The following is a 70539-nucleotide window of genomic DNA, read 5'->3' as shown; positions in this document are numbered from 1 at the left end:
AGCTTTGAAGATCCTGCGGAGCAGACCTGCTCTGCACACACGCAGTCACCACGAGCTGGGATTGCCACCGGTTGGGTTTGGTTTACTTTTTAGCTGTGTAACTTTAGAGAAATCACTTAGTACTTCTGAGGCTTATATGGTTAATTTATAAATTCGGACAAATCTTATGCTGCCCACCTGATAGAACTGTTCTGAGAATCAAATACGATAACAGATTGACAATGCTTTGGAGATCAGCAAACCAGGGAGAGGGATGTGTCATGGATTGGATTTTGTCCCCCCAGAAATGTGTGTATCAATTGGGCTAGGCCATGATTCCCTGTATTGTGTGATTTTCCTATATGTTACAGATCTTGCCTCTATGATGTTAATGAGGGAGGATGGGCAGTGGTTGTGTTAGTGAGGCAGGACTCAACCTGCAAGATTGGATTACATTTTGAAGCAATCTCTTGAGATATAAAAGAGAAAAGTGAGCAAAGAGACAGGGGGACCTCATGCCACCAAGAAAGCAGTGCCGGAAGCAGAGTGCATCCTTTGGACCCGGGGTTCCTGCGCAGAGAAGCTCCTAGTCTGGGGGAAGATTGATGAGAAGGCCGATGGAGAGAGAAAGCCTTCGCCTGGAGCAGACACCCTAAAGTTGAACTTTTAGTGTACTTTACTGTGAGAAAATAAACTTCTCTTTATTGAAGCCATCCACTTGTGGTATTTCTGTTATAGTAGCACTAGATGACTAAGACAGGCTGAGACTGGGCTCTGGGTGGGCTGTCTGGGTTCTAATCCACTCGCCTCTCTGAGGTTTTTGGCAAAATCCTCTTTTTCCTGATCCTCAGTTGTTGTCAGCAAGGTGTGATCATTGTGGGGATGAGCTGAGATGATGTGGGGTGTGGTCAGGATTCTTTAGGTTGCCAGACAGAAACCAAATTCAGAGCAGTAAAAGCAAGGGGAGAGGCTACTGGCTGGTATAATGAGAACATCTAAGGCAAGTCTGGATCCAGGGGTCCCACAGCTGGTGGCTTCCTTCATGCAGTTAGGAAAGATAGCTCTGGTAGCCCCAAGTTCACATTATCCCAGCTTGACAGCCCATCCCTGACTCCATCCATAAGGCCAGGGGAAAAACATGGAGAACTCTGACTGGCTGTTTCAGATCACAAGACCACCCAAAGGGGCAAGGCCTAGAGACTAAGGGAAATAGGACATTAAAACACAAAAACAAAAACCTGTTGCTGTCAACTTCGGCTCGTAGTAACCCTATAGGACAGAGCAGAACTGCCCCATAGGGTTTCCAAGGAGCGGCTGGTGGATTCTGAACTGCCAACCTTTTTGGTTAGCAGCCATTGGTCTTAACCATTGGGACACCAGGACACCACATATAGAGTTTCCCAAAGGAAACAGAAGGGGGATGGGAAGGTCTTCCCAGCAGAAAGAAACTAGACACCAGTGCCCCACAGCATGAAAAACCTTAGAATGGTGCCAGGCACATAGTAAGCAATCAAAAAATAGCTATTATTGTTTTATTATTCCCTTCAGGAGCTTCTTTGTAATATCATTTCATAAACAATTTTTAAAAACAAAAATACCAAAAATTACTTATAATTCTATTATTCCAGCAAATCCGCTAGGGGGCAGTGGTAGTTCAGTGGTAGAATTCTCACCTTCCATGCAGGAGGCCCAGGGTGGATTCTGGCCAGTGCAGGTCATGTGCAGCCACTGCCTGCTGTCCGTGGAGGCTTGGGTGTTGCTATGGTAGTGAACAGGTTTCACCAGAGCTTCAGACTAAGACAGACTAGGAAGAAAGGCCTGGTGATCCAGTTCTGAAACCAGCCAGTGAGAACACGATGGATCACAGCCGTCCCATCCACAATCAGTCATGAGGATGGCAGAGGATCCAGAAGCATTTTATTCCACTGGGCGTGGGGTGCCGTGAGTTGGGGACCGGCTTAAGGGCAGCTAACCACCACAACAAAATGAGGATAGATAATGGGATGGCGGCCCTCACTGGGAGGCTCCTGGACCCCACCTGTAAGGTGCCTGGGTGCGTCCTGAGTCCTTACAGATGCTGCTCCAGTCTCTGGACCTTTCCCTGATGCTCACCCACAAAGCCAGTTTGAGAGCCTCCTGTGGCCCAGCCAAGTGACCGTGTTGTCTTCGCCTAAATGCTGAGCTTGCTCACCCAGAGTGCATCCTGGCCCCCACTCATTCTTTTTCTAAATCAAAAGGACTATTTCAGCTGATGAGGAAAGGGACTGGGATAAGGGTGGGACAGAGGAAAGGAGGAAGGGAACAGTGTCCATGGGAAGGGAAGGGCCACACAGTGTGGGAAGTGCTCAGCAGCACATCCCTGGGGAAAGAGAGGCTTCCTGGACAACAGAGGGTTAACCTGGGGCTGGTTGGAGGCAATGGGGGACTCAAGGAGCTAGGGGACTGACTCTCCAGGGGCATCTGTCCAGAAGGAGAGAGGGGACCATAGTCTCAGTGGCCTCTGCCCGGGTCAGGCCCTTTCTGGGCACCAGGGGAGATAGGTGGAGGAGCCTTCTGTGGGGAAGGGTCTAGAAGCCATGTTGGGGGGATGGGCAGGACCAGGGATGTCTGGAGAAGGGGCTGTTTATCCACACCTATCTTCACCTGTCAGCAGGAAGGGCGGCCTTGTGTGTCAGGAAAGATACAGGCTCGGGGGTCTGGGGAGAAGGGCCTGAGGTTAAAGCTGGAGAAAGCTCCAGCTCTGAGGAAACTGTCCATCAGGGCAGGGCTGCCTGCTCAGGTTGAGAGCTTCCTGTCACTGGTGGAATACATGCAGATGGGAGGGGAGGGGACTGACAGAGCAACAGAGGAGAGAGGGAGGAGAAGGGGTGAGGCTCTAGGGCAAGGAGTTCAGGCCTGGGTGGCCCCGGACAAGGAAACCCCAGGAAGCCCCTCCTCCACCAGGTCCTCCCATCCCCCCACCCACTTCTCCATCCTCCCCTTACTCCTCTCCCAGGTGTCACTCTGGCTCTTCTCCCTCCACCCCCTCCCGCCCCAACTCACCTGTCCCCACCGCAGCCAAGGCCTCCTCACTCCTGCCCTTCCTACCTGGCCCACTGCAGCCTCACCACAGCTGTTGCCTTTTGTCCCTGTGGCCCCCTCTTCCGCACCTGGCAGAAAGGGCTGTGAAATGGCGGGTGCCGACACCCAGAGAGGGTAGGCAGAGGTCCTGGGAGGGGTCTTTGTTTCTCACCTGTTCTCAGAGCTCAACACAGGGGGGCCTGGGGCGTCCCTTCAACACAGTGGAACTGACGGGAAAGGGGGAGGTTTTCTGAGGCCGCCTTCTCTATGGCTTTATAATTCACTTGTCAGCCAGCTCTCTCCTGCCCAGGGCCGAATTCTACCTTTTTAGACTCCGACATCCACTTCCTACAAGTCTGTAACCTAAGTCCTATTCCACTGGCAGCGATTTGATCCGAATTTCCTGAGGTGCCTTTCACCTGTGTATTAAGGGACAGGGCCTCCCACACAGATTCCCCTCCTGCTTCCCATTCCTCATTCACCCATTTGAGGCACACAGGTGGAGCCCTGTGCAGCCTGATGCCTGGAAAGATGGAGGTGCCCCACCTGGGATAGGGATGGCTGCTGTAGGTGGAGCAGGTGCGGAACTGCAGGAAGGGGAAGGACTGCAGAAAGCTCACAGTCTACCAGGGCACACAGATGCCCCCAAGGGTTAACCCACCAGGGAGGCTATGTGACCTTAGAAAAGCGAGTTCCCGTCTCTGAACTCAGTTTCCTCATTTGGAAAATGGGAATAAAAAAGAGCCTGCCAGAGCAAAGAAGAATGAAGAACCCCACAGACATGATGAAAATAGGAGCACAAGAGACAGAAAGGGCCACAGAAACCAGAGACTCCATCAGCCTGAGACCAGAAGAGCTAGATGGTGCCCAGCTACCACCAGTGACCGCCCCGACAGAAAACACAACAGAGTCCCTGACAGCAGGAGAAAAGTGGGGTGCAGAGCTCAAATTCTAGTAAAAAGGCCAGACTTAATGGTCTGACTGAGTCTGGAGGGACCCCAGGAGACATGGCCCCGGCCTTTCTGTTAGCCCCAAACTAAAACCATTCCCGAAACCAACTCTTCAAAGATTAGACTGGACTATAAGACATAAAATGATACTTATGAAGAGAGTGCTTCTTAGCTCAAGTAGATGATGTTGTTGTTAGGTGCCGTCCAGTCGGTTCCGACTCATAGCGACCCTATGCACAACAGAACGAAACACTGCCTGGTCCTGTGCCATCCTTACAATCGTTGTTATGCTTCACCCCATTGTTGCAGCCACTGTGTCAATCCACCTTGTTGAGGGTCTTCCTCTTTTCCACTGACCCTGTACTCTGCCAAGCATTATGTCCTTCTCCAGGGACTGATCCCTCCTGACAACATGTCCAAAGTATGGAAGACACAGTCTCGCCATCCTTGCCTCTAAGGAGCACTCTGGCTGTACCCCTTCCAAGACAGATTTGTTCGTTCTTTTGGCAGTCCATGGTATATTCAATATTCTTCGCCAACACCACAATTCAAAAGCGTCAATTCCAGCTGGACAATGAATAAGGCTCAAGTAGATACATGAGACTAAATGGGCAGCTCCTGTCCAGAGGCAGGATAAGAAGGCAGAAAGGGACAGGAGTTGGTTAAATGGACATGGGAAATCCGGGATAGAAAGGAGGAGTGTGCTCTCACATTAAAGGGAGAGCAACTACAGTCACATAACAATGTGTGTATGAATTTTTGTATGAGAAACTAACTTGAACTGTAAACTTTCATTTAAAGCACAATAAAAAATAAAAAAACAGCCTGCCTCGCAAGGTGACCAAGAAGACGGGTGCAAGCGAACCATCTAGCTCAGGCCTCCTTTCCCTCCTTGCGTCCACCTCATCCACCACCCAGAGGGTGGTAGGGCCAGAGGCGGTGGCAGGCTGTGGAGTGAGGAGGACCCTGCCTGGCCCCAGGCCCTGGGCTGAGTGACAAAGGGCCGCCTGCCCACGCCGACGTCAGCTGCATCTCATGAGTCCCATGTGGGCAGCTCAGGGACAACCGCTTCCTACTGTACATGTCTCATCTTCTAGAAGGCGCTGACGCAAAGGCCAGCAACCTGGGGAGGACAGGAAGGAAAAGCTATGGCCAGTGCAGCCCAAGGCGCTGGTGACTCAGGCGTGGGCTCCCAGCCAGGCAGGGAAGCCGCTTCTGGGTACTTTCGCTTAAGTCAGGCGAAAAAGACCTGAAACCCTTTCCTTTGGCCATAGCGGGGGCGGGGTGTCCTGGGGAAGAGACTCCGGGGTCAGTGAAATCTTAAGGCATCCAGGGCTCTGGGGACCCTCCTAGTCCACTGTGACCTGCTGGAAAAATCAAGGAGCAGAATCCAAAGATCTCAACTTGGCTGATTTTTCATTTTAATTTTAAAAAATTGTTGTATCAATATATATAACACAACATTTGCTGATTTAACATTTTTCACGGGTACAACTTAGTGACATTAATTACATTTTCCATCCTTGTTTTCTATCCCCACAAAGGATGGACAGTGGTTATTGTCAGCCTGTCCCGCGGAGATTTCTGGCAGCCTCTCTTCAGTGTTGCTGGCCTTTGGTGCAGAAGGGTTTCTAGGTCCAGTGAGGGCGGAAGTTTCTAACTTCCAAATGAACTGTCCTCCAGCAGAAGCCTTTCCACTCTGAAGACATCTCATGTCTGATGCCGGATTCAGGAACTGCTGAACTCAGATGTGGCTGAAAATCTATACACATAAAATGAAAAGCAGGAGAAATCAGTACTAGTTGCAATACCAGTCATTTTCTTAAAAGAAAAAATAAATGATTTTATTCGTCCAACTGTTGGTGCTGGAGAGAGAAGGCAGTTTTCACAGGAGGAGGACAGGTGGAGGGGAAGGTCTGTCCAGCCAGGCTCCCCTGGGCCCCTGTGCAGCCCCTTGGCTGGCCCTCTCTTGTCTACTTCTGGAAGTTTCTTACTGAGCCTTGGACTCTGTAGCAGGCTCAGCCTCATCTGGGCTGTGCCCCCTTCACGCTGGGGCACTGGGTTTTGATTTGGGTTCATAGGTGCCGGGCACTGCCCTGGAAAGTAAGCACCCAGGACAGGACAGCGATGCCCTGGAGAGGTGTGTTGAATAAACGAATGAATAAATGAGCAAACCAAACTTCCTTGTGGATCATGAGAGGAGACTTCTGGACCCCTGTTAGGATGAGAGGGGCTGGCCCAGGCTCTTTGCTGTTTCTGAACCTAAGGCCTTCAGGATTTGAACCCAGTTCTCCCCAGGCATGGGGGTCGGGGAGGGGACAGATGGGGCAGGCGAGTGGTGGAGGGGGGCCTAGTCACAGAGCAGTGGGAAGAGGAAGGGAGAAGAGAGAAACTGAGAGGAGAGTGGAGAACGAGGGGCGGGGGGGCCCCCCAGCAGTTTTCCTGAGGAAGGAGGCCCCCAGGCCAAAGGAGAGTCCCCATCAGAACCCCCTGCCGTGCCCCGCCCCCCAGCTTCCTCACACCCCACCACTGGAACCCTGACAGGGGCCAGGCATACTCAGCTCCCAGATCAGCTCCCAATCAGCAAGTGGAGGGGAGGAGACCCCTGGAAGCCCCTCTTTCCCACCCCTCCCCCACCCCGTTATCTCCCCTTGTGGCACCTCCTCTGATGCTCCTCCCCAGGCCTCCTCCCTGCAGATTTCCTCCTCCCTAACCTGGCATGCATCCTCTCCCCTTGCTGGACCCTCTTGTTCCTCTCGAACCTCCCAGGCGTCCCCAAGGGACCTGCACAAGGGAGAGAGAGGCTCAGCAAAGGCTACAGTTAGAACTACCGCCTTCCAGTCCGCACCCCACTCTTTGCTTTCACCTCTGTCACTTCTGCTGCTCCCCAATAGAGAGAATTGGACGAGGACATTGCCTCCCCCCAGAGGCCCCTGGACAACTTCTAGTTGCAGGAGACAAGGCTGGGAGGAAAGCCCAGGTCTGCTCTCTGAGTGCCCTGTTCTTCCAGGACTCATAGCTGACCTTCCAGAGAGGAGGGGGTGGGCTGGTGAGAGGGGAAGGGAGGGCTGGGGGAGGGGGAGGGAGTGAGGGCTGGTGGGAGGAGGAGGGGCTGGTGGGGGGGAGGAGAGAGGGAAGGGGAAGGGAGGGTTGGTGGGAGAAGGAGGGAGGGTTGGTAAGATGGGGAGGGGCTGGTGGGGGAGGGAGGGGCTGGTGAGAGGAGGAGGGAAGGAGGGCTGGCGGGAGGGGAAGGGGGGAGGGAGGAAGTGCTGGTTGGAGGGAAAAGGAGATGGGAAGGGGGGAGAGGAGAGGAAGGAGTGGATGGAGGGAGGACGGGTGGGAGAAGGAAGGATGGGAGACAGGGGGAGGTGGGTGGTGGGAGGAGGGGAGGGAGGGTCAGACTTCTTGAAGGGCTCCTCCCTTTGGAGCAGGCCTCCTGGTGAGCCACCCACTATCCTATTCACAGCCCTTGGGGGATCTGCTTTGGGACGGGCTTCAGGAGCAGGTTCTCAGGTGTGAGACCCAAGGTCTGTTGAAATGCAGATTCCCTGGCCCCCTGGTGAATCAGAACCCCTGGGGTGGGACCAGCACAATTAGCGGGTGCCCTGTTCCACCCCACCACAAACCCCCTCTACCCACAGGAGCCTGAGGCCTGTGGTGTCCCACAGACCCCTGTGGGGTGACAGTGCATGAATTGGCCTCCTGGGAGGCTAATTGCTTCCTTAATTGGCTGAGCTCGCTATGGGGAGCCTGCAAAGCCATGGGACTGGTGTGCCTGGTGGCTAATAACCAACTGATAAAGTGTTTCAAGCTGAAGCAGTTTATCAGAACGAGGCTCCAAGGGGGGCTTCTAGGGATGCCCGAGCCCCTGTCCCTGGCTGGAAGGCAGCGGGGAGGCAGCCTTGAGGTGCAGCTTCTACTGGGCACCTTCCTGGCCCCTACAGCCTGGGCTTGTCCCCAGCTCCCTTCCTGCTTCGATGCCTTTTTGCCTTAGGGAGCCTGAGCTCAATGGTATGGGTTCCTGACCTCTCCTTCCTTCCTTCCTTCCTTCATTCATTCATTCCCCACTCACCTGTTTTGAGCCAAGTCCCATGCCAGGTAGTGGGACCCAGACCTGGCTCAGGTATGGTCTGTGCATGGAGGGTAGACAGATGCACACCCAGATTATGGACTGCATGTCTGGGTCCTACAGTGGGCCCTGCCTGTACCCTGCCCCACAGTCTTGGTTCTGCCTGTCTCTGCCCCCATCCCCCACCCTGCCCTGTCACCCTATCATGTTGCCACTCAGTCCCTGGTCTGACCTCGATGGATGTCCACCTCGGGGCTGGCCGCGACCCCCTAGACCCCTAGGAAGAGAGATGGAAGAAGGGAGAGAGATGGAGAGGAAGAGATCTCACTTGGGAACGTTCCCACTTCTGCCAGCAGGTGGCGCCATGGGCACAGGACAACCAGGGACACCCCGCGCAGGGAGTGCCACCATTAGCGCAGGACCTTCCTGCTGGCACCTGCAACCGGGGACCTCCAGTGGTTACCCTCCTGGTCGGCTTGTCTTCCGGGGAGACAGTTGTGCCACATGCCCAAGCCTAACAAGGCCTTGGCACACGGTGAACAGGGAACAAATGTTTGTGTGAAAAATGGAGTCACCTTAATTTTGTTGTCCCCCCACCCCCACCCTCACCCCAGCTGTTCGGACTATTCTTCAGTGTGGCAGGGCTGGAAAGGGGGACGCTTGCTGCCTTCCCCACCCTCCAACGGAGCTTAGCAGGAAAGTCTTGCCTCTTGTTAGGTGTCGTCCAGTGAATTCCGACTCATAGCTACCCTATGTGACAGAGTAGAACTGCCCCATAGGGTTTTTTTGGCTGTATTCTTCACAGGAGCAGGTCGCCAGGTCTTTTCTTCTGCAGAGTCACTGGGTGGGTTCAAACCGCCAAAAGGGCTGAACCATTAGGCCACCAGGGCTCATTAAGTCTTGCCTGGCTCTGGGCATCTATCCAGTAAAAAAGGCCCCAGATTGTGGTCCCAGTGTGCCTCTGATTCCCTCTGTGGCCTGACCAAGTCATTTAGTGTCTTTTCTCCATCACTACAATTGTAAAATGAGGGTTACAACCAGCACCCCAGCCTTGCTAGAGGAATCAAGTGAGTTAGCAGGATAGCACAGTGGTTAAAAGCTCAGTCGCGGGAGTTCCAATCCACTGCTTACTCGCTGTGTGACCTTGGTCAGCTGGCTCATGCACGCTGAAATACAGCTCCCTCATCCGTAAAATAGGGACAACGTTAACAGCTGCCCACACACACGGCTTCTGTGAGATTCAAGCCGTCGGTACGGGAAAAGCCTTTACAACAGTGCCTGGCGTAGAAGAAATGCTTAATAAGCAGCCATAAATACAAGGGAGCTTGAACTGAGAAGAAGCTTGGGACCCTCCCAGCAGCATGCAGGGTGAATGTCCTCTGGATGGGCTTGCTTATCACCAGTGACAGAGACCTCATCTCTTCTCAAGGAAGGAAGCCAGTCCGTTGTGGGTCAGCTCAGCTCACAGTTAGATAGGTGCCAAATCCAACCTATTGGCCTAGTGGTCATGTCCACTCCCAGAGTGGGGCGTTGGGTCAATGCCACCCAACTACCGGGCTATTACATGGTTCAAGGGAGTCCCCAAGAGAAAATCTGGGTGCTTCTAGGACGGGCCTTCCACACCCACCCTTTCTAATGTGAAGGTGCTTGAGAGGGAGGATGGAAGGAACCAGGAGTCTATTGACCAGCCCCTGGTGGCCTAGACAGTGGGGACCACGAAGACAGGCGGAGGAGAAAGGCTGGTGGTCTCAGCCACAGGTTACTATGAGGGCTGCTCCTGAGGCTAGAGCCTTTGGGGAAGGAGGAAGTGACTTTCCACAGCAGGGGAATGGAGGGGAGTGGCCCCTTCCCCCAGCACTTCTGCTTCCCGTGCACCTCCACAGGCAGCTAATTTGAGAGGAAAGGCCCAGAAGGCCCAGCAGCTGGTGACCCTAATGCCTACAACCTACAACGGGGCAGCCTCGCAGGCACTTGGAAATTTTGTCTGCGGGTCTGTTTCCCTTCCTAGGTAGGAAGTGCCTTGAGGGCGAAGCCATGGCTTATGGACCACCATGTACCACGCAGCACACAGTAGGCACTTAAGTGTTTGTGGAACTAAACTGAAAATGAAGGCCAACAATTGTGGCCCAGTTTGGAAGCCTTGGGAGCACAGGGGAAGTCTGCTCTCTCCCATCCCCCCACCCCATTTCCTTGCCAAATTCCTCTTCCTTCTGGGCTGTTACCTCTTCCATGAAGCCTTGCTGGGCACCCCTGCTCCCTCCGCTCCAGGTAATTCACTTCTTCCCCTGCCTTCCTCCTTGTCCTGGACACACTTCAGCATTGAGGTGGGCTAGAGTAGCAGTTAGGTGCACAGGCACTGGGGCCCCTTCAGATCACATTACTTTAACCTCCCTGTGCCTCAGTTTCCTCATCTGTAAAATGAAGTGATTGTAGTACCAACCTCATAGGATGGCAGTGAAACCTTGTTGGTTAGTAGATTAAAAGTGCTTTGAACAGTGTCCGGCATTGAGTAAGTGCTCTGGAAGTGCTAGCTAGGCTAGTACTACATTGTAACGGGATGGTCACTTGCTCACACTGGGCATGCACTCCTCAAGCTGGCATCTTTCATGTCTGCATCCTTCTGCTGAGGCCAGTGCCCAGCCCAGAGCAGGCACTGGGCAAAATCTGAATGAATGGAATGATGAATGGATGGAGAGGTGGTTGGACAGATGGATGGGTGGGTGGGTGAATGGACAAATGGATGGATGATGGGTGGTTGGGTAGGAGGATAGATGTATAGTGGATGGATGGATGGATGGGTGGATGGGTGGGTGGATGGGTGGGAGGATGGGTAGATGGGTGGATGGATGAATGGTTAAATGGGTGGGTAGATGAGTGGGTGGCTGGGTGGATGGACAAATAGATGAATGGATGATGGGTGGATGGATGGATGGATGGGTGGGTGGATGGATGGATGGATGGGTGGTGGGTAGATGGGTGGGTGGATGGATGGATGGACAAATGAATGGAGAGATGGGTGGACAGAAAGACCGACGGGTGGCTGATTGGAAGTGAGCAAGTGGCTAAAATGTGTTGGGAAGCCTAGCAGAGCCATGTTCCCTCTGTTCCTCCTTCAGCCTCCGGGGCCTTTGATTCACTTATCTGCAGTCCCTGGGAGGACACGGGGTGAGAGAAGCAGACAGATCCAAGAGCAGCAAGTTCACTGCTTAGCAGCCGCTTGAGCAAAAACCTTGCTGGAAAGGAGATCAAAATTTTGACAAAAACGAGGTTTCTGAATGTACTGTGGTTTCGTTTCCATCATCCTGGTTTCTGGGGCTAATCAGGGCCAGACCGGGCTCCCTGCCCAGGGCCACCCCTGCCTCTTCCCAGGAGGCTGTGGGGCAAGGTGTCTCAGAAGTTGAGAATAACCCAGGACCCCAGCCTCTTCTTCTCTAGTCACACTCCACCTGGTGCTCTGCAGCCCTCCTCCCACTCCACCCCCAGAGCCCAGCCATCCCACTGGGACCTGGTGAGGGCCTGCTATGTGCCAGGTGCAATGTTAGGCACTCATCTTCCCACCAGCCTGGAAGCCCCACTTTACACCCACCCACCCACCCACCCACCCACCCACCCACCCACCCACCCACCCATCCATCCATCCATCCATCCATCCATCCATCCATCCATCCATCCATCCATCCATCCATCCATCCATCCATCCATCCATCCATCCATCCATCCATCCATCCATCCATCCATCCATCCATCCATCCATCCATCCATCCATCCATCCATCCATCCATCCATCCATCCATCCATCCATCCATCCATCCATCCATCCATCCATCCATCCATCCATCCACCCATCCAATCCACCCATCCACCCACCCATCCACCCACCCATCCATCCATCGTTCCGTCCATCCGACCGTCCATCCGTCCATACACTCATTTCCCAATATGTATGGACACATACCACATGGCAGCTCTGTGCTAGCCATAGGACATGCTAAGATGAGTGAAGCCAACAGGAGACTCGGCAGCCAAAAGTCCGAGTTCCAGGTGTACAGGGGGCTGGGGGCTCCAGGAGTGCAGGGCTGGAGCATGAAGAGCACGACAGGGTGGGGGGACCTGGAGGTCTTTGTCCATGAGGCAGGGCAGCACCAGGGCAGGCAGGCGAGCAGCAAAGAGCTGGCACCTGGGGCTGAAGCGGAGGCAGTGCCAGCATTGCCTGGCACCTCTGCCTCGTCCCGACACCAAGCCATAAAGAGCTGCACGGCAGCACAGGCCGATGCCTTTGCAGGGCTCCCTGGAAGTGTGAGCGCTAATGTGACGTCTATCACCACGGCATCGCGCTTAGACAGCCCGCACCCCAGGATCTCGGGCACAGTGTGAAGCAGATTATCTGTGACATATGTGATCATGCATCATAGTGATGGATCAACAGTCAATACCACGGCCCCCTTGCTCCCACGACACTGGGACTGTCTTCTGCTCATCTGTCTTCCTCACCTGGTGGGTGTCCCGCACCAGCCTGGGTCCTCCTGGAGGTGGTGGGAAATGGCTCTCCTCGTTCATCTGCAAAACAGCCCAGGGAGAGCAGTCGGGATTTGGGCCACACACCCAAACTGGACGGTGCTGTGCCTTCACGGGGGGCTGCAGGCAAGGCACCTGGGCCCAGGTGAGGAGGCAGCAGGGGGTGGGGAGAAAGACTCAGCATCCCACCACCTGGGGGCAGATCCTGACCCACCCACCACCTTGAACGGGCAAATTGCTTAGCCACTCGGGGCTGTTGTTTTCTCTTTTGTAGAACTTGGATAATAACATTTATCCCAAGGGTCGGTGGGCACTAGGTGAGGAAGAACTAGAAAGTGCAGGATGAGCTTCCTAAAGCTGCTGTAACCAGGGACCACACGCCAGGGCTTCAAGCAAGAGAACTGTATGGTCTCACAGTTCTGGGGGGTGGGAGCCTAAATTCAGGGTGTCGGCAGGGCCACGCTCTCTCTGAAGGCTCTAGGGGAAGACCCTTCCTCGTCTCCCAGCTTCTGATGGCCCCAGACGTTCCTTGGCTTGTGGCATCATCCCTGCCTCAGTCTCCCTGTCTCTTCTCTTCTATAACGACTCCACACAGATTGGATCAGGACCCACTCTGCTCCATGGGAACCAATTACATCTGCCAAACTGTTTCCAGGGAAGGCCCCGTTCACAGGTACAGGGGTACACATCTCTTCTGGGGGACTCAATTCAACTCACAGCAAGTGCCTAGCATCTGCTTCCTCCTGCTCCCTCTGCATGTTGGGGTGCCAGACCCTCCCACACAGCCCCTCAGCCCCTCTTCCTTCAAGCACATCGGTCCCCACACCCCCTCCAGCTAAACTCTCTGCTTGGCCTGGTGCTGGGCCGGATGGTACTGAGGGTGAGAGCCCCCGCCTTGTGGGAGACAGGGGCCGGCATTGAACAATTAAACGCCTGCGTGGTGGGGGCTGCCACGCGGAGCCAGATGGGGAAGCATTTGTGTGTCTCACTGGGTGGAGGGGTGAAGGTTTAGGGAAGCCACAGGAAGGAGTGGCATTTGCGGTGGTGGGTGGCGGTGTCCCTGAGACTCTGTGGCAGGGCCCATGGTGGCCCTTGCTGGCTAATGCCAGGCAGCTGCCACCAAGAGGCGTCGGACATTCTCAGGAGTTGAGAAGTGTAGACCCTGCCCCTTCCCCTGACAGCCTGCCTCTTCCCCTATTCCCCTAACCACTTCGACCCCCACCCCCTCCTCTTTGATAAGCGCATTATCAAAGGGTCCTGGAATCTCTTGGAGGGGAAGTTTGGGTGAATGTGGTCTTTGTCTTCAAAGGGTTTCAGAAGCTAGGCACTTAACTGAGCCTTGAGTTACTCCTGGGAGCTCTGTGGCCTTCTCTTCTCTGTCACTTGAAGCACTCTGGGCCGGCTACCTCCACAAATGCTCCCAGGAGGGCGGAGAGGGCTCTGGCTTCTGGAGGCCCTGGGCCCAGCCCAGCTCTCCTCCCGGCTGTGTGGCCTGGACAAGCCTGGGCCCTGATTCCTCATGTGCCCGCCCGCCCAGCCAGGGTGCTGCAGTCAGGCTTAGAGCTGAAAACCCGGGGTGAGTATAGGAGACTGAGGGAGGCCTGAGGAAGCATCAGGGCGCCGGGGAGGAGCCTGGCGCGCCAGAAGGGGAACTGCTGCTGCCAGCGGGCTGTCCTTTCCAGGAACAAAAGAGGAAGGAGGGACAGGGACCCCAGCCTTCCCCACGAAGAGACCTGGCCTCTGTGGCGGTGGGTCCGCCCTGGACCCCCGGTGCCCACGCGGCCCACTCATGACCTCCGGGCTCCTGGGTTTGCTCCTGTTCTCCTGGACCCTGCAGATGGGAGGTATGTCTGTCTCCTTCGCACGTCCTCTCACTTGGCACATCACACAGCTACGTGGCTAATTCCTGGGACCTGTCTCTGGGGACTTGCTGGCTGCTGTTTGAACATCACAGACTTCACAGGGGAAACCTTCAGAGACCCAGAAGATGTTTAGCTAATGCCTTGCCAAGGTGGCTTTGGGAGGGGCGGGAGCAGTCCTCACCCCACAGTGCTATGTTAATAGCCTCCTTCCAGGCACAGCCCGACCTCTCAGGTACTCGAAGGAGGTAGGTGGGTGTTCCTGTGGCCAGAGGGACCAGGGGTTAGTGGGGACAGACAGCCCGCCACCCAAGCAATCAGCCACGAATGCCACTGCAGCGGAACTGGGGGGGTGGGGGGGACAGGTAGTTCTCGGAGTTGAAACTGTGGCAGAGCCATCTTTGGTATTCCTGCTGGGGTTCACCATGGAGAGGCAGGGAGGCCAGCAGCCAGCCACAGAGCACTGTACCCTGGGGATACAAGACTGTCACTGTCATCAGAGAGGGTGGCACCCCTGCTTCCTGAAGTACAACCAGAGGCCAGGTCCTTATCACAGAAGATACGTGTTTTCAGGGGTCCATACTGATCCCCCTTTCTGACCCCAGAAAACCTCAGTTGCCAGGTGGCCTGGATCCTGGTCCTTGGGCGAGTTCACCCAGGTCAGAGAGCCCCCAGGAGTGCTCCCTTCTGCCCAGTCTCACTGGGGGCACTGCTGAGTAGGTTCTTGCTCTCTGTCCCTCCCTGGCCTGGGCATCTGCCAGCCTCTTCCATTCCAGGGTGGAGGCTAGGCTCCAGTCTTTCACATTCACTTCAACTTTCCCCATTTGACTTCACCCCTTGCCTTTCGTTTATACCATAAGTAATGACAATTATTATCATTGTCACAAACTCACCTCTGTGGGGCACTTACACTATGCTAGATGTCTCCGGGTGGTGCAGACAGTGAATATGATTGGCTGCTAACCAAAAGGTTAGTGGTTCAAGTCCACACAGAGGTGCCTTGGGAGAAAGGCCTGGTGGCCTATTTCTGAAAAACCAGCCACTGAAAACCCTATGGAGCACAGTTCTGTTCTGACACACATGGGGTCGCCGTGAGTCATGAGTCGGAGCCAACTGGATGGCAACTGGTTTTAACTGGTTTCACGGTGCTCGGTGCTTCCCACTCACTCAGCCCACCCTTGTAGCCCCCCTCAGGGTATGCAGTATCCTCATTAGCACTACTTTGAGGACAGGAAAATTGAGGCCAAGGATCCCAAGTGACTTTCCCAAGGCCTATGGGGTGAGCAGACGCAGGTTCAGACCCAGGTCGGCCCGAGCCTGGAGCCAGGGCCTCAGCTGATGGGCTTGGGGGCTCCTCCTCAACTCTCTTTGCAAAGATCGTTTTTCACAGAAAAGTGTCACCCCCTGGGGGGCACACGCTAACCTGTCCCCACCACAGGCCCTTTGTGAGTGCGTCCATTTCATCCTGTGTCCCTTTCTCCACCCCGCCAGTGACGGCCCCCAGATGTATGGCTTGTTGGTGACAACGCCCCTGACCTCACCCTTGGCTATCTTTAACCTCATTTCCCCAAGTTCCCGTCATTTCTCTCTGTGTGGTCCTCCTCCCCAAGAGGAAACCAGGTACATCCGGGTAACCTGTGTCAGAGTCTTCCGTAAGTAAGGTAAAAACCCCGTTGCCATCGGGTGAATTCCAATTCATAGCAACCCTATAGGAGAGAGTAGAACTGCCCCATAGGGTTTCCAAGGAGCGCCTGGTGGATTCGAACTGCCAACATTTTGGTTAGCCGGTGAGCTCGTCACCACCACGCCGCCAGGGCTTACCTGTGATCCCTTACTAATCTGTAGTGAACAATTTCACATTTTTTCACCACCTCAAAGATTCTGCTTCTAGGCTGGCATCTGTCTCTCTCCCAATCCCACAGCGTCTTCCTACAAAACCAAAGCCTCCTCAAATGTACAGTCCCTGACAGGGAACGGGGTACAGCAAGCAAGGTAAGCACGGGCTTACTTGTGCTTACTCACCAACCTGTAGTGAACAGTTTCACACGCTTTCCATCAAATCAAAGATGTGAAACCCACTTGAAATTGTTCACTATGGATTAGTAAGTAAGCACAAGTAAGCCGGTGCTTACTTTGCTTATTAGTTAACCTGCCTCTGCCAGAAACTAAGGAGAAGAGGCTTTGTGGGGCGCCGGCAGCCCACAAGCTGTTTTGTAACAGCCTCCACTGCAAAGAGAAACAACCTTTTCCCCTATTGCCAAAAGTGGTTTTACAAAAGAGAAGTTCCTTGGGCTCTTTCATAAGAGGTGAAAACCCACATGGGTCTCGTGGAACCCTGGAGAGCGGCAGACAGGCCCCTTTATTTCCTGGTCCTACTGGGGGGCTGGGGGTCCGGCTTTGTTTCTCTATCGCTGCGTGCCCCTTCCCCATTCTCTTTTCCCTGAGCTTCCAGGGGTTTAATGGCAGGAATCCCACTTCCTCCACAGCCTCCAAACCCCCCCTGACTTCAGCCATCATCAGCCGTGGTGCAGCCACGTCCTCTCCGCCTGCCAGCACCAGACACAACTGTTGCTCTGAGCTGTGTCCTCAGGGAATCTCAGAGGCAGAGTCCTCACTGAGGTCCAGGGTCACCGTGTCTGTGTGGTGTCCCTGAACCATGTATGATCTGGGGTTAAGGGTGCAGGCCAGGAGCGTTCAGCCTGGGCTTGAATCTGAGCTCTGTTGCTCACCTTGGGGCCCTGGGCATGTCACTTAATGTAGCTGTGCCTCAGTTGCCTCATCTATTCAATGGGTACAATGACAATGCCTGCCTCGCAGGACGTCCTGAGGACGTAGTGCTGGCTCTGTGCTTAGTGCTCAATGAATATCAGCCACCTGCCAGCCTAGTAAAGCCAATCAAAATGTGAAATTTGCTCAGATCTGCTCTGAACCTTGACAACACCCACTGGCTCTCCTTTGGAGTCACCCCGTACTTTCTGCTGTTCTCCAGCCCACTCTGGGATTGAGCCCCAGGACCTCGCTTGCTCCCAGCCCTCCTCCTCCTTCTCCTGGTCTCCTGAGCTCTCTACAAACTCCACTTTTTTCAGAGGTCCCAAAGGCACTGATAGTCTCATGGGCAGCTGCTCTCCCATAAAAGGCAAGCCATCCAAGCCCACGGCACCTGTCTCACCCTACTTCCACCAGGCCTCAGTCACTCCCAAGGGCTTTGGGACCAGACAGACCTGAGTTTGAGTCCAGCCTCCTTCTCTTGAATGCTGTGTGACCTTGGGCAAGTTACATAACCTTTCTGAGCCTCAGTTCCCTCATCAAACGTCAGTTCCCTTTCTCTTCTGGGCCTTTCCAGCCTCTTGGCTGTATTTATTTCTCAGATATCCTTGGGGAGGACCAGCTCTAGGCATTGGGGGGACAGGGAGGGAACAGGCCACAGCCCTACTCTCAGTCTCATGGAGACCATGAGACTTGGCCCAGAACATGGCTGGGGGTAAGTTACTGACCAGGTTGGCTTGCCCTCCCCACTTCTCTGGGCTCAGGTGCCACTCACTGCTTCCTTTGTCACCTTAAGGACGGTCAACAGCCACTGCCTTTTCCTGCCTCTCTTCTGCAGCTCCGGCCTCTGTCACCATCGGCCCCTGCTTTTCATCTTTGTCTAGTCCTGGTAAAGAGCCAACTACGTGCGCGGGGGAGGAGGCCAGAGCTGGAGGGTACGGGCAGGTCCAGCATGAATAACGGTGGAAGGCAGGAAAACAGAGCGGGGAGTGGACAGTGAGAGGTTCTGATGGACCAAGCAGTGGGATATGAAACCTTTCTGAGTGGATTATAAATACCTGTCAGGTAGGGAGGGGTTCAGGCGCTGGTCCCATAGGTTATATCATCATTGCTTTCTCTTTTCTAATTGTGAGATATAAAAGGTAGAGAAATAGATAGGGCCGTCAAGTCGGCTCCGGCTCATAGCGATCCTTGTACAACGGAACAAAGTGTTGCCCAGTCTTGAGTCATCTTCATGATCGCCAGCATGTCTGAGACCATCATTACATCTATGGTACCAGTGCATCTCAACAAGGGTCTCCCCCGCCCTCGCTGGCCTTCCTTCACCAAACACCATGTCATCTTCTAGTGACTGATCCCTCCTGATGACGTGACCTGTCCAAAGCAAACAAATTAGACAATGTTCTGTTTTCCTCAGCTCATCTTCAGAAGTAGATGGCCAGGCCTTTCTTCCTACTCTGTCTTAGTCTAGACACTCTGCTGAAACCTGTCTACCATGGGTGACCCTGCTGATATTTGGAATATGGTGACATAGCTTCCAGCGTCACAATAACAGGCAAGCCACCACAGTACAACAAACTCACAGACGGATGGTGGCGTGAGATATAATACAGACACAGAAAAGTACAGTGTTGTGTAATAAATACTATAAAACAAAGTCTGTGGAACCACCACCTGGGTCAGAAAGAGAAACTTGCCAGTGCCACAGAGCCGCCTTCCCTCACGCCAAAGACAGCCCTTCCTCCCCTCAGAGGGACCACCCTTCTGACTTTTAGGACACTAGCTTCCTGGTATGTCTTTTTAGTTTCATCATTTATTACTTATCCCTAAACTATACAGACTAGTTTTGCCGGGTTTTGAACTTTATATAGTCTGAATGACACTGTATGTATTCTCTTGCGACCTGCTTTTTTCACGAAACATTAGCTCTTTTAAGATATATCTAGTCGATGGTGGGAGTCCCTGGGAGGTGCAAACGGTTAATGCCCTCAGCTGACGATTGGAGGTCACCCTGAGGCACCTTGGAAGAAAGGCCTGGCGGTAAATATTTCTGAAAATTCAGCCATGGAAAACTCTGTGGAGCACAGTTTTACTCTGACACACATGCGGTCGCCGTGAGTCAGAAAATCACGACGGCAGCTGGTTGGTTTTAGTCAACGATGCAGCTGTAGTTTGCTTACTTTTTGTTGCTATAGACCAGGGGTCTCAAATCACGGCCCGTGGGCCAAATCCAGGCCACCGCCTGTTTTTGTATGGCCTGTGAGCTAAGCCTGGTTTTTTGACTTTTAATGGTTGAAAAAATCAAAAGAAAATTCCATGACATGTGAAAATTGTACAAAATTACAAATTCCATGTCTATAAATAAAGTTTTATTGCAACCCAGCCACTCTCATTGTTCACATATTGTCTATGGCAGATTGGGGCAATTGTTTCAAAGACCCCTGGCCTGCCAAGCCTAAAATATTTACTCCTCAGCCCTTTACAGAAAACACGTGGTGATCCTTGTTGTGGAGGGTGCCATTCAATGCGTATGCTGCCATTTCTTTATTTGCTGGGCTCCCAGCTTGGGCTGCGAACACTGCGTGTGGTCTGTGGGCACACCGATTAGGGGACGTTTTCCCGTGAGGCTACTTCTGTCTTCCCTGTCTGCCTCCCACCCGGACAGCGAACTTCCAGAGAGGAGGAGACAGAAGGTCTAGGCAGTACTCCTGGTGCAGGAGTGCTCAGTGAACGTGGACCAGAAACAGAATCTGACCGACCACATGCTGTGGGTTTAGGTGGGGGACATGTTCGTGGGAGTGTAGGCGCAGCACTGGGGTAGGGGGGCGAGGGAGTGGACGTGAGGTCAGTAGGCAGTGTTTCTGGGTTTGCGCCTGGGCTGATCCTAGAAGAGCTTGGTTAGCCCAACCGCTCCGCTCTTCCGCTTCCTCACCGTGCCCTGGAGCTTAGCACCCTCCTTCTGCAGCAACAGCAGGGAGGCACATCTAGTACCACCAATGGCCTCAAGGCTAGCCACCCTGAGACCCTCAGAGGTATCGGCCCTCAGGTCGGGGTGAGAAGGACACAGTGACTTACAGGACTCAGGGCCTAACTCCCCAGGGCAGGGTGAGTGTGTACCTGGCCCACCCGGCCCCTCTGGCCCCTGCTGCCATTGTCTTCTCTAGCCACCCCCAGGACTCAAGATCCTCAAAGGTCCAGGATCTCACCACAGCGTCCCCACTGCAGGCAACAGTGACTCCTGCCCCCTGAACACACCCAAGACATAGCCCTGACACTGCCTTTGCCAGAATGTGAGTTCCTGGAAGGCAGGGCCAGGCCAGAGTCACCCCTCCCAGCCGTGTCCAGCAGGAGGGCTGGCATGGAGTAGGGGCTGCAGGACCTGGCTGTTCTTGGCCTCCAGGGTCTAACTGATGAGTCGTGCCTGGGCGTTGGGGAATTGAAAGTTGCGCAGGGAGCCTGGAAAAGTGGAAAGGGGCGTGTGGTGGGCCTGGTGTGGTATCTGTTCCTCTCTTGCCTGAGGACTGCGTGGGGCTGTGGATGAGAAAGAGGAGGGCAGAAGCCAGAGCCCCTGTGAGGCTCTGGGCCAGATCTTGCTTGCTGCTGACGAGCAGTGGTGGGGTGTCACCGAGGGCAGCCCAGGCTCAACAACAGGGTTAGTCTTTCATCAGATGGTCCAGTTCTCCTATGGTCAGGGAGGCACTAGCTTACAGGCTGGTCATAGGGTTTATGGACACACCTCTGAAGACCTCTTGGCAACATGTAAGAAAATTCAAAACATGCTTATTGTTAGTTGCCATGGAATCAGTTCCGACACATGGCAAACTTATGTGTAACAGAATGAAACGTTGCCCAGTCTTGTGACATCTCCACGATCTTTGATATGTTTGAGACCATTGTTGAGGCTACTGTGTCAATACATCTCATTGAAGGTTTCCCTCATTTTCACTGACCCTCTACTTTACCAAACATGATGTCCTTTTCTAGTGATTGGTCTTTCTTGATGATGTGTCCAAAGTAAGCAAGATGAAATCTTGCCATTCTCACTTCTAAGGAACATTTCTTCTAAGACAGATTTGTTCATTCTTCTGGCAGTCCACAGCATATTCAATATTCTTCGCCAACACCACAGTTCAAATGCATCAAAACATGCCACCTTTTGAGTTGGCAACCCCCTTTCTTGGACCTTATCCTAAGGCCTGAGGGAATCCAGAGACAACGTGTATACATGCAGTGCAATGGGTTTCTCTTTATATGTGGCCTTTCTGGCCCTGGATTTGTAGTTCTGCCAAGATGATTTGCTAGACCACAATCTTGCAAAGGGATTGGACGGTTTACTATGCATATAAGGTGCGTGTGGCCTACCAAGGGGATCGGTCAGTTTGTGGTCTTGGTGGGAGGAGTAGGCTTATAAAAGAGCCAATCCCACAGAGGTTCAGGGGGACCTCACTACTATCAAGAGGAAGAGCCTGGAGCAGAGCGTGTCCTTTGGACCCAGGGTTCCTGCACTGAGAACCTCCTAGACCCAGGAGACAGCACATGTGGCAGGAGGCCAGCACTAGACAGCTGCAGTGGGCTGTGCAGTGGGCTTTCCAACCCATGGAGCAAAAAAGCTGAGTGCCTTCGGGCAGGAGACTTGCTGACAGAGTTGAATACCTCTAGGCACTTTGCGAAGCTAAAGAGCTGTAATGCTTGCCCGAGTGGTAGTAGAAGCCAGGCCCTAGCAAGAGCTGGTGACAGAAGCCGGATCACAGCCTGCTGGCTAGCATGGCCAAGAATTTGCTGAAAGCTGTCTTGGTTGGAAGCTGTCCTGACTGACGAAGTGTATCCTATATCCCTTTACTTTCAAGTTGATCCTGATCCTGAATTGCAAACTGTTACTTCCCTAGTAAGCCCCATAATTGTATGCATGGTCTGTGAGTTCTGTGTAGCCATTAGAACGAATTAATCAAACCCAGCAGAGAAATAGAGAGTGCGTGGGAGGGACAGCTGGTGTCAGAATTGGTAAAAAGGTTGGAGGGTGGAGGTATGTCTGACCTCCACCTCATAGGAATCAGCTTTGGGCCAATGATTCTTCTCATTCCTCCTCCTAAAGTTCGGCAAGGTCCAATGCCACCATATTACAATAAGAACAATCACCAAGGAGTCCACAGAACACAATTGCACACAACCTCACTGCTGTCCGCTGGCCCTGCAGGTACATTTAGATAAGACCCTTCCTTCCTACTGGTGCTCAGCTGCCCTTCTCTCCCTGGCCCCTGGCCCCTGGCCCCACCCTGGAACTCCACTTTGGGGCCGTGCTGGGTAACTCCCAATCCCTGAGGAAGCCAGCCTCTGAATCTTCGCTCCTGCTGCACCCTTGGCCTGGAAGACGTCCTCTCCGTCTGGGGACATCCTACATGTCTGTCAAGCTCAAAGTCATAGGCTATCTTCTCTATGAGGCTCTTTCTTGTCCCCTCTCCCAGTCTCTGACAAATCCAGTTGCCTACGTCTCGTGGGTGTATGCCAGTGGTTTGAAGCACAGGGGAGCCACCTTATGTTAGAGGTCTGTGGGGTGTGACTGAACTCACCTGGGGCAGGTGAGGGTGTGGGTAGAGCTAAGGAAGCAATATCCTGTTGTGATACATAGGGTTCAAACTGTGGTGTTCGTGAAGAATACTGAATATGCCATGGACTGCCAAAAGAACCAACAAATCCATCTTAGAAGGAATACAACCAGGATATTTCTTAGACATGAGGATGGTGAGACTTTGTCTTGCTTACTTTGGACAAGTTATCTGGAAAGACCAATTGCTAGAGAAGGATCATGGTTGGTAAAGTAGAGGTAGTCCCCGACTTACGATGTATTCAAGTCATGACGAATCACACTTTTGACCATCAGTGTAGCTGCAACATTGCATCTTCCTGGGAGGAAGTTACAGGAAAAAGCAGGCAGGGGATCTGGAAAACATTACTGAGTTATGTGAACATGCTCCAAGCATTTGATCAGGATAATATGGTGGAAGGGATGGGTGGAAAAACTGTCCATATGGCAAGAACACTGAGTTTAGAACTTGATATCACCAGTGTAGGGCAGCTCACAGATCATAAAGAAGGGGAATTGACAGGTGAGGACTTGGTGGATTTTGAAGAGGAAAGAAATAATGAGTAAGAGGAAGGAAAGAAGTTGTCAAAAAAATTTACGGCGAAAGTATCAACTGGAGCTTTTTCTAAACTAAACCAGGAGCTTCAGTAGCTTGAAAACATGGACCCAAACTCTGATTGCTTTGCTAAAGTCGATAGGCCGGTAAGATGCTACCGTGAAATAGACGAAGAAAAAGAGAGAAGGACCTTATAGACAACTCTCACCAATTTTCTGACCAGAAAAGTCATCTCCATTCCCAGGGATAATCTAGAACCTTCCACAAGTAGAGTTATTACCACAAATGACAATGTGCCAGTGTCTACCAACTCTTCTTCATCACTGGAGTAAATTTTTATGATTTCTGTATTTTTTTAACATATGTATGTACGTATTAAAATATATCTGTAATTTCATATGTAATGTTTCCAACCCCCGAAGACAAATAAAGATCAGATTTATAAAGATACTATAATAAAAGGCAATAGTAATGAAAACTAAAAAAAAAAAATGAGCTATTTGACTTATGTCAGAACCGGCTTACAATGGAGCAGTCAGAATGGAACCCGTTGTAAGTTGGGGGCTATCTGCAGAGGGTCTGTGAACAAAAGGGAAACCCTCGGTGAGACGGACTGCCACAGTAGCCACACAATGGGCTCAAACATACTAATCATCATGAGAATAGCACAGGACCAGGCAATGTTTTGTTCTGATGCAAGCAAAGTCACCATGAGTGGGAGCCATGCGACAAGTTACAAGGAACAAGCACCCACCCTAAAGAAGTGGACTGTGTAAGGAAAGCCAGAGGAAAGTGCAGGCTGCAGAGCTGAGGAATCCAGAGGGAAAGTCAAGGAGGGAGGGATCTGCAGGGTCAAGGCCAGAAACAGCAGAAGCACAGCTCAGCCAACAGGGTCTTTGTGAACTTCCTCTGGCAGGCACAGGGAGAGTGACTGATGGAGCAAAAGCCAATGGAGGGAGGACGTGGGAGAGGAGGGAGGTGCAGACAAAGGGCCATTGAGTGATTATTGCCAGAGGGTACAGGATCTTCTGGGAGGTGGAGATCTAAAAGAAGTCAGGATAAAAGTGACCTGGCAAGTCCTCCTCGGAGGGAGTTGTGTTGACAGCCTGAAGCATTTCTATTTTAAAAGGAAGCTGAAGTGGGGAGGGGCAGGTGCACAAATCCCACAGAATGACTAAGGCTTGTTATGGTTGTTGGGTCCCATTCATTTGATTCCAACTCACAGCAACCCCACATCACAGAGTAGAACTGCCCATAGGGTTTTCTAGACTGTAATCTTTACAGGAGCAAATTGCCACACTGTGTTAGGCTGGGTTCTCTAGAGAAGCAAATCTAGTAAAGCGTATAAATTTATACAGAGAGATTTATATCCAGGGAACGGCTCGTGCCATTGTAGAGGATGGAATGTCCCAAGCCTGTGGATCAGGACAGAGGCTTCTCCTGATTCATGTAGCTGCAGGGGCTGGTGAACCCAAGATCGACAGGTCAGAGAGCAGGGCTCTTGCTCACAGGCTGTGAAGATCGATGAATCCCAAATTTGGCAGATAAGCTGCAAGATCAAGTCCCAAGAGCCAGAGGTCAGATAAACAGGAGCGAGCTACAGGATCCAGAGTGAGCAAAAAGCCAGAATCTCTGCTTATATTCAGATGCAGACCACACACCCAAGGAAACTGCCCTTAAACTGATTGGCTACTCACAGCAGATGCCATCATGGGAGTGATCACTTATAAACACTGAAAATCATGGCCCAGCCAAGTTGACACACCATCTTAACCATCACACACATCTCTTTCCTGCAGAGCTGCTGGTAGGTTTGAACCACCGACCTTTCAGTTAGCAGCCGAGCACTTAAGCACTGTGTCACTAGGACTCCTTCGCTAAGGCATTAAGGAAAGGGTTTGGACATCCAAGGAACATGTAAACATGATCATGTCACTTCTCAATTTAAAAGCCCACAGGGGCTTCCGGAGTTTCCAGGACAATGTGCCACCCTCCATGCCCCAACCCCACCCACCCACCTCTTGGGACTCCCCCTGCCCTGGGCTCTTCCCCTCTACAAACCCTTCCTTTCAGTTCCTCCTCAGCTCCTCAGCCCCCTACCTCCACTTCAGGAGCTTCATCCAAGCTCTTTCTTGTGCTTAGAACCCCTCCCCTCGCCCGCACATCACCTGGTGGCCACCTCCTCTTCTTTCATAGTTCAGCTGGGGAAAGAAAGGGAACGAAAGAGACCAAAATGCTCACAGCCGGGATCTCAGGGCAGCAGAACTGCAGGCAAGTTCAACTTTCTTCTTTCTCCTTCCCTGTGGTTTCTAGAATTTCTACAGTGAACATGTTTCACTTTTATAATTGCAGGAAGGGGGACGCTGAAGAGTGGTAATTTAAAACACAGAGCACCACCCAGTCTGATGGTCATCTCTCCAGGATGGCCCCCCAGCCCCCAGGCTGGGCTAGGACCCTCTCCTGGGTCTGGGCAGCCCTTGGGGCCTCCCTTCATTCCACACTTCTCAGCACCATGCCTCAGCTCCTCCCCAGTGGTGGGCCTGGCACCTGTGGCCGGAGTGCACCTTGGGTAGGCACTCATTCTTTGCTGAAGGGGGCGTCTTGGGGATGGCCTGGTACCCTCACTCCGCTTTGCTCACCAATGCTCAGAGACAGGGGGTAAGAGCCCCCACTCCACTTCATTGTCCCCCTCACTGACCAACCCCATCCTGATGCCCCTCTCTGAGGACATGGACAATATAAGGGAAGAACCAGTCCAAGCCTGAACCAGTTGTCGTTGAGTTGATTCCAACCAGCAGAACCCCATGTACTAGAGCAGACCTGCTCCTAGGGTTTCCAAGGCTGTAATGTCTATGGAAGCAGATCGCCAGGTCTTTCTCCCATGGAGCTGGGTGTGGTCTTCTATGGTGTGGTCAGTGAATAGAGGTTAGAAATCAACCAGTCTTCTCTGCCACCACAAACTTCTGAAACCACAGAGACATGTGTTGGGGTCTAACTAATGGGGTCTTGGAAAAGCCCAGAGGAGAGGGATGAGTCTGGGATGCTGACATACCTGACTTCTTCCTTCCTTTCAGAAATGTTCCCACTGCCAGGAGGCAGGCGCCACCTTGGGCTGCTACAACAAAGGCTGCTCCTTCCGATACCATTACCCGTGTGCCATTGACGCAGGTAAGGGGGGACTGTGGACCCTTGTCCAGACATCCTAAAGGTTCAGACATACACATTGTTTCTCTCCCTTTTTCCCTTTTGTAGTTCTTTTTCTCTCTGCTGACTCAGTTCTATTTGTAAATTTTAAAGAAATGCAGAAAGGATAATAAAAAGCAATGAAATGGGGTGAGTTTTTCTTTAATAGCAGCTTTGAGATATAATTTGCATTCCATACAATTAACCCATTTAGGGTGTACAATTCAGTGGTTTTTGGTATATTCACAGGATTTTGCACCCATCACCACAGTCAATTTTAGAACATTTCCATCACCCCAAACAAGAACCTCTACCCATTAGCCGTCGCTTCCCTTTCCCCCTCACCTCTCTCCTAGCCCTGGGCAACCACTAATCGACATTTTGTTTTCTCCTGTTCCAGATATTTCATGTAGATAGAATCATACAGTACGTGGTCTTTGTGACTGGCTTCTTTCATTTAGTATAATGTTCAGCGTTAATCCATACTGTAGCATGTATCAGTACTTTATTGCTTTTTATTGCTAAATAATATCCCGTTGTATAGATATATACATATATATCATATTTGTTTATCCATTCATTGATTGACGGGCATTTAGGCTTTGGCGGGGGGCAGTGGGGGACTATTATATTGCTACAAACCTTCACATACAAGGGTTTGTGTGGACGTGTTTTCCTTTCTCTTGGGTATATACCCGGGAGCGGAATTGCTGGGTTGTATTTTTTTTATAGTAACTCTGTTTAACCTTTTGAGGAACTGCCTGACTGTTTTCCAAAGTAGCTACAGCATTTTTCATTCCCATCAGCAGTGTATGACGGTTCCAATTTCTGTACATCCTCACCAACATTTTTTATTGTAGTCATCCTAGTGGGTGTGAAGTGGCATCTCATTATGGCTTTGATTTGCATTTCCCTGATTACCAGTGATGTTGAGCATCTTTTTATGTGCTTATTGGCTATTTGTGTATCCTTGGAGAAATGTCGGCTCAGATCCTTTGCCCATTTTCTAACTGGATTATTTTTATTTTTATTATTGAGTTGCAAGAGTTCTTTATGTAAAGCCAGAGCCTCAGCTTACATTCACCTGCAGGCCGCACGCCCAAGGAAACTCCCATTCAACTGATTGGCTGCTCACAACAGATCCCATCATGGGAGTGAGCACATATAAACACGGAGAATCACGGCCCAGCCGAGTTAACACACAATCTTAACCATCACAGATGCTGTTGTAAATGGAATTATTTTCTTAGCTTCATTTTTAAATTGTTTATTGTGAGTGTGTAGAAATACAGTAGATTTTTGTATATTGTTCTTGTATCCTGCAACCTTGCTAAACTCGTTGACTAGTTCTGATAGTTTTTTAGTGATTTCCTTAGGTTTTTTATCTGTAAGATTGTGTTAACTGCACGTAGAGGTAGTTTCAGACCTTCCTTTCCAATCTAGATGTGTTTTATTCCTTTTTCTTGCCTAAGTGCCCTGGTTAGAACCTCCCATACCGTGTGAAGTAGAAGTGGAGAGAGCTGCCTTGTCCCTGGTCATGACGCATACTACTTGTGGGGTTTTTAGATGGTCTTAACTGAGTTGAGGAAGTTCCTTTCTATTCCTAGTTTCCTGAGTGTTTTTCTCATGAAGAGGTGTTAGGTTTTGGCCAGCATTTTTCTGCATCTTTTGAGATGATGAGGGCAGTGTTTCTGCTGTGTGATAACTGTTGACAGAAGGAAGCCCTTTTAACCAAGAAGCACTGTCCACTGAGTGATGCCGAGGCCTTGGGCTCTGCCTCAGCCCCAGCAGCCTGGGAAGATCATCCTTCTTCCTCTAGACTGTAGTCTCCTAAGCAGATGGACTTCTTCAGCAGTTAGTTTTGAGCATTAGATGTGTCTCCTTTGCTGCGCCTGATCTCATAACGCTTGCAGTCAGGTTGGAGAGAGAGAAACGGATAGGGAGTGCAGTGCGTGCCACTGTGGGTGCTGCCTGTGAGTGCATCCCGGGTCTGCCGTGGAGCTGTCTCTGGGAGGTGGGCTTGACTTGGATTTGGCATGGCAGGGAGAGGGGAGAGGACGTGGCTGGCCAGATGACGGAAACCCACAGAGGCATAAAGCACAGGGACGGGGAGCCGACAGGCTTGGAAAGAATCTAGAGTTGGTCTTGCCTAACTTCCTTCCCACGCAGCAATGTTTCGGCAGCCCTGACCTTGGCTTGAGCGCATTCTCCCTTCCCTTAACATCTCCTCTGCACCTTCTTGCTTTCCCTCCTCTTCTCTCCAAGTTTCTGTAGGAGGAACAGCTAAAAAGAACAGGAGAGGTGTGGAAGGGTATTCCTTGTGCCAAAAAAAGTTAGATTCTCGTAAAAACGCGCACGTGTGTGAGAGAGAGGGAGAGAATAAGGCATCCTGAATGGCAGCTTGGCGGCCAGGGGGACTGTTAGACCAGAGGGACCGGCGGGGGATAAGAGGTAGAGAGCCCGAAGTGTCTTGTTCCAGGAGTTTGGGGTTCAGCCTGTCCTGTCAGTTCTCTGCCCTACTCCGCACTGCTTGGTGGGGATCTGCTTTTGTTGCCATGTTGGGTCTGAGCTCTTCTGCACCCTGCGTGGTGGTCTGGCAGATTCTAGCATCCTCTAGCATCCAGCTGTTAAGTCCTTTCTCGAGCCACCTGATCACCTTTTCTTTCTAATGTCCTAGTTACAGCAAGGTGTTTTGTTTTCTTTTTCTAGTTTAAATGGTTTTTAAGTATTAGGTCTTGGCTGTGGTTAGTTTTATATGGGGAGTGCTGCAAGAATTGGCCGTGGTGCTGGTGGCTGGGTGAAAAGAAATCTCCCAAACGGAGGCTCTGCTCAGAATTGGGGTGAGCAGGTAGGTGGAGACCAGGATACTCCTCTGTGCACACTGGGGCATGGCCGTGCTGGGGGCCCGCTCATAGCAAGGGCCCACCTTGGGGGCTGTCCTCTCCTCCCAGCTCACATCCTGCCTCCTGCACAGGAAGTAGACGGTGCTGCCCAGTAGAACTTTCTGCAGTGACAGGAAAGTTCTGTTTCTGTGCTCTCTGAGATGGCAGGCACAGCCTGATGTGACCATTGAGCACTTGAAATGTGGCTAGTGTGGCTGAGAAACTAAAAGTTTAATTTAGTTTTATTTAAATCAATGTAAACTTATATTTCAGCGGCCACGAGTGGCTAGCGGCTGGACAGCACAGGCTTAGAGCTGCCTCGATGAAGCTCGGGCAGTTCTGGTGGGGTTCTCTGGAAAGGGAGTTTTGTCCAGACCGCCATGCCCGACCGACTACAGACAGAGAAAGCAAAGGCTGCCTGGTTAGCAGAATGTTAATATGCAAGTGGTATTTGTCACGTCTGTGCTGGCACCTGTCTGGTCTGCCTGCCCAGGTGAGTGGGTACCATCTCTGTCTAACAAAACTGGAGGCTGAGTACCAGGCAAGGAGGCTACCTGGGGCAGACAGACACAAGGGGCTCTGGGCACCCTGGCCTCGCTATCAGGCCACTGCATACTCTGCTTCTCCGTTGGAAGAGCTGAGGCCGGAGTGGCCTCGTAAGTGACCATGTCCTGAGAATGTATTGGCTGTTTTTGATGACCCAAGTCACAGTGCCTCAGGTCTGCACTGCTCTATGGGGGTGTTTGTTCCCCACAGTCTGCGTCAGGAATCCTCTTCTGTGCACGAGTCTTTGTATCCAGGAAAAAGGTCACTGAATGACTTTCTTTCAAATTATGTAAAAAACAAGTTCCTGGTTGAAGAGCGCCTGTCTCTGGCGCCTGGGTTCTGTGTGAAGTAAGGAACAGTTTAGTTTAGCATTTTCCTCCCTGCCTCGCTGTCAACCGCCCAGGCCTTTAAAGAGTTATTGATGTCTCAGGGAAGACTTTTATGACCTGGGACATCTCCATGGAAACCCAATCTTTGTTTCATAGCATCTTTGGCTCCTGCAGCTTCCCCACCTGACTGGTGCTGAGCCTGCGTTCTGATGTCACGCTAGCTTTTGGACTGCACGTTGCATTGGGTCACAGGCGCAGGACGTGGCCCCAGTGGGGGAGTGCAGCTGTGAGAGCGTGGCACTGGTTCGAACAGGCGCCTTCAAGTACGTAAGGCTCTGAGCTGCAGCAGCTGGCACAGAGGGAAGCAAGAGGTCTGCTGGCTCATTAAGAATTCCACTGTGAATAAAGAACCTCGCTGGGAGGGGGCTTTTCTTTTACCCTCGTGAAGAAACACCGTGGGGAATGGGACCCTCTGCAGCCACCTCGGAGCGGGTTTTCAGGGCACTCTCTGCTGCAGACTTTGATCTTGCAGTGGTCTTCACAGCCCTGCATGCCAGAAGCCAGGACCCTGCAGCGGCCCTGCCCGGTTAATCTCCCCCGAGTCCCTGCCTGAAGCCAGAGCTACCTCTCCCGCCACTGCCCCCTCAGCCAGGGACCCGCATCCCAACGCTGCATTTTGCCAACAGAAGTGGTAGGCTGGCTCAGGGGTAGATTGTGAATCGACTGGTGCCTGGCAGCTCCAGCAGAGATTAGACCCGTCTCTTCCCAATTGGTCTCCGTCCCTCCTCGGCTGGGCTGGGGCGCTAGCGCTCCAGCTCTGTGGAGCTCGTCATAAGGCACTCAGCAAGGCCCGCCTGCCTTTAGGCCCACAGAGCAGCGAGTGAAGTGCTCTTCTGGGTATGAGTATTTGTCTGAAGCCATCTTGTTGACCAGGCCACCTCAGGAGCCCTTCTGGCTTGTGTGAACATCCAGCGAGGCACTCACTTTGGCTTCATGGAGTGAAGGTGCTGGCTGGGCCCCCTGGATGGTGCAGCGGTGGCCAGCGGCTACAGAAAACAGCTTCAAGACTGTGCCGTTGGCTGGCAAGGCAGCGGTCAGTCAGGTGCCCGTGCAGGGTCTCCAGAGGGGGTGTCAGCATACTCCTTACCCCTCTTCCCCTGTGGAGACTGGTCGAGGTGGCCAAGAAGAGCCTCCTTAACCCCTTCCAAGTCTTTCTGTGGTGCTGACCTGCAGGACCAGGAATCGCAGGTCCTGATGGCCTGTGGGTGTGTTGAGAGTGGATAAGGCCCACGCGTGTTCCTGCGTGGCAGTTGTTGTCGAAAGTGGACCTTGTCTCTGGCAGATGTGTAGGAGACCTCTGCTTCCAGAAGTCCCTGCCCTTAGTTCCAGGTGGGCCCTCAGCGTGTACTTAGGTTGTTTGATTCTTTTCTGCTTGTAACTGAGAGGGAGGGAACCCAGTTCCTAACTTAAGACGTGTCTTACTGATGGTCCCTCACGGCTGGTCACCGTTCTCTGGTGATGAGGGGACCTGTGCCTTTGTGATGGGGTGCTGCCTGTGCTCGTTTCTGTAACCCCTGTGGCGTAGGGGGCCGAGCCCCCCAAGCACACTCCTGTTTCCCTTTGGCCCAAACTAGAGGCTCTGTCAGCAGGCGGTGCTGCCAGCCCAGGTACGGAGAACGCGGCTCCTGCTGTTCAGAAACTCTTCTGGCAGATTGGAGCAGCAGGAGTCTTGGTCACGCTCTGTACTTGTGGGTTTTAAATGAACACATTTCATTTGCTGCCATGCTATTGGCCTGCCAGGAGAGGGGCCCCAGGCTCGGAGATGACTTGCTAAGTCCTTGTGCCGGGACTCCCTGGGAGCCAAGAGACTATGCCCACTCCTGGATAATGGGGCCCTGGCAAGGGCTTGGGGCTGAGCCAAATGATCAAAGGTCCTTTTTGATTCATTTAGGCCACTGTTCCCTTGCTTAGGACCATTTCATTTGAAACCTGTCGCTAATCACACTGCTGACCTGGATCTCAGTTTAAACCTGAATATTGTCATAAAACTAAGGGAGAGCGCACGGCTCCGCTGCCGAGGTGCTGGAAGCACACTGGGGATGTGATCGATACTTATTAACCTTCTGCCACCCCGATTTACGCGGCGACCTGGCTGCCGGTCCCAGGAGACAAGGCACACAGTGAACTGTACCCTCCACGTCTCACCCTGCGCTGCAGGCCTCTCACCCCAAGGCAAGGGTCTGTCTGCCTCCTGTGCTGACCACTGTCTTCATCGTTAGAGCAAGTAATTTCTGCTTCAAGGCTGAATCTCAGCCTCATGGGATTTTCATTTCTCTGAACACATAGTGTGGATTATCAGGTTGGTGTTGGCGCTTCTCCTGGGGACCTGGGCTGCAGGGCGAAGGTGGCACTGGCCTCTGCCCTAGCCTCCTCTCTGCCGGCCACTGGGCTCACTCCGCACAGAAGAGATGTCTGTGGCCCTGACAGGTTTTTAGGAGGAGGATTTGGCTTGACCTAGAATTGAAGTCTTTAACAACATTAATGGGGGGTGGTTTCTGGTTATTAAAATATGTCGTCGTGGAAATATAGAATATACAAAGAAAATTGAGATCTCCTGTAATGATACTACCCAAAGAGAACAACGGTTGTACTTTGGTAGACTTTCTTTCAGTCTTTTTTTTAAGCCTAGGAAACCCTTTAATAAAGCTAGGGCTGTACATAGACACCTGTGTATCCTGCTTTTTGAAGCACTGTTGCCCCGCAAATGTTTCCCCACACCGTTAAGTATTAAAATGTTAATTTTTTTACGTGACTGTCGATATTCCATCTTGTCGAGGTACCAGAGTTTATTTGGGGTGTCTCTAATGTCCTGTTAAAAGTCACCACATGGGGCCTGTCACCTCCAAAGGGGACGCTCTGGCGCCCACAGGCTCCCTCTGACTGTCCCCTCTCTCTCGTAGATTGTTCGCTACATGAGGAGAACTTCTCGCTGAGGTGCCCCAAGCACAAGGTGAGTCAGAGGCCCGAGAGCAGGCCTGGGGTCGGGGCGGCTCACTGGTAAGACCTAAAGAGACCAAACACATTGGAGGACCAGCGTCTTGGGCTGCCGACCCGCTCCTGGCCCTGGGCAGGTGGAGCGGTTGGTGCTTATGGAGACCGACGTCATGGGCCAGCACCCCACGCGGTGTGAGTGGGCTGGGAAAAATGTGCGCGTGGCGGGGGTGGGGGGATTAGAAGATCAAACCCCATAAAACTGTTGGTGTCCATGTTGGTTTAAGGAACCCCAGTTCACGGTGGGCATGTAAGATTGGCTCTAGGGCTTGACACATATGCAAAGGCGTTTTCCCAGGCTGGAAGTAGCAGAGCTGACTCCAGGGCTTTGGGGAACTCACAGTCTCATCAAGGTTTTAACTGAGCAGAATCGACCCAGGGGCTCCCAGTTGAGGGCCTCACCCCTACTCCATGTGTTTAAGATGTGGTCTGTCTCCGTGCGGAGGCTGGGAGGGCATGGAGGAGGAGCAGTGTCTCCCAGTGCCCATGCTGCCTCCTCAGGCTTAGGGCACACTGACATCTGGTGGTCGTTGGCTCCTCAGTCTGTACAACCTCCAAGTAGAGCCAGAAAGTACTAGAAACAGGTCCTCCCGAGAGGCCGGCCCTCGAAATGTTCTTGAAAGATGCTTATCTGCGCTTTTCTTTATAAACTTTTTCCAGAGGTAGATCGCAGGATTTTTATTTTTACTTAATTTACATGTTTTTATTTTTGAAACTTCCCTTGTTTAAATGGTCACATTTTGCCTCAGAAAATCCTGTCTGAAAATCTCCTGTTTGTCATTCAATACTGACTCTCTTCTTTCTCTTTCGTTTTCCATGTGCTACTCCCCTCCTTGCCTCCACCCTCCCGGCTCCCTGTCTCTCTCTCTGTCCCTCCTGTCTTGTCTCCTCTCGGCTTGGCCGCCGGCAGCCTCCCCTCCCATGCCCTCTCCCGCCCTTGCAGAACAAGACCGCCAAAGGCAGCCTCAGCACAGAACAGTCGGAGCGGGGGTGAGGGGGGCAGTGTGCTCGTGGGAATGGAGAGTACAGCAAGCACAGGTGAGTCGGGCGGGCAGGCGCCCCGTCACCCCTGCTCGCCCCCAGCTGCACCTCCAGGCTTAACCAAATGTGAGCAAGGCTGGGTTCCAAACAGCAACTGGATAAAATGCTGCTCCGTTTCTTACTTAGCTCCCCAGAATGTCTGTGGGAAGGTGGTGGGAGCTTTACCTGTCTCCTTCCAGATCGTGGAGAAATGCCACTGCCTGTTGGGGTCAGGGTCACGGTCCCAGAAGTCAGCCCTTGGGGGCTGAGCTGCTGAGTGGACCTCCTGGAGGGTGGTCCTGAAGGCAGGACACGCCTGGCTACTGGGACGGACACTCTGTGGGGCTGCATCTCCCTCAGCCGCTCTTCCCCTGGCTCAGAAAGGGCTCTGAGAAGGTCTCAGCCTGTGCTCTGTTTTAGCCTTTTCACTTTACTCCATACCTATAAAGCTTATTTTGTCTTTTCCTTCTCCAAGTTTTGTTCTTTGAGATTTCTTTTCTCCTCAGGTAGTCTGAAGAGTTTCTTTTGTCAAAAGTACAAAGGAAGGAAATCCCCACAGAGATTGAGTAGACTTTAGCATCTGATTTCATCCTATTCTTAAAAGTCTGGCGAGTCTGAGTGCCCCCTGTGAGTATGGGGACCGTGGTCAGGGCTGCCTTGGCCCCTGTCCATGGAAGCAAGGTGTTAGCTAGGTCCCCACTGCGCCACACGTGGCCTCCATCCCTCCCCTTGCTGAGTCACCAAGGGATGTGAAAAATGGCTTGTGGAGAAAAGGAAAACTGAAGCAGGTTGGGGCAGACTGGCAGCCTTAGCGGTATTCTTTTAAAGGTCCTTCGTGTTTGAAAGGAGGACTCCTGGCTTTGCTCCAGCCACCTGGGACCCTCACATGGGTGCAGCCCTGGCTCTCCAGGCAGCTGCGCTTCCCTGATGAGTCTTGGTGCAATGTGGGCCCCCACCCCATTACAGCTGGGGGGTACCCACCTTTCTCTGGATACCTAAAACTATTTTGAGTCACAGTAACTTGAGGGGAAAATCTCATTGATCTCAGAATGAGACAGTTTTCCTCCTCCAGTAAAGTGAACCAGCCCTAGGACTCCTTATTTCTTCGGTAGATCTGTGCCGATTGCCAGCGCGGGGTCTGCCTGCCGCCCCGTCTGTTGACAGGCCCAGGCAGGCTCCCTGAGCACTTCTTAGGTCTGGGTCAGGTCTGCCTTTTGCTAGGTATGGGTGAGCGGCTCACAGAGCACCACTCTCCTTCCCTCTTCCAGGGAACAGGGCTGGGGATGGAGGGAGCTGAGCGGAGTGGGAGAGGTGACCGTGCGCCCTCTCCCTCTGATCAGTCCTCAGGGAAAGGTAGCTGTCCCGGCGGCTTGTGAAGAACAGCCTCTGTCGGCCCTTCTCCGTGTTCCTGGCTTGCGCTGGGTCTCTGCGCTGGGCAGGCTCTGCAGCTCCCTGCTGGGTCCGCTGGGTTTATAAAGGTGCTCCTTATAGGGACCTGGACCGTGCCATGAAGGTCCAGCTAGGGGAAGAGCCATTCCTCATTTGGTACTTTTCGTTGTTGCCCTGGAAATCCAACTTGTGTGTGCGAAAAAGGAAGAGTGTGGGCCTGGGCCTGGTGGGTGAGTCACCTTTGGAGAACTGTGTTCATCCTGTCCCTTCCCCTGGATAGCCCTGGACCCTGGAGTGGGACCATGAGCTTCCACTTCCCAAGGCCAGCATCACTGCTGCTGTGTTTGCAGGAGGAGAAACTGAGGCACGGGCTGAGGAAGGGGCCTGAGTCTGCTGCTCCAAGGGGCGTCAGTAGGGGAGCATCAAGTCCACTGAAGTTAGACTCTTTGCCTCTCAGAGTCTGTGCCCAGTCTTGTCCCTCTAAGGTGTTGTCCTCGTGTGCCGTTCCCACGAGGCAGGACCCTCTCCCAGGCGTGTCTCATTCTGAGTATCAGCAGATTGTGGTGAAGGCAGGCCTCCTCCCTCAGGCCCAGGGTGTGCCGGGTGGGCTGTGCAAAAGCCCCGGTGATGGGGAACGTTGAGAGAGACAGCCCCACGCTGGGGTAGAGCTGCCATCCTTGGGCACCTAGCATGGCAGTGAAGGGACAGTGAGGTATACAGACATCCCAATTTCTGGCACCTGGCTTTCCCTACAAAGGCAGCGCTGGGTGGCCTGAAGCCCTGTGTCTTCCACCCTTCATGTGACTGGTGCCATCTCCTCTTCCTAGCCACCTCTTTAGAGGGGCCTTTTCACATCACTGCAACCCTGAAGTGCTTGTTTACTCCCTTTGTGGTCTTCATCTCCACTAGACTGTAAGCTCCGTGAGGGCAGGGGCCTTGTCCTCTTTCACATTGCGTCCTAGTGCAGAGCCTGGCACTAGCAGCACGGAGTATTCATTTAAGGAATTACTGCATCCCAGAATCGGTGTGCCCTGTGCCCTGAATCAGTGCAGATTCAGAATGAGGTCCCTCCACGCCCTCCCCTGCAGTGAGAATTAGGTTCTGGCTACTCCAGGTCGGCCCAGCCCAGGTGCAGGCCTGCAGAGGCGAAGCCAGAGAGGAGCAGGAAAGGGGGTGAGTTTGTGCGAGGGTTGGGGGGGGAACCTGCTGGAAGGCTCTGGCCTAAGATCAGACCCTGTGCACCAGCGGCTGAGCGTCTAGATGCTTTTTAAAGAGAATTGTGGAAAACTCAGCACAGAACTGGCAGCAAGCTCCCTCAGCCTGTGCCGGCTGCAGCTGGCAGAGCATCTGCTTACAGCTCGCTACCCCAGCGTGGCCACGTCCCTGTAAGTGGACAGGGCCACTGTGCAGCAAGACTCAGCCGTCCCTTTCCGCCATGTCCCTGCAGGTGGGCAGGGCCACACAGCAGTCAAGCTCAGTGATGGCTCCAGGACAGTCCCTGGGGGCCCGTCAGAGGAGCGTGGACTGGATGGGAGCCCCAGTCCCAACTCTGTGAGCAGACATGTGCCTGTGGCTACGTGTCTCCCCTCTCTGAGCTTCAGCGTCTCCAGGATGGGAGTGAGAGAAATCCTGCTCCTAGAGCCTCAGGCACAGTGTCTGGTGCGGAGCAGGTGCTCAGAGAATATATTTTTTTTTCTTGTTTTCCCTACTGAACAGTCTTTAAAGGAACTCCTTGAGAAGTTTGGTCCCATGGACACCCGGTGGGCCTCGGCTCTTCAGGAGCCAGGGGGCCGGTTTCTCCAGCTCTGCACGAGCCTCCATCCTCATCAGAAACGGGCCGGGCCTGTCGTCCAGCTCAGATCGTGGGGAGTGGGTGCTGGCCACCTGACATGGTCGTGAGGTGGGCTGCAGGGGTCTCTTCAGCAGAATGGCAGGGTGCTCGTGGTGCACGGCAGACAGTGCCCTCAGGTGAGGGGGGACCCGCTGGAAGGCTTTGGCCTAAGATCAGACCCAGCGCACCGTGCGGCTATCGGGATGCTGAGCACAGCTGCAGGCCGAGGGTCTAGGGCCCGGAGCCAGGACCACCTGCCTTTGCAGGGGCAGGGATTCACTCCTAGTCTCGGTTCCTTTTACTTGCACCGGAAGGGGCACATGCCGCAGCCGAGCGTCCCCTGGGCCCCAGCTCAGCCAACAGTCATAGTTGCCTCCTGAACCACGGACCAGGCCCAGGCCACCTGGCAGGCAGGTTGGGCATATGCTCAGAGGTGTCAGCCGCTGTGCTGAGCGCCAGGCCTGCGCTCAGCACCTGTCTTCTCTCTTCCAGGTGAGACTGTAGAGATGAGACGTGGTGGACACTCGTGATGGAATGGAAACCGTCGTCCTGCGCAGCCGCCCCCCATCCCCGCCCTGACGTGCCTGCCCTGCCAGCACTTCCTCCTCAGTTCTTACATCACACCCAAACCAGGACACCACAGGAAAGAGACCCAAGAAGTTGGAATGGCTGTTTCCATGGACACAATCTCCATAGTGACAATGTGGGGGAGGGGGGAGGGGGGATGGTGGGAGAAGGGTGGGGGGAACTAAAAGGGAGGGATAAAAAATATATATACATAAATCTATTTTTAGTCTGGAAAGACTTTGTTTAAATGAAAGGTGCGCTATCCCTTTTGATTCTATTTTAAAATTATCTAGTTAAAGAACTCCAAATTTGTTCCAATGACAATGAAATTAAAATGTGAAATTGAACTGAACAAACTCATCTCGCAAGGACGGGTGTGTGGCCTGGCCCGTGGCCGCTCACACCAGTCCAGAGAGCCCCACCCAGGACTGAAGGAGCAGGCCAGCCACATCAGATGCCCCGTGTTGCTCATTGTCTCAAACTGGGGAGGCTTGGGGGGGAGGGAAGTGGGGAAGGTCCGTGTTTTCAAGAGTGGGGGAATGATGTTTAAACACAAAAATAAATTTTTTCATTTCCAGAAACACTATTTATTTATTATTATTTTTTAAATTTTTATCTTTTTGGGGGGTTAAATTGGCGGAGACCCCAAGGTCATGGCCAGGTCCTGGGTCACTGGCTGGCAAACCCCACGGGCCTCACCAAGTATGCATAGCAACTGTGGGACCACCAGGCAGGGTCAAGGGGTGACCGCCTTGGGGTGGCGTCCCTGGCACATTCCGGGCAGCTGTGTCCTGCGCCACGGGGACGAGAGGAGGGCGAGGCCTCCGCTGCTGGACAGGAGACGTCAGTCGCAGGATTACTCTGTGGGGTCGGTGGGTCACGCTGGCCAGGATCACCCAGTTATCCTGTTTCGTTTTTTATTTCATTTTTATAGAGGAAAAGAGGGCCTGTCAGCCCTGTGCTACACGATTCTTTGTGTTGTTTTTTGTTTTGTAAATTGTATAATTTTTAAATATCTGAGTTTTAAAAAAAGAAAAAACAAAAAAAAAATCTTGTTAAGGCCTTAAGAAGGGGTTAGTGCATCTTTCAGGGGTCACTCTGCCATGGGGATAAAATAGCTGTTTCACAAACAGTTTTATTTAAAAAAACAAAAACAAAAAAAATCAAAAAAATAAACTTCATTTTAACCTTGTTTCTTTTTTTGGTTTACTATAAAATGAATGCGTCTCTTCCTCGCCTCCAACCCCTAGAAGGTGGCTGTGGGCTCGGCTTCAGGGGAGGCTGCCCCCTGACCTTGGCTAGCAGCCCCCAGCCTCGCGCAGGGAGGGCAGTCTCGCAGCCGAGCCCAGGACGGAACCCCGAGCCTGGAAGAGAACGCCAGCTGCTCCTCCCTGGGCGGTGCGAGTCCACCCATGTCAGGGACAGTCAGATCTGCTTCAGGTGATAGAAGAACATATTTCTAATCAACATTAATTTTAAAGGTTATAAAAATAAATAAATAATGCAACGTTAACGGGCTGTCTTAGAGAACAGAAACCCGGGAAGGAAGGTCGCGAAGTAGAAATAAGCAATTACAAATGGGTTCTGTGTGCTCATCAGTTTATGCTGCACAGATGGCAGCCTAGTTTCGTTTTAATGGCTGCGTCAGGCCAAGTGGACCGCTGCTCGTTCTGCCCAGCCGGGGTGGGGTGCGGGTGCAGCGGGCCGGGGGAGCACGCCCGGGCAGTCGGACAGGACCTGCAGAGGAAAGCGGTTCGTGAGCAGCTCGGTTCCCCTTCTGGTCACGACTGGGCATTGATGCTGCCGAAATGGAACCTAGACTCCAGGTGTTAAGTGTAAAACCACAACACTTGAAGAATGGGTATTTGGAGGAAAATGTCTCCCTGATGGCAAACGCTCCTCATCTTGCGTTTTATTCTTCTGCTCCCTTTGGCGTGCTGACGCTTGAGCTGGACATCGCGGTCCTTCTGGGTCTTTGCTTGAACTGGCTTTGGAATGAACTTTGACCCGGAGCAGCGCTCCAGCCCAGCAATGAGCCTTAGCTCCTCACGCGCATCTGTGCGCAGCATGAGTGCCCAGGCACAGCACATTTTACACGGATGTGGGGTCTTGGAAACTGGTGGCATAGTGGTTAAGAGCTACGTCTGCTAACCAAAAGGTCGGCAGTTCGCGTGCACCAGGCGCTCTCTGGAAACTCTCTGGGGGGCAGTTCTACTCTGTTCTGTCGGGTCCCTATGAGTCGGAACGGACTTGACAGCGATGGGTCTGGTTTGGTTTTGGTGGGAGTCTTTGTCCTGCCAGAGGGGCCGGGCACTCCTGAAGCCCCTGCAGCTCCGCCAGAGCAGAGGGCAGGCTGGGACAAAGTGATTTCCTCACATAAGTTGCAGTGTTTTGTACACTGCAGTGACAGAACTTTAGACGGGCCAGCAGTGGCCAAGAGAGGGTGGTGGATGGGGAGGTGGAGCCTTGTCTCCCTGAGCTGTCTGCCTCAGGGCCATGGGGTGCCTGGAGTCAATGGTGCCTGGCATACAAGGGCCCCAAGTGGAAGCTGTGGTTGCAGTGACTGGGAAAGGTGATGACAGGCTCTCCCCATGGCCTGGAGGCCCCAGGCATCGGAGGACACTGCCCTTCATGCCCCTTAGGGTGGCTGTACTTTGGGAGAATGTGGCACACCAACAAACGAAGGGTAAATACAGTTTATGGAGGACTACCATGCTTAAGGGGCTGTGACAGACCACACCATCCTACAGTCTCACTCACATCACCTCGATTCCCTGATAGCCCCCTGGGAAAAACTGCTGCCAACTGGGACGTTAACGTTCAGCTGAGGCCAGGCAGGAGGACACAGGCCAGATCAAGAAGTCCCCAGGGTGTCTAGGGTCTTTCTCTACTGGTCTGTTGAGTGGTCTCAAAATTGGCAGCCCAGGGCCCAGTTCCCCACAGGCCGGCTCTGAGCCAGACTTGGAAAGTCCCAGTCCCCAACGGCCCTGCACCCCCACCTGCCGTGGATATTCTGTGGCACCTTGGCCGGTGTCACCAGCCAAAGTCCTCCATGAAGCCTTCCCAGAAAGCCCTGTTGCAGCCTAGGGCACGTCCCATGACCTTCAGAGCAGTCTCCCCCCCCCGCCCCTGCTACTGCCTTTGCACATCGCTCTCGACCTTTCTCCCTCAGTCACGCACACCTAGGAGAAGAACCTCCCACTTGTCTTACCCCCCAGGTCCCCTGGCACCCAGCCTGGCACCCAGCGTGACTGGTAGGTCCAGCACTGGTGAAACAATCCAAGCCCTGGCCAAGGCGAGACACAGGGTAGGCTGGGTAAACTGAGGAAGACCCCAACAACCTCTGCCCACCAGTCTGGCAGAAGAGGGGCGTTGTGGGAACTCACAAAAGCAGGGAGCAGCTTCCACACTGCTGTCACAGACCAAGCAGGAGTCACAGACATCAAAAGCCAATGCCACAAGGGCACACAGCTCCCAGGCTCCCATCTCTGAGTCTGACAGGACTTGGACTGTTCAAAGGGCACCTGGGGAAGAACCTGATCCTCACTGTGAGCAGTGAGAGGGAATGCTGGAGGACACCAGCTGGGGATCCTCAGCCAAGGGAGAGCCTCTTCAAGACCCTGGGACACCTCAGGGTTTCCAGAATGAGAACTTGCCTCATATACCTGAAGCTGAGCGAGGGGGCCTGAAGTGGAGCAGTTCCACCCAGACCAGTCCCTCCCAGACTCTCCCCACCCTCTTGCCTGGGAAATGCTCCTTCCCCACTGCCATCCCATTTTTGTGGGTCTTGGTCTTAGGGTTTCAATCAGCTTAATTGACTTAACTCAGCCCGAATCCCACCCCTTTCACCGTTGAAGAAGGAGCCGGGCTGAGGCCTGTGGGCAGCAGCCCTGCCCTGGCTGATGGGGTCACTCCCTGCTTGGAGGCAGGAAGGAGGGCCTGGCAGCCATGGTTCTAGCCTGGAGGCCACATTCACTGGAATAGTCTGGGACCCAGGTTAGCACCTTTCCTCAGAGGCTGGGGCCTTCAGTAGGGGTTGACAGGCAGGTTTGGGAGGGGAGAAGCTGGAGGCGGGGGGAGGGCAGGTGCAGCAGGATGGGATGAGATCTACAAGTGGGAAGCCCAAGAGTCCATTCATCGCTTTGTGGTCTCAGAGGGCCTATGAGGGCTTTAGAAAGCCACATCGCCCTGCTGGATTTCCATCCCCTTCCAAAAAGAATTTGAGCAGCTGATAGTCCAGGACAAATGATCAGGAGGAGGGGTAAGCAGACTCGCTCCTCTGAGGGCAGAGTCCTTTCTATACTAAGCCTCCTAGAGCCCTGAGCTTCCTGGTGGCTCAGTCAAAAAGGGAAAGTGCCCATCCCACTTGAGGCTGGGTATGCATGTGTGTGACTGGTATGAGTGTGTGTATGTCAGTGTGAACATGAGTGTTGTGTTAATGTGTGTCTGTGTGGGGGTGGTTTCTGGGATGTGTGAATGTATGTGAGTGGTTTGTGTCTGTGATTGTGTGTGAGTCTTTGTGTGTCAGCTCTGCATAGTGTGAGGAGGTAGGGGCAACTGAAGACCTCATCTCCCCTCCCCCCATGTGGCCCCAGCCAAGTGACAGCAACGAATCTAGAGAATGAAGGCCACTCTAGGATGTGGCAGCTAAGGGGTGGGAGGATGAGGGCCTGTCCTGGGGACCAGATTGCACCACATTAGGGTGTGAGGAGACCCGTGGGACAGGAAGGTCAAGTCATGCTGGTAGCTCTTCGCTCCTTCACCAGCCCAGATGCCTGCAGATCCTGCAGAACTAGAAAGTTTAGGGTGTGGGGGTGAGGGGACTTCTCTTCTTAGGTCTCTTCCAACCCCCCACCCTGGAGAGGGCAGGAGAAGCTAGGCCTGCTGGGGCCATCCTGAGGCTGATCCTTCCCAGCCCTGGGCAGAGCAAACATTGATTCACAGCACATTGGCTAAGGGTGGAGGGCGAAGTACAGTCCTTGTCCCTTATATAAATGGGTGTGGTGGGTGCCAGATCTGGTCCTTGGAACCTGGTTTGGTCTGAGAGTGTCAGGTGCACACGGGGTTGCCCCAGGTGGACCTCTGTGAGCTTCCACGCAGCACATCAGAGGAGCCCGGCAGGCAGTGAGGCAACCATGGGGCTACTGATTGGGGAAGGCCTGGTGCTTCTGGCAGTGGCCGTGGCCGCCTTCCTGCTCATGGTGGACTTGATGCACCGGCGTGCACGCTGGGCTGCAAACTACCCTCCAGGCCCTATGCCAATGCCTGGGCTGGGCAACCTGCTGCAGCTGGACTTCGAGGACATGCCATACAGCTTAGGCCAGGTGAGGCAGGTGGGGTAGGGTACTAGAAGTCCTGGACACCCTCTGAGCACAGGAGAGTGGGAGGTGGGTGAAGCCACAGGCTGGACAAGGAGCTGGCCCAGAAGACAAGGCAGGTTAGGGAGGCTTCCTGGGGGAGGGGGCTAGTGCAGGCCAGAAGGACTGTTTGGATTTTTGAAGTACAAAAATCTGGAGGGGTGGAGAGGACTGAAGGTCAGGAGGTGGGGTGGGACTCGGCAGCAGGTTTGCAATCCAGTGGACGACACGGAAATTAGGCAAGACCCAAGTCTCCTGATGACCTCAGGGAAAAGGCCTTGTGAATGGGGGTGGGGACTGAGCAGTGAGCACCATTGCAATCAGGGTCTGGAGGGGAAAGGGGTGCAGTGACTCCCATCAAATCTTTTCCAGGGACTTGGGTCTCACGGATCACCTCTCTGAGCCTTGGTTTCTTCGCTCGTAAAATGACATGCTACCTAGGGCTTAGGGACCACTTGGGTGGCTTGCAAAATCATAGCTGGGCGGTGGGACCCAGTTGACGTTCTCGACCCAGAGGGGGTGTGACCCCCGAGGTCAGGAGGCCACATTTTGTTCTTGACCTGCTGCTAGTGGTCCAGGGGGTCCACCAAGGTTGCCTGTTGAGACTGGGTCCAGCAGCCGCGGAGTCCCGGCCTGACGGCCGCCCTGTCCCTCGACCTACAGCTGCGGCGCCGCTTTGGGGACGTGTTCAGCATCCAGCTGGCCTGGACACCCGTGGTTGTGCTCAACGGGCTGAAAGCCGTGCGTGAGGCCCTGGTGCTCCGCGGCGAGGACACGGCCGACCGCCCACCTGTACCCGTCTATGAGCACCTGGGCTTCGGGCCGCGGGCGCAAGGCAAGTGACCGCGGGGGCCCGGGACCGCGTCAGGGCGGGGTCTGGGCTGGGGGCGACCCGGAGATCCAGCTATTGGGACACAAGCAGCTGGCATGGCGCTGCTGGGCGCCGGGATAAAAGCCAGGCAGCCCCGGGAGGGGCGGCGGGTGGGCGGGGCGTGTCCCGGCAGGGGGTGGGGCGTGGGGCGGGGCCTTCCCGGCGGTGTGGGCGGGACCTGTGCTTGCCGGCCCCGCCCACGAGCCCGTGGCCCGCTCCCCCAGGCTTGATCCTGGCGCGCTATGGGCACGCGTGGCGCGAGCAGCGACGCTTCTCCTTGTCCACGCTGCGCAACTTCGGCCTGGGCAAGAAGTCGCTGGAGCAGTGGGTGACCGAGGAGGCCGCCTGCCTCTGCGCCGCCTTCGCTGCCCAGGCTGGTGAGAGCTGGGACTGAGGGGCACGGGGCAGGGACGGGGTCGAGAGGCGCCCTGTGACCCGCGCCCCCCGACCAGGACGCCCCTTCAGGCCCAACGCGCTGCTGAACAAAGCGGTGAGCAACGTGATCGCCTCCCTCGTCCATGGGCGCCGCTTCGACTATGACGACCCCACCTTGCTCAAACTCCTGGAGCTGGCGGACGCAGGACTGAAGGAGGATTCAACCTTCATGCGCGAGGTACGGTGCGGGGGCGAGGGGAGGACGGGCCGCTGGGGCCGGGGGGCGCAGGCAAGCCGAACTTCCTGGAGGAGGCCCCCTCGCTGAGCAACTGGACCTTCGCGGACGCACATTTGTATTAGGGGCTTTGGAGAAAGGGCATTCCAGGGATGGGGGGCTACAGAAAGAGCCAAGGTAGGCCCGGGGTCCCCCTGGAGGTGCCTGGGACGCACTGAGAACAGGAAAGACCTCGCGCCTTCTTGTGGCGGCACAGATGCTGAACGCGGTCCCGGTGCTCCTGAACGTCCCGGGGCTGGCCAGCAAGGTCTTCTCGGCACAGAAGGCCTTCGTGGTCCTAATGGATAAACTGGTCGGCGAGCACCGGGAGACGCGGGACCCGGCCCAGCCGCCCCGCGACCTGACCGATGCCTTCCTGGATGAGGTGGAGAAGGTGAGAGGCGGCTTTCCTGACCGGCGTGGGTATGTAAACTGAGGCTCCATTCTGGCAGGGACAGGTGGGGACTGGGACCACCCTGTGACCGGGCAGGACTGAAAAGTACAGGACGGGGGCCAGCTGGGGCTTCCCCCTGCCCCCTGGCCTGACCCTCTCTGCTTGGCCCAGGCCAAGGAGAAACCGGAGAGCAGCTTCACTAATGAGAACCTGCGCTTGGTGTTGGCCGACCTGTTCAACGCTGGGATGGTGACCACCTCGACCACACTGGACTGGGCACTTCTGCTTATGCTCCTGCACCCGGACGTGCAGCGTGAGGAGCCTGGGCTGGTGGCCCAGGGGGAAACGGACAGCTCCCCCCAACCCTGAGCTTCACTGGAACACCAGGGTCCCCAAGCAGAAGCTCGGCCCTGGCAGCTGTCACAGTGGCTTCCTCCACGTGGGCAGAGTCCCTACAGCGGGATTTCTCCTTAGGGGCAGAGGAAGGGTGTTTTCCGGGCCCTTGGGTTCTGGCTTAGTGGGGGGACTCTTGTCTGTCCAGGCCGTGTCCAGCAGGAGATCGACGAGGTGATAGGGCAGGTTCGGCAACCTCAGATGGAGGACCAGGCCCGCATGCCCTTCACCACAGCAGTGGTCCATGAGGTGCAACGCTTTGGGGACATAGTGCCACTGGGTGTGCCTCACATGACGTCCCGTGACACTGAAGTGCAGGGATTCCTCATCCCCAAGGTAGGGCTGCAGCCACCCTCATGCCAGCTCAGTGCCACCTACCAGCTTGTAACCTGGTATGGCCTCTGCCAGGTGGAGCCTAGACAGGTGCCAGGCTGTTCATCCATCCATCCCCAGGGACCCAGCCCATCAGTGTGCCCAGCCTGGTGGGTGTAGGGCGTACAGCAGAGGCAGGGCCGGGCGAACTGAACATGCCACAGAGTGCTGGCAGAGTCAGGAGCATCAGGGACAGGTGGCAGTGATGGCGCCCATGGGAGACACATCACCTGGCCGTGCCTTGGGGACAGGGAGGGTCCCAAGTAACTTCTTGGGCTGAGTGTTCCTTGAATGGGTCCAGCATGTGCCAGGCAGATGCCAGGCATCCCCTGGCCAGACCCCGACCCACATTGGGCATCTCCTGGGCAGGGCACGACGCTCATCTGCAACCTGTCATCGGTGCTGAAGGATGAGGCTGTCTGGGAGCAGCCATTCCGTTTTCACCCCGAGCACTTCCTGGATGCCCAGGGCCGCTTCGTGAAGCAGGAGGCTTTCATGCCTTTCTCAGCAGGTGTCTGTGGGGTGCCCAGCCGCCTGCCCTTTCCTGGGGGTGTCTCGAATGGGGAACCCCAGCCCCCCAGGTTTGCTGAGTCCCCATGCCCACCCACAGGCCGTCGCTTATGCCTTGGGGAGCCCCTGGCACGCATGGAACTCTTTCTCTTCTTCACCTGCCTCCTGCAGCGCTTCAGCTTCTTGGTGCCTGCCGGACAGCCCCGGCCCAGTGACCATGGTGTCTATGCCTTCCTGTTCACCCCATTCCCCTACCAGCTCTGTGCTGTGCCCCGCTAAAGGCACCAAGCCCCAACCAGCTCCCTAGCTTCACCTTGACCAACAATAAACGTCTGGGGGCTCCCACCTTGTGTCTGGGTCCCTCCCGTGCCCCGACCAGCCCCGGAATATGATGAGCCTTCAGCGGCCTGCAGGGGCCGGTGCCTGTCCCCTGCCCTGGCCAATCTTCCAGACCATTTGAGAGATGGCATACTGAGGCTCAGAAGGCAGCAGCCTGCCAGCCCTACCCTTCTGTCCATTCAGCACCCAAAACTGTCTTCTTGAGTTGGTGACAAAGTCAGTGCAGAGGCCCTGGCTCTGGGCTGTCAGGTGGGGTGAGGGGTAACAGGGGGTGCTCAGAGGAGTTAGCCCAGGCCCAGGTGGGAATGGAGAGGGGCTCACTCAGCCTAGATGCCCACAGATCAGGCCCGACTCCACCCAGCCTACACCAGGGACTGACGGCTCAGCTAGAACCATCGTGCCTCCTACCTCACTTCAGTGTTACCCCAAACGGTGGGGAAAACGGAGGGCCAGGCAGTGGGCTGCCAGGGTTAGGAGCCATGAATGGGTCATGGGGTGCCATTGCTCTCTGGGGAAGGCCTGATGGCAGCTCAGGAGTGAGCCACCTCCCTGAGCCTGTCAGCCTCCCCAAGGTTGGATGGGCCCCACCCAGCCCTACAACGGCGCTCACATACAGGCCCTGCCTGTTAGCGGAGCTGGGCTGGAGCTGGAGGAGGATGCTCAGCTAGGCTCCAAGCCCAGGGCGCCACCCTCTGAGTGGCCGGCTCAGACAGGCCCCACAGGAGACAGGGCCACAGCAGGACCAGTGCCCCTGCAATGAGGGCCCGCGTGGACCCAGGGGACACAGGGTGAGGCAGGGGAGAATGGTAGGGTGGGCAGCAGATGGGAAGAGAGGCTGGCTCTAGTCCTGCCACTGGCCCTACACAGTGTGGCCCTGCCAGTCCCTCCCTGCCCTGGGCTTCTCCTTCCCCTTCTGCCAATGAGAGGGCTACGCCGATGGCCACTGAGTCCAGTCTCCTGCTCTGACATTTGCTGGCCTGTAGCCCCCGTCATGGGCTGCTGCCCTCCCACCTGTCCCATCCCCACAAGTGGCTGGCTCAGAACGGGCCCCCAGGCAGCACCCAAGCGTTTATAATGACTGTTGTTACCTGAGTCTTGGGCAAACCCTCTGGCGCATTAGGATAACGGCCTGGGTCAGAAACCACAGACATTCAGGGCTGGAAGCCACTGTAGAGACTCCTCGTGCTACAGTCCCCTTCTGTACCCCTGAGGGGTTCTCCCCAGCATCTTAAACACTCCATGACAGGGAGCTTCCCCCTCTCAGCACCCCAGGGAAGTAGGTCTGTCCGTGGGCACTGAGTCAGAAGTCCAGCCAAGGCCCCCTGGACCCCTGCGGAGTAAGTAACCCTCTGTCCTGTTGGGGAGTGGTGGCGGGAGGCAGTGGTGCTCCTGCAGCCTGTGGCAGTGTGGATGCGGGAGACTGTCTTTGTCTGAGAGAAGACGTGGGCCCTGACAGGAGACACCAGGCCTGCAGAAACAGCAGCTTGGGGGTTTATTGGACACTGTGTCACTTGTGATTGTAAGTCTTGGAGGCTGGGAACCAGCCCAGCCAGAGCTTCCTTAGGAGCTGGGGACCCAGCCCCTGGACCTTTCCACCTTGCCCTCCAGCTCAGGCTTCTAAAAAGCACAAAGGGTGCCCTGTGGGTCCCTCGCCATGAGGAACATTTCCTAGGGCCTGGAAACCCCACCCATGTCCAGGTCAACACTGATAAAAGGTATTCAGCCAGCCTCAGAGGAGTGGCCCTGGGGGCCTCCCAACCCAGGGAGGAAGCAGGAGGGCAGGGTTGGAAGGGCCAGCATCTGTCACCTGGCTTCTTCCCCACGCCCCTCCCCTGGGGCAGGAAGGTACCAGAGGGGCTGGGCCCTGTGACCCCAGCAGGGCCACAGTTTAGGGAGGAAGGCAGGGTGGGGTCGGCAATCTTACCAGAAGGGTCTACAGCAGCCTCCTTTTGGACCTTTTTCATTTCCTGGGGAGCAAGATGGGGCACAGCAGTGGACTGAAGCCATGCTTGCTGCCTCTCACCTCCACATACAGCCGCTTGCTCTCAGGGACAGCAGCCTGGCTCCCTCCCTGCCCCATGGCCACCGGCCAGCGGTGACCTAGGGCTTCTCAGTAGGACCTGTGGTGGGCTGTCCTCACCTCCCAGCTGGGGGTCTCTGCCACCTCCTCCTCCTCCTCTTTCACCTCCGTCTTAGCAAGAACAACGGGGCTGGCCGCTCCCTCCCCTGGGGACCTCACCTCCCCTTCTTCCTGAGTCCAGGGTTCACCCTCTTGCTTGTGGGCAGCATGATTCAGGCCTCCTTGTGCCCTGGGGGTCATGGTCTGGTGGGGAGGGGACAAGAAAACAGAGTGACAGCAGAAAGGCCCTCAAAGTCTCATCCTTTCCCCTGTTCTTCACACTTGTTTCCAGGGGAAGTCCTTCCCTTCTCCATCCCAGCTGGGCCAGGGTGGGGAGTTTCCTGGAGAGGGCTGTGAGCTGGGGAGTCCCTGGGTCCGGAGGAGCTCTGGGTGAGACAATCCGAGGCCCTTCCTGGGCAAGAGTCACTTACCTCTGAGACCTCTTTCTTCCCACTCTTGGCTGTGTGTCTCTACAGAGAGAAACAGGACATGTGACACCCAGCTATGGGTGACCTGGGGTCCTTCCCTGACTGGCCCGTCCTCTCCAGGTGCAGTCCCCCCTCACAGGACAGCCACCCCACAATGGGGAAGTGAAGTCCCCAGCCCTCACCCACCTGAGTGGTCACAGGATAGCACTTATCCATCAGCCCCCACACTGGCCTTATTGTCTCCTGTATGAGCTGCACGACAAAGAGAGAGGGGAGGCTGAGGTGAGATCTCCCTGCCCAGTCAACTGTCAGTACCTGCATAAAGACTACTGGATATTTAAGGAAAACCTCTAAAGGAAGCTCCAGAAAAACTATATTTGATATCTTTAGAAAGATAAAACTTTGCATTTAGGAAACAAGAGATCTCTAAAAAAGAAATATTCAAACAATAAGCCACAAACTCTTGATAAGTAAAAACATGATAGAAATGAAAAAGCAAAGTTTAGACGTTGAAAAAAATTTTTCCCAGAAAGTAGAACAGAGAGAGAGAAGAGTTCAGGAACCCAAAAAACTAAATAATAGAAGTTTCAGAAAGTGGGAACAGACAACAAGCTAGGGTGGTAGGAGAGATATCAAATAAATAAATTCCTTTTTGGGTCAATAAAATTTCTCAGAACTGAAGGACATGAATTTCCAGAAGAGAAGGACTCACCAAGTGTCCAGGACAATGTATGAAGGGAGATGCACATCAGATTTTGTCATCATTAAATTTCGGAACATTAAAGACAAAGAGAAGAACCTAAAAACTTGCAGAGATACAAAGAAAAAAGAAGTCTCAAATTTAGAAATTCAGTTTGTCTCAGATTTCTCAACACCAACCTCCAAAGCTAGAAGACAATAAGAAATATCTTCAAAATTCTGTGGGAAAATTATTTCCAACCTAGAAATAGCCAGACTCTTGGTCAAGTATGAATAAAAACCTTTCAGACATGTAAGGCCTCAAGAGTACCCCTCAAAGAAGTAACATAGAGAGAGGATAACATGAGATCCAACACAGGAAGGAATTGGAGTGCTCCCCAGGAGGTTGGAGAAGGGAAACTCTAGGAAGACAGCTGAGCAGCAGGCCTCAAGTAAAACCCACCCAGATGGAAGCAGGAGGATGGGGGGCTCCATGAGTTATGTCTCCATGAAGAAGATCCTATCGGGAAATTACCTGAAGTGTCTAAATGCATTGAAAGTAGATTTATATTTTTGGCAGACAGTTTGGATGAATTAATGTAGATACAGAGAAAACTAAAGGAAAAGAAAAGAAAAAAAAAACAACCCCAACACACCAAACTTATACACAAGGAAGCGTAATCACAGTACACTACATGACTCAGTTGGGAATACTGTTTAGCCTTCATGATGTAAACCTTGAATATTTACTCATAAAGGATATGATATACACCTATTAGAATGGCTTAAAAAACCAAAAGCAAGACTGACAAAACCAAGTGCTGAAGAGAATGTGGAATGACTGGAACCTCTCATTCATCCTTGGTGGAATGCAAAATGGTACAGCCACTTGGGGAAACAGTTTGATAGTTTCTTACAAACCTAAACGTATACTTAGCATATGACCCCAGTCCCACTCCTGAGTATTTACCCCAAGTGAATGAAAAACCTGTGTTCACACAAAAACTTGTACATGAATATGTATAGTAGTTTTATTTGTAATCAACAAAAACTATAAGCGACCAAACGGCCCTTAACTGATAAAGGGATAAACTGCTCCATCCATTCAATGGAATACTACTCAGCAATAAAAAGGAACAAGTGACCGATACGACATGGATAAGTCTCAAATACATTGTGCTCAATGAAAAGAAACCAGACTCAAAAGGCTACACACTGTATATTTTTCCATTTCTATGACATTCTTGCAAAGGCCAAACTACGTGAGCAGAAAGCTGTTCACTGGTTGCCAGGCTGTGGGGAGAACTTCAAGGGAGTATGGGGAACTTTTTGGAGCGATGGAACTGTCTTGTATCTTGGTTGTGGTGGCAGTTATGCAACTGTACATATCTTTGTCAAAATTCACAGAAGTGCACATGAAAAAGGATTTTACTTTATATAAATTATACCAATTTTTAAAATGAATAAAAAGAGCCTACAGAGGGGAAAAGTACTTTAAAAGCCAAAATGATATTTAAAAAAAAAGCCACAAAAAAGTAAAAGTGATATTTAGGAATCTTTAACAACTGAAGATATCATTACTCAGATTTAAAATTTTACATTGCCACAAACTATTTCAAACGATAGTGGAAGGATAAAGAGAGCTGAATGTGTGCTGGAGGTGGCAATAAGAGTACGCTTGGTGTAAGACCTAAATCCTCATCTTCCACTGTAGAAATTCATCAGATAATCTTTAAATCTGAAAAATCAGGAAAAAGCAAGATAAGCTTTCTCTTTAGAAATAAAAAAAAAATAGGGAGGCAAAAAGCAAAGGCTGCCGCTAGGAAGGCTGGAAGCTGGACGTGTTCCCACCCTGAGGCTGAGAAGGGGTGAGGCAAAAGGCAGCTGTTTTAAGTCTTCTAAAACTTTCACTCTTCAAACTATGTACCAGCACATCTTTGACAGCACTAAAACACTTAAAAATGGAAATTCATTAATTTAAAAAGAGAAAAAAGGCAGCAAAGGCTGGACTCAATGATCTCCAAGGCACCTGCCAATGTGGACATCCTTTGGGGTCTCCCCGCCCTGAGTCACTCTCAGAACATCTGGCTCACAGCTCCTCAGTGTTGCTGGGTCACAAATAGCCTTGCCCCATGGAACCCCCTTTCTCAATAGCACTGGATGGGGATTAGGAGGCCTTCAGAGACAAGAGGTATAGTTCTGTTTGGCTCATTTTGGGTGGCCTGAGTCTAGTCAGTGCCCCTCTCAGAGGCGAAGTTTCCTCATCTCTGAAATGGGAGCTTTTGGGAGTGTAAATAAGTAACAGATGGGCTGCCTGCAGCGGGCACCCAACCTCCCTTTGTGCTCTTCCAGCCCAGAGCTGGGAGTAGGAGCTTCTGCCATGGGTTCTGGAACCTGGGACATCAAGGGGATGTGCAAACCCAGGAGGGTGTCTGGCTCACACCACCCCATTCAAAGATGAGTGCGAACCACACTCCAGGGTTACTTTCCAAGACCTGAGGTGACATGGAGCCAGCCCATGGGGAGTGGGGCCTCTGTTTTGACACTTTGCCAGAGACACAGGGGATTTCTCTGCAGCCTTCACATTCACATACATCCAGATATACACAGGTGGTTGACCGTTTGGGGTTATGGAGTATGACCCCTATTCAGGCTACAGGGGGACCCTCCCAGCCTCCAACAGATGGAAGTCTCTACCTGCGATGGCTCCCCAGCAAGCTCATGGTCAGGGTCTGTTTTCCCCACAGATTCCAGGAAATAATAGTACATTGCTCCTGCAGGCCGGTGGCGAAAGACTGGTTAATATATTTAGAAGAGAGATGTAATTACTTTAAAATGTCAATATTTACAATATACCAGAAATCCTATCACTTTGAACTATTTAAACTTGTGATGAAAAATATTAGATACTCACTTAAAATGTGTGAGGGTGTACCCAGTTTTTAAAAAGGTGTGCAAACAAAGATGTGAAGACGAGTGTCGTAGGCTGCTATTAGGTTGTGCGGGGTTTGTTGTTGTTTTAAAGCATGGGTTTTAGAATTAGACAAGAGTTCAGATTCTAGCTTCACTATGAGGATGCAGAAGGAAGATGGACAAAGAAGGGCAGCCCTGCTCTGAGCAGCGTGGCCGCCCTGGGCAGCCAGGGACATGCAGCCTCAGGAGGGAGCCCTGGTGGGCAGCAGAGACTGGGATGACCCTGGGGTAGGAGCCAGTCTCCCCGGGCCTTACCTGCAAGAAGGAAGATCTGTACTACGTACAGGGACTTGCACAGCCTAGAAGAAAGGAGAGCTGAGTAGCGTGAGGCTGGGGTCTCTCCTGCCCTCCCCGGTGGGTACTGGCACCCCTCCCCCAAATCCAGGCCCGAAAACCTACTCAACCACAGGGTGTCCACACCTGTGGATGAATAAACCCTTCAGCTGCAACAGCTCAGCCCAGGCTGTACAGGCTGGTAGACACGACCCCATGCCTCTGCCTACTCCTCCAACAGCCAGACTTGGAGCCTGGAGCACACAAGGAACCCCTGGTTCCTACCCTCCTTCTTGCCTTCCTTATTTGTGGACACGGGTCCATCTGGCCTCTCCAGCCAGAAGGCAGGACCAGACCTCAGACCGGACTGGGCTGGCCATTTATAGTTGCGCATTTAATGCTGGATTTGATTTCTTGACTGCTGCTTCCATGGGTGTTGATTGTGGATCCAAGTAAAACAAAATCCTTGACAACTTCAATCTTTTTTCTGTTTATCATGATGTTGCTTATTGGTACAGTTGTGAGGATTTTTGTTTTCTTTATGTTGAGGTGCTCTTTGATCTTCATCCGTAAATGCTTCCTCTTCACTTTCAGCAAGCATAACGCAGGTTGTTAATGAGTCTTCCCCCAATCCTGATGCCCCGTTCTTCTTCATATAGTCCAGCTTCTCGGATTATTTGCTCAGTATACAGATTGAGTAGGTATGATGAAAGGATACAACCCTGACGCACATCTTTTCTGGCTTTAAACCGTGCAGTAACCACTTGTTCTGTTCGACCAACTGTCTCTTGATCTATGTACAGGTGCTAGAATTCCCATTCTTTGCAGTGTTATCCATAGTTTGTTATGATCCACACAGTTGAATGGCCTTTGCATAGTCAATAAAACACAGGTAAACATCCTTCTGGTGTTCTCTGCTTTCAGCCAGGATCCATCTGACATCAGCAATGATATCCCTGGTTCCACGTCCTCTTCTGGATCCAGCTTGAATTTCTGGCAGTTCCCTGCTGATATACACTGCAGCTGCTTTTGAATGATCGTCAGCAAAATTTTACTTACATGTCATATTAATGATATTGTTTGATAATTTCCACATTCGGTTGAATCACCTTTCTTGGGGAAGGCATGAATATTGATGTCTTCCAGTTGGTTGGCCAGGTAGTTGTCTTCCAAATTTCTTGGCATAGATGAGTGAGCACTTCCAGCGCTGCATCCATTTGTTGAAACATCTCAATTGGTAGTCCATCAGTTCCCGGAGCCTTGCTTTTTGCCAGTGTCTTCAGTGCAGTTTGGACTTCTTCCTTCGGTACCTTCTGAAATGGTTGAACGTCAACCAGTTCTTTTGCGTACAGTGACTGTGTATTCCTTCCATCTTCTTTTGATGCTTCCTGTGTCATTTAATATATTCCCCGTAGAATCCTTTAATATTGCCCCTCGAGGCTTGAATTTTTTCTTCAGTTCTTTCAGCTTAAGAAATGTGGAGCGTGTTCTTCCCTTTTGGTTTTCTATCTCCAGGTCTTTGCACCTGTCATTATAATACTTTACTGTGTCTTCTCGAGCTTCCCTTTGAAATCTTCTGTTCAGTTCTTTTACTTCATCATTTCTTCCTTTTACTTTAGCTACTTGATGTTCAAGAGCAAGTTTCAGAGTCTCTTCTGACATCCGTCTTGGTCTTTTCTTTCTTTCCTGTCTTTTAAATGACCTCTTGCTTTCTTTACATATGACTCCTTGATGTCATTCCACAACTTGTCTGGTCTTCAGTCCTTAGTGTTCAGCATGTCAAATCCATTCTTGAGATGGTCTCTAAATTCAGGTGGGATATGCTCAAGGTCATACTTTGGCTGTCATAGTTGCTCATTTAATGCTGGTTTAGCTCTTCTCGCTGCATCCCTCCAAAGCCCTCCTTACTCTGGACTGACAGATCCCACAACCCAGATTGGAAAGACCATGCAATGATCCATCCTCTCTCTCTGGGACCCCTCGGGGCAAGTGGAGTGTGTTGGCACTGCCAGGGTGGTAGCACACACACTCCCATGCATGCACACACACTCTCTCACTCATGCATGCACCCACCCACCTTCCAGGACCCGGCCTCCACCCTGAGCTCTTACTCCTCCAGCACTTGCTCTTTCCCCCCACCTTGAGCCCCAGAAGTACCACAACAGTCAGGGGAAGAGGGCAGAGAACCCCACTTTCCCTTCTGCTCAGGCTTAAGTGATACCCTGTCCTCAGTCACTGGGCCTGGTAGCAGGGCCCACATGAACTTTACCTCTCTCTCTGGCAGCGTGGACCAAACAGCATTTTCAGGCTAGGGAGAAAAGATGGGGCCACCGCCGTAGCATCACACAGGCCCAGGTTCCCGTGTTTGCTTCATCTGTGGCACATAGGGATGGAAATGGATCAGGGGCAGGTGGGGGGATGTTCAGGGCACAGCTGCCTGGGCACAGCTGGATGCAAACAGCATGGAGTGAACTGGCACTAGGAGTTTGGAAAACCCTGAGGAATTTCTCCCAAGACCTCAGAAGAACAAAAGAAAGCTAGTTTCAATGGCCTCAGAGCAGAAGGGGAAGGGGGCAGGGGATCTGGATGGGAAAGACAGGCTGGGATAGGATTAAGAAGAAAGGGAAAAAGGGCTGCTGTACTGAATGTGTGGTGTCAATTGTCCCCAGATGTGGGTGGCTAACTATGACAGTAATAATAATGATTAAAGAAAAGACTACTAACACTTTTATTTGCTGGTTTATGCACCGTTTTGGAGTATTCTTGGATTCTTGGGAGCATTGGGGAAGGCTCCCCAGGCTCCTCAAAATACCCTCTTGGTCTGAAATCCCAGCACCACGTCACAATTCCACACAGACTGGTGCCGTGGGAAAGTCGAGGTCTCCAGTGTGGCCTGGCAAGCCCCCACTGGCGTTCTCCACACAGACGATTTCAGGCTCTCTTTAAACCTCCACCTGTCTCACTTTCAGCAGAGAACACAGACCCCATGCAAAGGGTGCTCCCTGGAGTTTCTACCACTGAACCCACCATTTGTCTGCCTCTCGCGGGCCATTGCCTCTTCCAGGGAGAAGGCTGTCCCTCGCAGGCCAGCCCTCCTGTGCGCACAGCCTGGGCGTCTGGGCTCCTCTCACTTGTGTACTCAGCCTTCCATCCCTTCTGGCTCCCCCGCCCCGCCCCATCAGCGTTTAGACACACCATGGTCTCTTCCATTTAAAAAAAAAAAAAGCCTTCTCTCTACAACCACACTTCTTCCCCTAATTCTCCCACCTTCACTCCGCTCCTTGACAGCAGCCCACAGTTGGGGTCAGCCCCTCCTTTCCCCATCTCCCTCGCTCCTCAGCGCACTGCAATTGGTTTGCCCTTAAACCTCTGACTCCTCTCCCAACGGTCACCAGTGGCCTCCTGGTCACAGACGCCATCAGCCTTCTCAGGTTCAGCTTCCTGCAGGCCTCCTCCTGGGATCTCCCCTCCAGGCTGCTTGACCGCTCACACTCTGCTTTTCCTCCTCTCTCCCACAGCCCTTCTCTGCCTGAACCTAGATGTCAGTGCTGCTCAAAGTCCCGCCTAGGCGCTCCTCTCTTCTGGTGTACAGCCTCTCTGGAAACCTTATCCATGTCAGCGGCCTCATACGCTGATGACAACAAAGACTCGACTGTCACCTTGGGCACGCTCACTTCTGGGCTTTGCACAGGCTCTTCTCTGCCTAGAACACACTTCTCCACTGCCCTCAGGTGGGGCGGCCCTCCTCGGTGCTCCGAGGGTGGCTATACTGTCCCTGACTGGAGTGCTGGCTCTCGAGGGACCATGTGAAACCACCCCATTGTTATAACCCAGTGCCTGGCCACATGCCTGGGTCACAACAGGGGCTCAACGACCACACGGATCAACGATTACATTGAATTCCTGATCAGGGTTGAAAAACAAATCTGCTACCAGCTTTCTGTGAATCCTGCTAACCGTGCAAAATGGCAAGCTTTGTTGGTCATTTATAAGTCAGGGTGAATGACGTTAGCAGGCTGTGTCTGAGAGGAGGTTTGGAGGAGGAAAGGAGGAGAGGGAATGAGTCCAAGAGAGAGGAGAAGAGGGGAGAAGAGTGTCCGAGTAGGAGAGGAGGCAGGAAAGGTAGGCCAGGGGCAGTAAAGACAATTTGCCCTGCTCCAGGGGCTTACTGAGGCAGCCTGCAAGCCTGCTTACCAAACTCGCCAACCTTGATGAAGTCAGCGTTCTGTAGAGTATCCAGTGTCCAGGCAGCCCGCCTACCTCCTCTCAGGCTCCACGACCCAGCCTGAAAGCCTGGGAGCCAACTAAGTCTGGGAGCCCAGGGCGCAAGCCTCTTTCTCAGGGAGAGTGGGGTCTGTGTGTGACATCATACCTTGGGGGCTTTATGACAGGACAGCCTCTCCAACCTTGGCCAGAGCAGCTTGTCAGTTGCCCTAGGTGGCTCTAAGCCTCCACCAGGCAGAGGCAGCACCTTTGCAGGTGTCTCTTCCATTCAGTTCAGTGCCATCGACACCAACTGAGCACCGACAATGTGTCAAGCACTGTGCGAGGCCCTGTAGGTACCCAAAGGCACAAAGGTGTCTAAGACTCGGTCCTGTCACACAATAAGCATATTTTCTGAACCAAAAACAAGGACATGGCCTGACAGTTTCTAAGTGTCATGCGTTCATGAATTTATCCATTCGTGAGCCCGTGTCTGCTGAGCTTCCCCTGGGAGTCAGGGATTATGCCAGGTGACAGTACACGGAGCCTCTCCTTGAGGAGCTCAAAGGCAGCTAAATAGGAAACTCTGGATCCAGGGCAATCACTTCTCCCTTCCCCAAATCACTACTAAAGTAAAAAAAATAATAATTACATATCTGTGGATGACTATAACTGAGGGGTGCCTTAGTTTCACATCCTGCAAGCTTAAAGGAATGTGTAGGTATGAGTAGATGGAAGAAAGGGCAAACCAGCCTGTGGACCACTATAAGAAGAAAAATCAAATTTAGGGAATAAATGAAAGGGACCCCTTCCCACTACTGCCCTCCATTAGGGGTGTCGGGCTGAAGGAACAGGTATGATATGGGGTAGGGAGCTATTGTTGTTGTTAGGTGCCATCGAGTCACTTTCAACACGTAGCAACCCTATGTACAACACAACTGGGAGAGAATATTTGCAAATCATACCTGGTAAGGGACTTGTATCTAGAATATATAACTCTTACCAAAAAACCAAACCGAACCCAGTGCCGTCGAGTCAATTCCGACTCATAGCGACCCTATAGGACAGAGTAGAACTGCCCCATAGAGTTTCCAAGGAGCCCCTGGCGGATTTGAACTGCTGACCCTTTGGTTAGCAGCCGTAGCACTTAACCACTACGCCACCAGGGTTTCCATATAACTCTTACAGCTCAATAATAAAAAGACGTATAGCCTAACTGAAAAGTGAGTGAGGGATTCGAGTGAACATTTCTTCAAAGAAGATAAACAAATGGTCAGTAAATACATGGAAAGATGCTCAACATCGTTAGTCATTGTTGTTGTTTAGGTGCCGCCAAGTCAGTTCCGAATCAGCTACCCTAGGAAATACAGCCCGGTCCTGCCCCATCTTCATAATCGTTGTTATCCTTGAGCCCATTGTTGCAGCCACTGTGTCAATCCACCTCATTAAGGGTCTTCCTCTTCTCCACTGACCCTCTACTTTACCAAGCATGATGTCCTTCTCCAGGGACTGATCCCTCCTGACAATATGTCCAAAGTATGTGAGACGTAATCTTGCCATCCTTGCTTCTCAGGAGCATTCTGGTTGTACTTCTTCCAAGACAGATTTGTTCATTCTTTTGGCAGTCCGTGGTATATTCAATATTATTTGCCAGCACCACAATTCAAAGGCATCGATTCTTCTTTGATCTTCCAGCTTTCCTATGCATATGAAGCGACTGAAAACACCATGGCTTGGGTCAGGCACACCTTAGTCTTCAAGATGACATCTTTGCTTTCCAACACTTTAGAGAGGTCTTTTGCAGCAGATTTGCCCAATGCAATGCATCTTTTGATTACCTGACTGCTGCTTCCATGGGTGTTGATTGTGAATCCAAGCAAAATGAAGTTCTGACCACATCAAACTTTGGTCTAGTTGTAGAGATTTTTGTTTTCTTTATGTTGAGGTGTAATCCATACTGAAAGCTCTTGTCTTTGATCTTCATCAGTAAGTGCTTCAAGTTCTCTTCACTTTCAGCAAGCAAGGTTGTGTCATCTGCATATTGCAAGTTGTTAATGAGTCTTCCACCAATCCCCCTTCATGTAGGCAGCTTCTTGGGTTATTTGCTCAGCATACAGATTGAATAAGTACAGTGAAAGGATACAACCCTGACACACACCTGTCTTGATTTTCAACCATGCAGTATTCCCTCGTTCTGTTCAAGCGGCTGCCCCTTGGTCTATGTACGGTTCCTCATGAGCACAATTGAGTTTTTATAATAGTGGTCTCATACAATATTTTTCCTTTTGCAACTGACTAATTTTACACAACATAATGCCTTCAAGATTCATCCATGCCGTGAAATGTTTCGCGGATTCCTCATTGTTCTTCAGTGTTGCATAGTATTCCATTGTTTGCATATACCACAATATGTTTGTCCATTCTTCTGTTGATGGACACCTAGGTTGTTTCCATCTTTTTGCTATCGTGAACAGTGCTGCAATGAACATGGGTGTGCGTATGTCTATTCGTGTGACAGCTCTTGTTTCTCTAGGTTATATTCCAAGGAGTGGGATTGCGGGATCATATTTCCAGCTTTTTAAGGAAGTGCTGAATTGATTTCCAAAGTGGTTGTACCATTTGACATTCCCACCAGCAGTTTATAAGTGTTCCAGTCTCCCCACAACCTCCCCAACATTTATTTTGTTTTTTTGATTAATGCTGGCCTTGTTGAGGTGAGATGGTATGTCATTGTAGTTTTCATTTGCATTTCTCTAATGGCTAATGATCATGAGCATTTCCTCATGCATGTTAGCCACCTGAATGTTTTCTTTGGTGAAGTGCCATTCATATCTTTGCCCATTTTTTAATTGGGTTGTCTTTTTGTTGTTAAGGTTTTGCAGTATCTTGTAGATTTTAGAGATTAGACCTTGATCAGATATGTCGTAGCCAAATTTTTTTTCCCAGTCTGTAGATTGTCTTTTTACTCTTTTTGTGAAGTCTTTCAATGAGCATAAGTGTTTCATTCTTAGGAGCTCCCAGTTATCTAGTTTCTCTTCTGGCATTTGAGCATTGTTAATTATGTTTTGTATTCTGTTTATGCCATGCATTAGGGCTCCTAGGATTGTCTCTATTTTTTTCTTCTATGATCTTTATCGTTTTAGATTTTATATTTAGTCTTTGATCCATTTTGAGTTAGTTTTTGTACATGGTGTGAGGTATAGGTCTTGTTTCATTTTTTCGGAGATGGATATCCGGCTATGCCAGCACCATTTGTTAAAGAGACTGTCTTTTCCCCATTTAATGGACTTTGGGCCTTTGTCAAATATCAGCTGCTCGTAGGTGGATGAATTTATGTCTGGATTCTCAATTCTGTTTCACTGGTCTATGTATCTGTTGTTGTACCAGTACTAGGCTGTTATGACTACCGTAGCAGTATAATAGGTTCTAAGATCAGGTAGTGGGAGGTCTCTCGCTTTGTTCTTCTTCAGTAATGCTTTACTTGTCTGGGCCCTCTTTCCCTTCCACATGAAGTTGGTGATTTATTTCTCCATTGGATTCAAAAATGTCGTTGGAATTTGGAACAGGATTGCATTGTATCTGTAGATCACTTTGGGTAGAATTTTCACAATGATGAGTCCTCCCATCCACGAGCTATGTGTGTTTTTCCACTTATGCAGATCTCCTTTGGTTTCTTGCAGTAGCATCTTATAGTTTTCTTTGTGTAGGTCACGTCTCTGGTTAGATTTATTCCTAAGTATTTTACCTTCTTGGGGCTATTGTAAATAGTGTTGATTTGGTGATTTTCTCTTCAAAGTTCTCTATGTTGATGTGGAGGAGTCCAAGTAACTTTTGTATTTTTATCTTGTATCCTGATAGTCTGCTGAAATGTATTAGTTCCAGTAGTTTTCTTGCAGATTCTTTGGGGTTTTCTGAGTATAACATCATATCATCTGCAAGTAGGGATACTTTTACTTCTTCCTTATCAATTTGGGTGCCCTTTATTTCTTTATCTAGCCTAATTGCCCTGGCTAGGACCTCCAGCACTTTGTTGAATAGGAGTGATGATAAAGGACATCCTCGTCTGGTTCCCATTCTCAAGGGGAATGCTTTCAGACTATCTCCATTTAAGATGATGTTGGCTGTCGGCTTTGTATAAATGCCCTTTCTTATGTTGAGGAATTTCCCTTCTATCCCTATTTTGCTGAGAGTTTTTATCATGAATGGGTGTTGGGCTTTGTCAAATGTCTTTTTTGCATCTATCAAGATCTCGTGGTCCTTTTATTTATGTGATGGATTCCACTGATTGTTTTCCTAATGTTGAACCATCCCTGCATTAAAAAAAAAAAAAAGCATACCTGGTATGAATTCCACTTGGTCATGGTGAATTATTTTTTTGATACGTTGTTGAATTCTGTTGGCTAGGATTTTGTTGAGGATTTTTGCATCTATGTGGTGTCTTTACCTTGTTTTGGTATCAGGGTTATGCTGGCTTCATAGAATGAGTTTGGGAGTATTCCATCCTTTTCTATGCTCTGAAATACCTTCAGTAGTACTGATAATAACTCTTCTCCGAAAGTTAGGTAGAGCTCTCCAGTGAAGCCGTCAGAGCCAGGGTTTTTTGTTGCCATTGTTGGGAGTTTTTAAATTACCTCTTCAATCTCTTCATTTGTTATGGGATTATTTAATTGTTCTGCCTTTGTTTGTGTTAGTTTAGGTAGTGTGTTTCTAGAAATTTGTCCATTTCCTCTAGGTTTTCAAATTTGTTGGAGTACAATTTTCCATACTATTCTGTTATTATTCTTTTAATTTCAGTCAGATATGTTGAAACATTGTCAATCTCATTTCTTATTTGGGTTATTTGCTTCCTCTCCTGTTTTTCGTTTGTCAGTTTGGCCAATGGCTTATCGATTTTGTTGATCTTTTCAAACAACCAATTTTTGGTCTTGTTAACTCTTTCAGTTGTTTTCCTGTTCATTTAATTCTGCTCTAATTTTTATTATTCCTTTCTTCTGGTGTTCACGGGCTTCTTTTGCTGCTCTCTTTCTATTTGTTCAAGTTGTAGGGTTAATGATTTGATTCTGACTTTTTCTTCTTTTTGGATGTGTGGATTTATTGCCATAAATTGATCTCTGAGCACTGCTTTTGCTGTGTCCCAAAAGTTCTGGTAGGATGTGTTCTCATTCTCATTTGATTCTGTGAATTTCTTTATTCTGTCATTGATTTTTTTCTATAACCCAGTAGTTGTTGAGCAAGGTGTTGTTCAGTGTGCATGTGTTTGATTTTTTCCCCCTTTTTCTGTTATTGATTTCTACCTTTACGGCTTTATGGTCAGAAAAGATGTTTTGTCATATTTTGATGTTTTGGATTCTGTTAAGACTTGCTTTGTGGCCTAATATGTGGTCTATTCTGGAGAATGGCCATGCACTTTGGAAAAGAAAGTACACTTCGCTGCTGTTCGGTGGAGTGTTGTGTATATGTCTATGAGGTCAAGTTGGTTGATTGTGTCATTTAGATCTTCCGTGTTTTTTATTGAGCTTCTTTCTGATGTTCTGTCCTTCACCGAAAGTGGTGTGTTGAAGTCTCCTACTACTATTGTGGAGCTGTCTATTTCTCTTTTCAATGCTGTTAGAGTTCTTTTTATGTATTCTGGAGCCCTATCATTAGGTGCGTAAATATTTGTTATGGTTATGTCCTCCTGGTGTATTTACCCTTTAGTCATTATATAACATCCTTTCTTATCCTTTGTGGTGGATTTTGCTTTAAAGTCTATTTTGCCAGACATTAATATTGGCACGCCTGCTCTTTTTTGATTTTTGTTTGCTTGACATATTTTTTTACATCCTTTGAGTTTTAGTTTGTGTCTTTGAGTCTAAGGAGTGTCTCTGGTAGGCAACATATAGACGGATTGTGGTTTTTTAAATCCATTCTGCCATTCTCTGTCTCTTTATTGGTGCATTTAGTCCATTTACATTCAGCATAATTATTGATAGGTATGAGTTTAGTGCTGTCATTTTGATGTATTTGTGTGTATGTGTGTTGTTGACAGTTTCTTTGTTCCACTTAATATTCTGTGATGAGTCATTTTTCTTTATGTATTTTCTTTTTTACTGTTGTTGATTTTGTATTTGCTGAGTCTTTATGTTTTTCTTGTTTTTTATTTTGATGTGTAGGATTGTTAGTTTCCTTTGTGGTTACCTTAATATTTACCCGTATTTTTCTAAGTTTAAGCCAATCTTTTATTTCTTGATATTGCCCTGACTTCCTCTCCATATGAAAGTTCTGTGACTACCTTATTTAGTCCCTCTTTTTTGTTTTAATGTTATCATCTTTTACATATTGACATCTCCGTTTCCCTATTTTCAGTATTTTAGCTTTGATTTATTTATTTTTTTTGACTTCCTTATCTGGGTTGATATCTGGTTGTTCTGTCCTGTGTTCTAGTCTTGGGTTGTTACCTGATGTTGTTGATTTTCTAACCAGAGAGCTCCCTTTAGTATTTCTTATAATTTTGGTTTGGTTTTTACAAATTCCTTTAGCTTCTGTTTATCTGGAAATGCCCTAATTTTACCATAATATTTGAGAGACAGTTTTGCTGGATATAAAATTCTTGGCTGGCAGTTTTTTTCCTTCAAGGCTTTATGTATGTCATCCCATTGCCTTCTGCCTGCATGGTTTCTGCTGAGTAGTCCGAGCTTAGTCTTATTGACTTTGTTTTGTGGATGACTTTTCATTTATCCCTGGCAGCTCTTAAAATTCTTCCTTTATCTTAGTTTTCCAAGTTCGATTATGTCTTGTTGACTTTCTTTTGTGATATACCCCTCAGGAATTTGATGAGCTTTTTGGATAGATATCTTCTCGTCTTTCACAATATCAGGTAAGTTTCTGCCAACAAATCTTCAACAATTCTCTCTGTATTTTCTGATATCCCCTCCCCCCCCCCCATTCTGGTACTCCTGTCACTCACAGGTTATTCCTCTTGATAGAGTCCTGAATAATTCCTAGGGTTTCTTCATTTTTTTTTTAATTCTTTTATCAGATTTTTCCTCAAATAAATTGGTATCAAGTGCTTTATCTTCAGTCTCACTAATTCTGACTTTCATTGTCTGAATTCTGCTCCTATGGGTTTCTATTGAGTTGTCTAATTTTAAAATTTTATTGTTAATCTTCTGGATTTCTGTTTGCTGTCTCTCTATGGATTCTTGCAGCCTGTTAAATTTGTCATTATGCTCTTGTATAACCTTCTTAAGTTCCTTTGTTTACGTGTTCTTTGGCTTGGCCTGCATTTTGCCTGATCTCCTTCCTGATCTCTTGAAGAACTCTGTATATGAATCTTTTGAATTCTGCCTCCAGTAATTCCAATTTCATCTCTTCCTCTGGGAGGTTTCCTGGTTGTTTTGGTCACTTGCTGAAGCCATCATGATCTGCCTCTTTCTGTGATTTGATATTGACTCTTGTCTCCAAGCCATCAATAAGTTGTTATATTTATTTTATGTTTGCTTAGTATGTTCTAGCTTCTTGTTTTGTTTTGTTTTGTTTTGATATGCCCCAATAGACTGGCCTTGTGAGCTACTTTGATTATTGGCATCTTTAAAGGTCTCGCATCCTGTTGCCAGGTGGTTAGAGCTGTTACTAGGTATGTGAGCCCAGGAGTCCATTTACTGTTCTTACATGGAGTCAGCTCAGGTGTCCAGGTCATTGATAACCAAGTGTGTGGTATAGGCTCTCACCTACAGTCCTAGATGGGCAGGGATATGTAGGGGGTGATTGGAGTAGGCACAGCTGTCTGGTTGCAGTAGGGGGTTATGTGCTGAGCAAGCTAGGGGGCTGATGGCTGCCCCTGAGTTGCCTGGGTGGAAGACATATTCCTGTTCCCTAGAGCATGTAGGTGGGTAGGTTTTGCAGCCAGACTTTGGGCTCCTTACAGACTTTGACTGTAAGGTCTGGGAGGCACCACTTATTCTCGAACCCTTGTCAGAGGTGACTAGGTGGAGTGGGTGAAGCCAGCAGTCCTCAGACCCCTGATATGGGTAGGTGAGGACCCTGTTTAATGAGCAGGGTGGTGTCAAATTTCATGAATCTGCCACTCCCCCTTAGCTGTTGCAGTTGAAAATAGGCTTCACATATATACCCTGTTAAACCAACTCATAGCGACCCTATAGGACAATATATAGGACCCTATACCCTGTCGGACTGTGCTAATGACAGTCTATGCTGCTGAAATGGGCCCACACAGGTCTAGGCAGGAGTGAAGGGCATTCAAAGTCCATGGAGCACTTATGCCTGTGCCTAGGCAAAGGGCTGTGCCTGCCCTGAGTTCCTGGCTTAGGGGAGCTGGCAGATTATTTTTTCCTGTTTTTTAATTTGTTCCCTCTCCAAAGCCAGGAGAATGACTCCAGCATGCAAGGGGTTCCACTTTGGACCGAGTTGGGGGGGGGGCGGCCCTGGCAATCTGAAGCAGGACCAGGGTGGAGCAGAGAGGGGAGGGAGCGGGTAAATGGGAGAGAGACGTACTTCCCAGAGGGGGAAGGGATTTTTGATCCTGAGCGGTAGGTTACATGCTTGCACTTAACTTTCACGGATCCAGTGCTGCTTTCCCCTGGTTCAGCAGATTTGTGTAGACTCTCCACCTCTTGGTTTCTCCTGGTGTGGAAAATGCATCCTGAGTACTACTATTCCCTTCAGCCCACACAGGGTAGCTGATACAGCCTGCAGGGTGCGGGCCAGGTCAGGTCTGGCAAATTCTTGCTGCCTCTGAACTGTCTCTCCCTCCCCCTGCTGCTCAGTCAACTCTTCAACTTTGTCTTTGATGTTCAGGACTCCTAGATTGTCATATATAATCAATTCACTTGTTTTTTTGAGTTTTTATTGTAAGAAGGACCACAGGAAGCATCTGACTACCCTTCCATCTTGACCTTTCCTCCTCCTGTCTTTTTTTTTTATATAACTTTTATTAAGCTTCAAGTGAACGTTTACAAATCCAATCAGTCTGTCACATTTAAGTTTACATACATCTCACTCCCTACTCCCACTTGCTCTCCCCCTCTTGAGTCAGCCCTTTCAGTCTCTCCTTTCTTGACAATTTTGCCAGCTTCCCTCTCTCTCTATCCTCCCATCCCCCCTCCAGACAAGAGTTGCCAACACAATCTCAAGTGTCCACCTGATATAATTAGCTCACTCTTCATCAGCGTCTCTTTCCCTCCCGCTGACCAGTCCCTTTCATGTCTGATGAGTTGTCTTCGGGGATGGTTCCTGTCCTGTGCCAACAGAAGGTCTGGGGAGCATGGCCGCCAGGATTCCTCTAGTCTCAGTCAGACCATTAAGTTTGGTCTTTTCATGAGAATTTGGGGTCTGTATCCCACTGATCTCCTGCTCCCTCAGGGGTCCTCTCTTGTGCTCCCTGTCAGGGCAGTCATCGATTGTGGCCCCTCCTCCTGTCTTTAATGACCAAAAATTTTCCTTTCTTCATGTGTGATGTCCTTGATGTCTTCCCACAACTTGTTTGGTCTTCGGTCATTAGTGTTCAAAGCGTCAAATCTATTCTTGAGATGGTCTCCAAATTCAGGTGGGATATACTCAAGGTCATATATTGCTTCTCATGGACTTGCTTTAATTTTCTTCATTTTCAACTTGAGCTTGCATATGAGCAATTGGTGGTCTGTTTCACAGTTGGCCCATGGCCTTGTTCTGACTGATATATTGAGCTTTTCCACCATCTCCTTCCACAGACATAGTCAATTTGATTCCTGTGTTTTCCAATGGTGAGGTCCACATGTATAGTCAGCATTTAAAGATGTTGAAAAAAGATATATTTTTAATAATTTTTATTGTGCTTTAAGTGAAAGTTACAACTCAAGTCAGTCTCTCACACAAAAACCCATATACACCTTGCTACACACTCCCAATTACTCTCCCCCTAATGAGACAGCCTGCTCTCTCCCTCCACTCTCTCTTTTCATGTCCATTTCACCACCCTCTCATCTCCCCTCCAGGCAGGATGTGCCAACATAGTCTCAAGTGTCCACCTGATCCAAGAAGCTCATTCCTCACCAGCATCCCTCTCCAACCCATTGTCCAGTCCAATCCATGTCTGAAGAGTTGGCTTCTGGAATGGTTCCTGTCCTGGGGCAACAGAAGGTCTGGGGGCCGTGACCACCAGGGTCCTTCTAGTCTCACTCAGATCATTAAGTCTGGTCTTATGAGAATTTGGGGTCTGCATCCCACTGCTCTCCTGCTCCCTCAGGGGTTCTCTGTTGTGTTCCCTGTCAGGGCAGTCATCGGTTGTAGCCAGGCACCATCTAGTTCTTCTGGTCTCAGGGTGATGTAGTCTCTGGTTCATGTGGCCCTTTCTGTCTCTTGGGCTCATAATTACCTTGTGTCCTTGGTGTTCATTCTCCTTTGATCCAGGTGGGTTGAGACCAATTGATGGATCTTAGATGGCTGCTTGCTAGCATTTAAGACCCCAGATGCCACTCTTCAAAGTGGGATGCAGAATGTTCTCTTAATAGATTTTATTATGCCAACTGACTTAGATGTCCCCTGAAACCATGGTCCCCAGACCCCTGCCCCTGCTATGCTGGCCTTTGAAGCATTCAGTTTATTCAGGAAACTTCTTTGCTTCTGGTTTTGTCCAGCTGTGCTGACCTCGCCTGTGTTGTGTGCTGTCTTCCCCGGTAGTTCTTATCTACTATCTAATTACTGAATGCCCCTCTCCCACCTTCCCTCCCTCCCCCCTCTCGTAACCACGAAAGAATGTTTTCTTCTCAGTTTAAACTATTTCTCAAGTTCTTATAGTAGTAGTCTTATACAATATTTGTCCTTTTGCAACTGACTAATTTCACTCAGCATAATGCCTTCCAGGTTCCTCCATGTTATGAAATGTTTCACAGATTCCTCACTGTTCTTTATCAATGCGTAGTATTCCGTTGTGTGAATATACCATAACTTATTTATCCATTCATCCATTGTTGGGCATCTTGGTTGCTTCCATCTTTTTGCTAATGTAAACAGTGCTGCAATAAACATGGGTGTGCATATATCTGTTCGTGTAAAGGCTCTTATTTCTCTAGCATATATTCCAAGGAGTGGGATTTCTAGAGTGTATGGTGGTTCTATTTCTAGCTTTTTAAGGAAATGCCAAATCGATTTCCAAAGTGGTTGTACCATTTTACATTCCCACCAGCAGTGTATAAGTGTTCCAATCTCTCCACAGCCTCTCCAATGTTTATTATTTTGTGTTTTTTGGATTAATGCCAGCCTTGTTGGAGTGAGATGAAATCTCATTGTAGCTTCGATCTGCATTTCTCTAATGGCTAATGATAGTGAACATTTCCTCATATATCTGTTAGCTACCTGAATGTCTTCTTTAGTGAAGTGTCTATTCATATCTTTTGCACATTTTTTAATTGGGTTATAAAAAAAGATATTTTTAATGAACAAGTTGTAGGTCTTGCAAAATTCTATCACGTGATCTTCAGCATCGTTTCTGTCACCAGTGCCATGTTTTCCAGCTACAGGTCCTTTTTTGTTTCCAACTTTCACATTCCAATCACCAATTATTATCAATGCATCTTGATTGCATGTTTGATTGATTTCAGACTGCTGAAGTTGGTAAAAATCTTCAATTTCTCCATCTTTGGTGTTAGTGGTTGGCGCATAAATTTGAATAATACTCATATTAACTGTTCTTCCTTGTAGGCCTATGGATATTATGCTGTCACTGACAGTGTTGTACTTCAGAATAGATCTTGAAAAGTTCTTTTTGGTGATTAATGCAGCACCATTCCTCTTCAATTTGTCATTCCCGGCATGTTGTTGTTGTTGTTAGGTGCTGTTGAGTTGGTTCTGACTCATAGTGACCCTATGCACTACAGAATGAAACACTGCCTGGTCCTGCACCATCCCTACAATCGTTATGCTTGAGTCCATTGTTGCAGCCACTGTGTCAATGGATTGACATACCTGGCATAGCAGACCATATAATTGCCTGATTGAAAATGGACCATACCAGTCCATTTCAGCTCACTAATGCCTAGGACATCAATCATTATGTGTTCTATTTCATTTCTGACAACTTCCAATTTTCCTAAATTCATGTCCATGCATTCTATGTTCCAATTCTTAATGGATGTTTATAGCTGTTTCTTCTCATTTTGAGTCATGCCATATCAGCAAATGAAGGCCCTGAAAGCTTTACTCTATCCACATCATGAAGGTCAACTCTACTTTGAGGCAGCAGATCTTCCCTAGTTGTATTTTGAGTGCCTTCCGCCCTCAGGGGCTCATCTTTCAGCACTATATCAGACAATGTTCTGCTGCTATCCGTAAGGTTTTTCTGGCCAATTTTTTCAGAAGTAGACTGCCAGTTCTTTCTTCCCAGTCTGTCTTAGTCTGGAAGCTCCACTAAAACCCTGTCCACCATTGGTGACCCTGCTGGTATTTGAAATACCAGCGGCATAGCTTCCAGCATCACAGCAACATACAAGCCACCACGGCATTACAAACTGACAAATGTATGGTGGACTAAAAACAAAAAAAAACAGTGGTTGAAAACTTTCCAAATTTGGCAAAAGACATAAAACTACAGTAGATACCAGTAGACTGTGATAAGTTGTGTACATATAATACTTACAGTAACTACTATCATAACTGTACAGAGAGGTCCACTCAAAAATACTATTTATAAATAAAAATGGGATTCTAAAATATGGTCAGGTAACACACAGGAAGGTAGGGAAAAGAAAACAGAGAAATGAAAAACAAAGAGAACAAACAGAAAACAAAAATAAAATGGCAGACTTAAGTCCTAACATAGTAATAATTATATTAAATGTAAAAGGTACAAATATACCAATTAAAAGACACATAT

At 50.9% G+C, this 70539-nt stretch overlaps 1 protein-coding gene and 1 long non-coding RNA gene across 2 annotated transcripts; both read left to right on the top strand.

The window, feature by feature from the left end:
• Positions 1 to 14247: 14247 nt before the first annotated feature.
• LOC126076113 (uncharacterized) lies at positions 14248 to 38279 on the top strand. The gene is made up of 4 exons (XR_007517427.1): positions 14248 to 14417; positions 26410 to 26503; positions 33236 to 33285; positions 38059 to 38279. It is a non-coding gene; the product is annotated as an uncharacterized LOC126076113 (long non-coding RNA).
• A 4989-nt stretch (positions 38280 to 43268) lies between these two features.
• Positions 43269 to 47123, top strand: LOC126076100 (cytochrome P450 2D17-like). The gene is made up of 8 exons (XM_049884527.1): positions 43269 to 43457; positions 44154 to 44325; positions 44814 to 44974; positions 45228 to 45404; positions 45576 to 45717; positions 45946 to 46133; positions 46539 to 46680; positions 46780 to 47123. Exons 1-8 carry the CDS (start codon positions 43269 to 43271, stop codon positions 46956 to 46958), a joined length of 1350 nt encoding a protein of 449 aa, XP_049740484.1. The 3' UTR covers positions 46959 to 47123.
• Positions 47124 to 70539: the final 23416 nt, after the last annotated feature.

This window comes from Elephas maximus, chromosome 4 (genome assembly GCF_024166365.1).
Source record: "Elephas maximus indicus isolate mEleMax1 chromosome 4, mEleMax1 primary haplotype, whole genome shotgun sequence".
NCBI classification, from domain to species: Eukaryota; Metazoa; Chordata; class Mammalia; order Proboscidea; family Elephantidae; genus Elephas; species Elephas maximus.
The sequence above is the reverse complement of the archived record's forward strand: the minus strand, read 5'-3'. Positions and strand labels throughout refer to the sequence as shown.

Bases quoted from the DNA above. Each gene is read 5' to 3' on its own strand.
- LOC126076100 (XM_049884527.1), top strand. From the start codon at position 43,269: ATGGGGCTACTGATTGGGGAAGGCCTGGTGCTTCTGGCAGTGGCCGTG. The intron at 44,975-45,227 runs GTACGGTGCGGG...GTGGCGGCACAG, and splicing joins ATTCAACCTTCATGCGCGAG to ATGCTGAACGCGGTCCCGGT. The intron at 46,681-46,779 runs GTGTCTGTGGGG...GCCCACCCACAG, and splicing joins TTTCATGCCTTTCTCAGCAG to GCCGTCGCTTATGCCTTGGG.